The sequence below is a fragment of the Talpa europaea genome (genome assembly GCF_964194135.1).
Source record: "Talpa europaea genome assembly, chromosome: 8".
In the NCBI taxonomy this organism is placed as follows: domain Eukaryota; kingdom Metazoa; phylum Chordata; class Mammalia; order Eulipotyphla; family Talpidae; genus Talpa; species Talpa europaea.
Genome location: NC_140075.1, coordinates 31,633,780 through 31,703,200, shown reverse-complemented (window position 1 = coordinate 31,703,200; position 69,421 = coordinate 31,633,780). Strand labels below are relative to the sequence as shown.

Below are 69,421 nucleotides of genomic sequence, written 5' to 3'. Positions count from 1 at the left end.
TTTAATCTCTGGGGTCTGGAAGTTTTCCCCAGACCACCAAAAGACACACTGAGGGGAGGGACGCAGAGAGATGCTAACCAAGAGTCTTGATTCAGTCATGGGGAAGGGACTCATTCACCAGCCTCATTGACAGGTGCCTAGGCCAGTGCTGGGCCAGATTCACTCCCTGACTCAGCATACCAGGGCCCTGGGGGAGCCTGAGAAGCTGCCTCCTCTCTCCCATACACGCATACCAGAGAACCAGCCCACTCAACATCCTCAATTCAGAGGCCAGAGTCTGAATTCTAGGATGTCACCACTCCCCACTCAAAAGAGTCTGTTCTTTCTTTACTGCTTACACTGCCTCCTTCTAAGGAGGAGTGGGCAGAATTGGACTCTCCTCTCTCATTCCTTGCTGATGCTCGCCTCCCTCAGGACTCCATAACCAGCCCCTCTTTGGACCCTCCCCCAAATACACCCACGCCCACACCCTCGCTCCTTACCGCCAAAGCCCTGTGTCCGCAGCTGGCGGTAGGAGCGGTAAACCTCGCGCGTGAGGTAGTTGATGAAGCCCTGTCTGGGCGCGAACTTGCACACAAAGTTCTGCTCGTAGAGGCAGTTGACGAGGAAGCAGGCGGCGATGGCGTCCTCCCCGCCGTCGGGCTGCAGCTCCACCAACGCCAGATTGCAGTTCTGGGCGGTGCAGCAGGAGCGCACGCAGTCCCAGCCGCGGCGCACGGCTGGGGAGCCCAGGAAGGTGGCCCCATTGCTGACTGAGGCGTCGGTGTCCAGCACAAAGTCGGGTACCCCGGGGGTAAAGCGGTCCAAGCAGGCAGCTCCCGCCGGCAGCCCAGGGGGCGCCGGTGGCGGCCCCGTCTCGGCGCCCTGGAGGCCGAGCGCGCACAAGAGCCACACGCCGACCACAGAGATGCGGGTCTGGGAGACGCTGGCGCCGGCCATCGTCCTCCCAGCGGGCGTCGCCCTCTTCCCCAGGGGGGTCACCTTCACAGTGCGAGATTCTGGGTTCCGAGGGTGACTGAGACCTGAAAGAGGGCAGGGGACGGAGGAGAGGCCGGATCAGCTGGGAAGACTTCAAGGACGGCGGCCCGGGTGGGAGGGAGTAAAGGGGAAGGCTGGGGAGCATCTAGCACCCCAAAAAGGAAGAGGGGCACGCGGATCCGACCCTCCCAGGTACACCCCCGCGATCGGGTCGCCCGACGGACGACCGAGCAGGTGGCCGGCGCAGGGGCCCCCGTACCCGGACACGCGCAGGAGCGCAGGACAAAGAGGCGAACATGCTCGGAGCCCGCGCCGCCTCCGGCCCGCGCTCCGGGGTCGCAGTTACCTGCGCAGGTGAGCGGGGTGGGGCCGGCCTGCCCAGGTTCCGGTCCCGGCTTCCTGCGCGGCTCTGGCTGCCGCTTCCGCCGAGGCTCCGGCGCGCTGGACATCCGCCGCCGCCTCCCTGCAGTTTCTGGTGAAACTGAGTCAGTGCGCTGGGGCGGAGCGGACATTAACCCCAGCGCCGCCGGCCCCGCCCAGCCCCGCGCCGGCCCGGGGACCTCCCAGCCCTCCCGGCCCGGCTCCCGGGCCCCTGCCCCGCAGCCCGCGGCCCTGGACCCCGCCCCTGCCACCTGTCCCCCAAGGGGCCCCGGGGGCTCCCAGTCCCCGGCCGCACCCCGCGAGTCTTTCTGCGCCTGCTCCACCGGGGAGGGGCCGCCTGGCGGGAGGGCCCCGAGTCCCAGAAGCGCACGAGGGTCCCTGGCGCGTCGGACACTGGCGGGGCCCTCCAGCCGGGTCGGGCGCTTTGGGGAGGCTGCCCCCCGCCCCTCTCCGGCCCGAGCCGGTGTTCCCAGCCCCAGCCCCAGCCCCGCGCTCCTGCAGAGGGGTAGAGAGAGGGCAGTTGGGAAAGTCCGATGCAAATGATCTCGCTGCCGTCGCCAGCTCTCGGAAAACCATGTTTCGTGGTGGGAAGAGATTCCAGAAGCCGTGCGGCCGCTTTGGTATCTGGAATCCGGGATGCCAGCTCCGGGAGGCCCGCCCGCGGGAGAAACTCGGCGTCCTGGCTTTTCGGCGTCCTGGCTTCCTGCTTGACCTGCAGTGGTTCCTTTTTAAAAAAGTCCTTCCTCATCTTCTAACGTTTGCATTAGGGTCTGGTCTCCGTGGCAGCTGAGTCCCTGACCGCGCTCTGTTGCTCCCTTCGGTGGGGCAGGGGTTCCCGCTCCTCTAGCACCCAGAGGGTGTTCCCGTGCACGAGCTGGCCACTTCTCCCCAGGGAAATGGCATCCTTAGAAGCCAGAGGTTCCAACTCACCAAAGTTGCTGAATTAATGCTCTTCACGGAAGCTGGATTCCTTGAAGTTCATTGCTTTTCCTGAGTGACAACTCCTCTTAAAGATCATTCCTTACAGAGCAAGATTGGTCCAATTAATGCTCTCCAAAGAGACAGAGATTCCACACCTTTTCATGACGACTTAACAAACCCCCGCCCAGTGGAAACTTTCTTCCTAATTTCTCCTATAGAGCAACTTTGGCTCGAGGTCCTGTAGCCAACCCTTCCATCATTTTTCTGGCTGAACGGCAACATCCCCCAGGTGTCCACATTATGGATCTTGCGGGGTTGTGGGAGAGGGATTCTGGGATCTGTTTCCCCTTCTCTGGATTTCTACTTATTTCCACAGCTCCTGGCAATGTTGGATTTAGGACAGTGATGCTGTGCTGGGAATGAAGCAGATTGTTGTGCAGTTGCTCAGAAGAAAGCATTTTGTAGTGATTTGATTCCTGCCTCTCCAATTCCTTACACACAGGAGAACTCTAACAGAAGATTATTACTTTATTGTAATACTACATTACACAGGATTATCAGTACATCTGTCATAGATGCCATTACAAAAACCCACACTGGCAATGCCCAAACCCTGGTCCTAAATGCTTTCCACACATTGCTCCATATACTCAAACCAAGAATGTAGGTACTGTTTTTATCCCCATTTTACAGATGAGCAAACAGGTTCAGACAGGTGATCTACTTGTCAGATCATGTTGCAGTTAGGTGGCGGTGTGGGAACTGAAGTCCAGGAAGGTCAATTCCATTACGTCAGTGTTTAAACAGTGGGTTTTACTGCACTTACAATTCTAACTTCATCTGGAATATGGGCTAACATTCTCTTCTTTCTAGCTTTTTTTTAAAAATATATTTTTAAAAAGATTTATTTATGCATACAAGAGCTGGGGTACAGGCCAGAAATGCTGGGGTGGGGGCAGGTGCGAGGATTCACCAGAGACAGTGGGGAGCAGAGCAGGCAGACTGACTGAAGTACACTGCTGAGGGGAGCAGGGGGCGAGACAGGAGAGGTCTGTGGCACCATGTGGTTGCTCTCTGGCCGGCTGGGGATCGAACTCAGGCTGCAGAGGCTGCGGATTGCTTCATAGTGTGGTGCTTAACCCCTTGTGCCACCATGGAGGTCCCCTCTTCTTTCTAGTTTTTAAAGTATTTTCCAAATTCTGATAATGAGTCATAATAAAGAGAGAAATACATTAAGACAATCACCCATTCATCACATTTAATCACAAAGGGCTCCTCTCTCCATGTTCTTTCCTGGTCTCTATCACTTTGGATTTAGTTATCAGTGCCCCCTGCTTTTCGCTGGGCTTTTCCTGCAAACATTCAGCCAACCTCTGAGTCTCAACAGTCTTCCCTAGTAATCACTCAAACCCTTCCCTTCTTTTTTTTTTTAAGATTTATTTATTTATGCATACAAGAATTGGGGTACAGTCCAGAGGTGTGGGCATGAAAGGATTCACCAGAGACAGAGTGGGGACCAGAATAGCTGGATTGACTGAAATACACTGCTGAGGGGAGCAGCGGGTGAGACAGGAGAAGTCTGCTGCGCCATGTGGGTAGCTCCCTGGTTGGGGATTGAACTCGTGCTGCAGTAGCCGTGGACAGCTTCATAGGTTGCATCTAAACCCTTTGGGCCACCAAGGAGGCCCCCATTCCTTCTTGACTGTTGCCACTGCTGCCCTGGCTCTGGGCTCTATGCCAGCTTTAGGATGGGCTCCAGGCTTGAGGTTCCCTCTTGCAGTTCTGTTTTTATCTAGTCTTCACCTGTTCAGACCCTCAGTGACCCCCAAGAAAGTCTTTGCATTGTGTACATTTGTTCCCTGGATGGATTCATGAAGTTCAGTTTTGGGAGAGTCAGAGAGTGCCAGAGCTGCCTGGAAGCTTAAAGCCCTTCCCCTTACATATAGGAAACTGAGACCCAGAGAATAGTCTTTGATTTGTTCAGAGACACAGAATTAGTATGTGGCAAAAGCCAGCCCAGATTTCTGGTCTCTTAATCGCCAATCTTGGTCCTTATCCATCGTTCTGACCTGACATCCTGTATTTCCATATGCTAAGGTTTTATAATTCTATATTGCAGGCCCAAAGGGAGGTGCTCTTCTGGTAGACCTTGTGGATCACCTTCCCTCTGTGAATTTGAAGGTCTGTTTTTGTGCTGCAGGCTTCATTTTTATTTGCCATGTCAATTAACAACCAGGGGATTATTTGGTGAGAATATTTACTCCTTAACACCACTACTAGAAAAGGAACACTGAGTGTCTCGACTGGTGGTCTGGGGACTTCTATTGGTAGGTGGGATAGATTTCCACCAAAGATGGTAGACCCCACCTCACCTTCCTGTCCATGTTGCTTCTCCTACCAAGAGGTGGCATGTATTTCCCTTCCCTTTGAATTTGTAACTTGCTTTGACCGATAGGGCATAGAAGAAGTGGTACAGTGTGACTTCCAGGCCTCAGCCTTGTGCCTTCCATTTTCCCCTCTTAGAACCAATTGTAAAGAAGTTTGACTACTTTGCAAGAGATAGAAGCTGCCCAAAGAGAGCCAGACTCTGGCAGATGAGCAACTAGGGAGGGAGTAAGCTTCATCTTCTAGAAGATGTGTGCCACATTGCATCCTTAGCCCCCATCAGTTGCTTCATCAGAAACTAGCTGCACCTGCAGAGCTCTACCAACTTGTAGATTTTGAGCAAATAAACAGCTGTTTTAAGTCTTTGAATTTGGAGATGTCTTGCTATGTGTCAATAATAACTAAAGCAGCAGCAGAATAAGTTTTATTTACTGAATGAATTTTAGTTTTGTTGATCTAATGATCATAAAGTAAATTTTGTACTTATTTTTTTAGTTTTAATGATCTAAATAGAAGTCCACCAGTTCTCTTGATAATGCAGAAATAAGAATATATCTTTGGGACCTCCCTGGTGGCACAAGGGTTTAAGACTCAACCTATGAAGCTATCCGCAGTCACTGCAGCATGAGTTTGATCCCCAGCCAGGGAGCTACCCATATGGTGCAGCAGACCTCTCCTGACTCACCTGCTGCTCTCCTCAGCAGTGTGTTTTGGTCAATCTGCCTGTTCTGTTCCCCACTCTGTCTCTGGTGAATCCTCTCACCCTCCCCACCTCTGGCCTATAGCCCAGTTCTTGTATGCATAAATAAATCTTTAAAAGAAAGAATATATCTGTTGTTTTCTTTTTCTAGACTATTAGTGACTAATCTCAATAGTCATTGATTAAAGTGACTGTATTTTTTCTTTTTTTTTTTAGATTTATTTATTTATACAAGCACTGGGTACAGTTAGAAGCATGGGAGGGTGAGAGAATTCACCAGAGCCAGAGCGGGGAGCAGAGCAGGTAGAAGGACCGAAGTACACTGCTGAGGGGAGCAGCGGGCGGCAGGAGAGGTCTGCGCGCCATGTGGGACCCTCCTCTAGTGGCCGGGGAGCAGTCGGGGATTGAACTGGCGCTGCAGAGGCTACGGGCAGCTTCACAACCCAGCGCTCAACCACTGCGCCACCAGAGAGGCCCTACATTTTTTCTTTTTAAAAAATTCTTATTTTTTATTTTTGCATAGAAGAATTGGGGTATAGGTCAGAGTTTGGGGGCTGAGAATATTCACCAGAGACAGAATGGGGAGCAGAGCTGGTAGATCTACTGAAATACACTGCTGAGGGGAATAGAGGTCGAGACAGGAAAGGTCTACTGCACCATGTGGGTTATCTCCCTGGCTGGGGATCGAACTCAGGCTGATGAAGTGATAGCACTGAGACTTAACCTCTAGGCCACCAGGGAGGCCCTGTATTTTTAAAATTAATTTATTTACTTTTAAAGATTTATTTATGCATACATGAACTGGGGTACAGGCCAGGGGTTTGAGGGGGTGAGAGGACCCACCAGAGACAGAGTGGGGAACAGAACAGGCGGATTGACTGAAATACACCGCTAAGGGGAGCAGCGTGCAAGTTAGGAGAGGTCTGCTGTGCCATGTGGGTCACCTCTCTGGCCAGTTGGGGATCAAACTTGTGCTGCAGTGGCTGCTAATAGCTTCATAGTTTGCATCTTAACCCCTTGCGCCACCAGGGAGGCCCTATTTTTTATTTTCTTACAACACTATTCATTGTTATACAGTACTTGATTTCTCCCCTCAGGAGAGAAAAAAAATGGATTGCTAGCATTTTTTTTGCCATTATAAGTAGTGCTGCTATGAATATCCTTGTAGCTGTTCCTTTGTTAGAGCATCCATGACTTTTTCTTGACCCTCTTTTTGGTTTCTCTATGTTCCTCATATAAGTAAAGCCATTCAATATTTCTTTTTCTTTCTGACTTATTTCTCTTAGCATAATCCCTTCCAGTTCCATCCATGTTGCTGCAAATGGCATGAGTTTGTCTTTTTGATTGCTGAGTAGTATTCCATTGTGTATATATGCCAGATCATCTTGATCCATTTGTCTGTTTGGGGGGGCATTTGGGTTGTTTCCATATCTTAGCTCTTGTAAATAATGCTGCAATAAACATTAGGGTGCAGATTTCTTTTTGAATTAGTGTTCTTGTGTTCTTTGGGTTGACTCCTTGGAATGGAATTGCTGGGTTATGTCTTATGGTATTAAATGAATTCCTTTCTCTAAGTCATGGTCCAAAGTTTTTAAAACTCTGAAGTATTGGAAGATGTACAAAACCACTTAATGACATAAAAAGCATTCAAAGCATAGCAAGGCACAAAATAGCATGCATATATTACAAAATGATCTACTTTTCTGAAAATCTTAAACAAGCAAATATTTATGAAATAAATAGAAAAAAGCATACCAAACAGATAATTTATACATTTCTTCTTTTATCTGTATTTTTAGAATTATATACAATGAATAGGTCTTTTTTAAAAACCTATTTCTTGAATAGTTGTAGTTAAAAGTTTTCCAAATAATTCTAGATAGTATGTTTCAACTATGTTAAAGATACATATATAAAAAAAGATTAGAAAGAAATTTGCCAGAAAATTAGCATGGGTTGTTTTTGTGTGGTAGGATTGTGGTAAATTTTTACTGTTTTGAAGTTTAGAAATGTTTCTAAAATGAATGTGTTTTATTATTTAAAAAAATGTTATAAGAGTTATAAGAGCAGAAATGGTATAAAAGAACAGCCTAGTTCGGGTGGGTGTGCCTGCTTGCTGCCCATTTTGTGCCGCCACTATTCCAGGCCAGGAGAGCGGGACAGACACCTCGCCTTTGGCCAGTGGTGACCAGGCTTTTATAGCCTCCTACCTGATGTGACCCTGTGGTCCTGGTAGTTTATTCTTCTTACCTTATCGTGAGTCTGAATTCCCTTATCTTGGGCAAACTTATTGGTGAATGGTGACATGCAAAGGCCAGAGAGATGTGTGTTTGAGCTGAGATAGAAGAATGTAAATAAGGAGTCTCACACTATAAATGATGGGCATAAATCACTGGTGTGCCTTTGAGTTTCACCAGGACCATATTTTGTGCTCAAGCAGCATTGCACCAACCCCCAGTTTGTAGATAAGGAAACAGGTTCAGAAAGACTTTATGCACTAATCTGGCTGTGTCTCTGGGTAGGCATTCATGACATTTGCATATTTATATTTTTAAAGATTTATGTTTATTATTCATGCATACAAGAGCTGGGGTGTAGGCCAGAGGTGCAGGAGGGTGAAAGGATTCACCAGAGACAGAGTGGGGAACAGAACAGGCAGACTGACTGAAATATACTGCTGAGGGGAGCAGCAGGCGAGATAGGAGAGGTCTGCTGCGCATGTGGGTCACCTCCCTTGCCGGGGTCTAACTTGTGCTGCAGTGGCTTTGGGTAGCTTCACAATGCTGCGTCTTAACCACTATGCCACCAGGGTGGCCCCTAAAGATTTATTTTATTTATTTATGCATACAAGAGCTGGGGTGTAGGCCAGAGGTGTGGTGCGGGGAGGGTAAAAGGTTTCACCAGAGACAGAGTGGGAAGCAGAACAGGTGGATTGACTGAAACACATGACTGAGGGGAGCAGCGGGTGAGACAGGAGAGGTCTGCTGGGCCATGTGTGTCAGCTCCCTGGCTGAGGATTGAACTCAAGCTGCAGTGGCTGCTGATAGCTTCACAGTGCTGAGACTTAACCCGTTGTGCCACCAGTGAGGTCCCAAAACAGAATTTCAAGGTCATAAAGGGGTAGGGGCACAGGGGAAATTTATCCTTACTCTTCAGGATTCTTCCTGGGCTCATGATCTAGTAATCAAATTAACATCAATTAGATTAGTGAGAGAAAAGAACAAAGTTAATTGCATATGTATGGAGAATCTGCATGGATATAGATGGGGCAAAAAGAAGGTACACATACCCTGAGCTGAGGCAGGGAATAGGGATCCCCACCTTCAAGAGAGAAGCGGGGGGCTTTTGTAACTAGGGGATAACTCCCATGACAAAGATCAGATGCTCTGTAATTAGACCTTTGCCTGCCATATAGATGGGCTTCTCTGATGGAAAGGGGATTTCTGGTAAAATTCCTAATTCTGAGTAATATCCCTAATTTTCATTCTTCCAGACAGTTAAAGGAGTTGGAAAGTTTCTTATGTGCCTGCAGGATCTTGATTGACCTAGGCTCCAAATACTACATTCTGGGCCTCCCCAGTGGCGCAGCGGTTGAGCTCTGGGTTGCGAAGCTGCCCGGAGCCTCTGCAGTGCCGGTTCGATCCCTGGCTGCTCCCAGGCCACCGGAGGAGGGTCCCACATGGCGCGCAGACCTCTCCTGCCGCCCGCTGCTCCCCTCAGCAGTGTATTTCGTCAGTCTGTTCTGTTCCCTGCTCTGGCTCTGGTGAATTCTCTCACCCTCCTGTGCTTCTGACTGTATCCAGTGCTTGTATAAATAAATAAACAAACAAACAAATAAATAAATCTTTAAAAAAAAAGATTGCATTCTATTGTGTAACTTTTCTAAGATGTTTAGACATTTTTTTCACAAAGGACTAAACAAAAACACCCTTCCTTTTGAAAACAAGTCTGTTGAGATATATAATGTTAATTGTTGACACCTGGGTGTAAATTAGGTCTGCAGGTTTTCCTCCGTGTCAGGAAAGATGTGAGTCAGGGGAGGGTCATGTGGTAAGAAACATGGTTTCCTGAGCCGTTGCCTCTGGAAGCAGGTCTGAGAGACACGTCTTAAGAGCAGGGCCTGGTGGATAGTGGAGTTCTTCTCCCCCACTCAGCTGCCTTTCCATTGCTGCTGAACAAAGGGCAGAGTTCATTCAGACACAGGCACTGACCCTTGAGGGCCAGAAGCACCCATCTGTCTGGCTCTATCCTGAGACTCTCTCCCCAACGGCCACACCCTGATCCCCCAGGATTCCCCTGACCGCAGCTCCTCAGGACCCAGGGGCTCTCCTCTCAGGCAAGTAGGAAGCCCAGGGCTCTCAGCTGAGTGTGATTTGGGCCCTAATCTGGATAGGACTGTAGAGCACCAGCCAGAGCCCTGCACCCCTCAGGACCAGGAGGAGGCATGGCACCCTGTTGCCCTTTGTTCAGCAGCAGTAGGAAGGAGGCCGGGGCATGACTCCAGAGTGCCACTCACTGGTAACAAGGAGGCAGGAAGCTGGCATTCCCAGCACCAGACAAAGGCCTGTTGATCCTTGACCCCTGCCCCTCCCAGCACCATGGCCCTCCCGCCTGCCTTCCCTTTTCCCAGCAGTTCTCTCACTCTGTTCTCCGGCTCCTCACTTCCCTGGCACCCTTGCTCTCCCTGGCAGCTTTTCCAGCTCCTCGCCCAGGCCAGTCCTTCCATGCTGTCTTCAAGCCCTGCTTCCTGCACATCTCCCCACCCAGACACGGAGAACGGAAGTAAGAATGTCCAGTGGGCTTCATCTAGGAGGAGGCTATCGTCTACAGACTCGGAGCTGAAAGACCCCCCCAAACTTCCCAGGTCCCGGAGACCCAGCCGGCTGACAGTGAAGTATGACCTAGGACACCTCCAGCGCTGGCTGGAGTTGGAGAAGTGGGTGGACATGCAGGTCCAGGAACTCTTCCAGGTGGGTAGCGTGGCGAGGAGAGGGGAGACCTGGGGTCTGAGGCCCCACCTGGGGGCCTGCTTGGAGGTCTCTGGAGGAGCTGAGGGCTGATGGGAAAGTCCATGGAGAGAAAACTTCCCAACCGGGCATGCGTGCATCTGTTTTCCAGAAATCTGTGTCTCAGAGGCCTTGGCTCTGCCTCTAACTCTCTTCATGATTTGGGGTAGGTCTTTTAACAGGTCTGAGACTAGTTTCCTCGTCTGCGAAAAGGGGCAATACCTGTAGCAATACCTGTATTCCCTTCGTCAGACTACCTCAAATGAGATAGAAGAAAGGCTTATTTTTTCCTTTATTTTTTGTCTATTTGCTCTCAGTCTCAACACGCAAACTGCAGCTCTCAGCCCTGTGTAACTATTTCAATTTAATGAAAAATTAAATAGGATTACACTCGTCACATTCAAGTACCCCAGCCCCATGCAACTAGTGACTATCCTAGAGAACATTTCCATCATCTCAGAATGGATAGCGCGGGGCCAGAATACCAGGGTAACCAGAGTGAACCCCAGGTTTATTTATTTATTTATAACCAGCCCAGCCTCGGGCCACTTTGACACCCCTCAACCGCACCCTGGGAAAAGGACCATCTGGGCCCCTGGTCACAGGAAGCGGCACTTTCTCGCAGAGATACCTTCTCTAGGAGCAGGATGGATACAGTGCAGGTTTTCTATGATTTGAGCAGACTGGTGAAGGAGTCCTGGAGCCCTTGGTGACTTTTGCAGGCTTTTATTGGAATTTACCAGGTACACAGCAGGTTGGGGTGCCGGGAGGCTGGCAGCAAATCTTCATTCTACCTGGGTTATCCGGCCTTCTCTGGTGGCCTTGTTCTCTGCTGCTCTCGTGGTTCTGCTTCTCTGCTCTGCTGGCGTCCCTGTGATGCTGCCCTAATAAGCCCAGTCTCAGCCCAGGTGAATTCCATCTACCTCTGCCCACACCCTATTCCAGGTGCCCGCCATCAGGCATGCATTCAGGACTGCAAGGATCCATCATCTATCCTGATGGCGGGAGGGCAGAAAAGCCTGAAAATCGCTTACCCTGCACCTTCCATTTGGGATCCTAGAGTAGTTACAGCCACCACATCAACAGACAATATTTTGGCCACTGGACCAGGTACAGTGCCAAGGCCTTGATGTGATTATTTCATTTAGCCCACCCCATGGCTCCATGCAGCAGCTAATGTTTGTCGGGAATCATGGACCGTGGAGGAAAGCAGACCATGGAGGCTTAGAGGTGCTGAATAGCTTGCCCAAGGTCATGCCGCTGGGAAGCATCAGGATCTGAAGCTATAACCTGAGCACTCATTTTGGCAGCTAGTGATTCTCCACACCTGAAGTGTTTCAGAAAACAATCTAGTGCCCTGATTCCCCCTCAACTGAATTTATTATTATTATTTAAAGATTTATTTATGCATACAAGAATTGGGGTATAAGCCAGAGGTGGGAGGGGTGAGAGGATGCACCAAAGAGAGTGGGGAGAACAGGCAGATCTACTGAAATCCACTGCTGAGGGGATCAGCGGGCAAGACAGGAGAGGTCTGCTGGGCCATGTAGGTTTCTCCCTGGCCGAGGATCAAACTCATGCTGCAATGGCTGGCGATAGCTTGATAGCACTCTCTTTAACCTCTGCACCACCAGGGAGGCCCTGAATTTATTATTATTTTTAAAGTTTTATTTATGCATACAAGAACTGGGGTACAGGCCAGAGGTGCAGGCAGTAAGAGGATTCACCAGACAGAGTGGGGAGCAGAACAGACAGACTGACTGAAATACACTGCTGAGGGGAGCAGCGGGCGAGTCAGGAGAGGTCTGCTGCACTGTGTGGGCCACCTCCCTGGCCAGGATCCAACTCATGCTTCGGTAGTTGCAAATTGCTTCATAGTGCTGACACTTAACCCCTGGTGCTACCAGGGAGGCCCCCCTCAATTGAATTTAAATGTTAGAGTGGAGCCCAGGCACTTGTCTTTTTTTTTTTTTTTTTTTTATAAGCTCCACAGCCAGAGGACCAGAGTCCTCCTTCAGAGTACACAGTCCTTGTCTCTCCTTTCTGGATTCAAGACCTATCTTTTCTTGTGGAGACAGCAGGAGCATTAGATTCAGGTAAAGGCTGTGTCAGCAGCCCTACAGTAGGGCGTGGAGGAGCCCAGGCTGTCTTGTGAAACTACGGGGTCATGGGTCACTTTGGTCCTGGTGTTGTCCATGTCCCTTGCGGCATCCTAGGCCTGCTCACAAGGGGGGGAGATGCTCTGCAGCTGGGAACAGGAGAGGCAAACGTTCTTTTTTTTTTTTTTCCAAAGTAGTTCTTTTTTTTTTTTTTTAATAGAGGCATGCTTTATTTATTTATTTTGTTTGTTTGTTTGTTTATACATGCACCGGGTACAGCCAGAAGCGCGGGAGGGTGAGAGAATTCACCAGAGCCAGAGCAGGGAGCAGAACAGGCAGAAGGACCGAAGTACACTGCTGAGGGGAGCAGCGGGCGGCAGGAGAGGTCTGCGCGCCATGTGGGACCCTCCTCCGGTGGCCAGGGAGCAGCCGGGGATCGAACCGGTGCTGCAGAGGCTGCGGGCAGCTTTGCAACCCAGCGCTCAACCACTGCGCCACCAGGGAGGCCCAAGAGAGGCAAACGTTCTTGGTCTATGTCTACTCTGATCTTGCACGCCTCCGCTGCCCTTGACTGCTGGCCAGCAGCCTCCCTCTCTGGGTCAGTTTCAATTTTCTAGTGTTGCACATGCACATAAAAAATCATATTCCAGGCACTTGAGGGCAAATCCTTCCAGGAAGCAAAGGAAGACAGTAGCCAAAGAATCTTGTTTGGTCACGATCAAGACAGGGCGGATGGGGGGTGGGCAATACAACAGCGAGCTTATAACTCAGGAAACAGGACACGTAGGAGGACCACTCCCAGGCAATGACCTAAGTCAAATACCTGACCTGCGGTTGTCATGGCAATTGTCCAAAGGTGCCAGGTGGCACTTCCTCTCTCAGTCCCTGCTCTTCTCAGCAGCTAGTGAAACCCAAAGTGGCAGGTCATCTGGGGCAGAGAGTAAGGCAATACAGTCTCCAGGTTTACCCTGCCCTGGTTCTACCTTCACTGACTCCTCCCCACTCACCAAGCTCTCCCCCCAGATGCTTACCTGGGACAGCACCACTGGCAGTGGTTCCCTGATAAGTTTAATTTAATGGGATGCAACCTTTGCTAGAGGGCTCCACCTCATTTCCCTGGGTGTGCAGCCTGACTTACAGTCTTCAGAGGAATCAAGGCCTGGTCCAAGTATACAAACAGACTTGGGGCCTGGAAATCCTGTTGTCGGAGGTGGATTTGAGTTCCAAGCAGGGACTTAAACACAAGTTTCTCTCATTTTAAGGAGACTCACTCAACAACATGCCCCCTCCAGTCACCTTCTAGTTCATGTTTGCTTCAAGCAAGACTCCTTTGTCCATATTGACTGTCTTAATTTTGCTCTTTTTTTAAAAAGATTTATATATACAATAGCTGGGGTACAGGCCAGAAGTGCAGGCGGGTGAGAGGATTCACCAGAGACAGAGTGGGGAGCAGAACAGGCAGAAGGACTGAAGTACACTGCTGAGGGGAGCAGCAGGCAACACAGGAGAGGTTGCTGCGCCATGTGGGTTTCTCCCTGACCGGCTGGGAATCGAACTCATGCTGCAGAGGCTGCCGACAGCTTCACAGTACTGTGCTCAACCTGCTGCACCACCAGGGACACCCTTAATTTCCTCTTTATCACCATTCAAACCACTGAAATCTGGCTTCTGTTCCATTCTACTGAGAGCTCTTTCTGAGGTCACCAGTCACTCTTGGGGGCTCAATTTAATGTATACATCAGCAGGGGACAATTGACTACCCCAGAGTTTGGAAACACTTCTTTCCAGTAGCTTTCATGACAATATATTTTCCTGGTAGCAGGTGGCATTTTAGTATCGCCCTTTTGGTGTGGTGACATTTTAAGAAACAATCTACTAAGTTTCCAACTTTAAACAAATATTTTCGATTAATATACAGCATATCCTCGAAAAATGTCATTTCATTCAACATTTCTTTATGACATTGATGAGAAAAAGACAATCCCAGTTGACTGAGTGAAAGACATTATTCAAGGAACTGCTTTCCTTACACATCATTGTGCTTAAAGTTGCATTTTCCAAGAGCCTGTTGATAATGTTAATTGGGGACTCACTGTTTGAAACAAACATTTGTTAACTTATCTCTGAGCCTTACTCCATTGATGGTCCCCAAGGTGGAGAGATCAGGAGGAAGGGGGTTCAGTATGGAGTGAAGGTGGAGGTGGGAAAGGGATCAGTCTTGGGCAAGGAACCAACACTCGTAGAGTGTCAAGTTTATTGTATCATCTCAATAAAATTTGTGCAATATATCTGCTCATTTTCATATATTTGGATTATATGACCCTATATTTTCCACTCCAGACCACAGTGGCACTCTTAGTAATAAACACAACTTATATTCAGTAGACATTTAGGCAACACAGTCTGCAGGTTCACCCTGCCCCAGTTCTATCTTCATAGAGCCCCTATATATCACAAGTATATAAAATGGGCTTGGGGCCAGGACCAATACTTTTTTTAGATGTGGAGTTCTTTTTATTTTATTTTATATATTTTTACATCATTTTTCATTTTTGTACAATGTATGCATTTTCACCTTGGTTATAGTCCCAGTGAAATTCCCACCACCCTTGTTTTGATCCTACTCTCTTCTCCCCGCCCCCTGTAGTGTGTCTCTGTTTTATAGTTGCCTGTTGATTTTGATTTTTACTTTATTGTAATTAGTCTTTTTCCTGATCCCTTATTTGGGTTTTCTAAATTCCTGCTATGAGTGAGACCATCCAGTATTTTTCTTTTTCTTTCTGCATGAGTTTATCTTCCTTGATTGCTGAGTAATATTCCATGGTGTATATGGACCACATCTTCTTGATCCAGTCATCTATTTTTGGGCATTTGGGTTGTTTCCAAAGCTTAGCTATTGTAAACAGTGCTGCTATAAACATAGGGTGCAGGTGTCCTTTTGAATTAATGTTTCTGAGTCCTTTGGGTAAATACCTAGGAGTGGAATTGCTGGATCATATGGAAGCTCCATCTTTAGCAGATTGAGGAATCGCCACACAGCTCTCCATAGTGGTTGCACCAGTTTGCACTCCCACCAGCAGTGCAGGAGAGTTCCTTTTCCTCCACTAGATGCAGAGCTTTAGAGTTGATCTTTGGTTTTTGGTGCACCCTCCTTACTATTGTGCATATGTAAGGCCACTTGTTACACAGGTCACCAAGGCTTTGTTCTGTTCTTCCCACTTCCCCCAGACTTTTTTCTCTCTATGCTTCATTTTGGCTAGTTTCCTTTGCAGTATTTTCAAATTCAACTCATCTCCCTCCCTCCCGCCCCCAGCTCCACAGTGTCAAATATGCTATTAATTCCACCCCATAAAATTTTCATTTAAAATATTGTATTTTTTAAAAAAAATACTGTATTTTTCTCCTCATTCAGACTACCATCTTGAATTATAGGGAGTCCTCCCAAGTCTCTTTTGAAAGCTACATGAATATTATATTGCAGGCTCTGGGTGACATGGATCAGCAATTTTAGCTGATCTAAGAGGAGTCCAGACTTCTCAATGTTATAAATGTGCGTGGTGAGTAGAAAATGCTCTGGGTGAAATGCAAGCTTGCTGTCCCACTCCTACCCAATAGACTATGCATTTAAGGAACTCAATATGCTCTTTCAAACATATAGATACCTAACAGTTACTAAACTGACATCAGGAAAGCACTGATATAACCAGCTTTTAAGCATCTCAGTGTCATTTAGGAAAGCAGCATAAGAGACACAAAACCTCATAAAATTACCGTATCAACTCTTGACAGACAGGATCAAGTAAGCATTCCCCAGTGTGAAGAGGAGACCTTTAAAAAATATGTTTGCAGGAAAATCAGCTCAGACTGAGAATTTATATTTTCCAAATAAATAAATTAAAGCTTTTTTTTTGTTGCACAACATTTGAAATTTACAACGATGGTCTGGAGGAAGGTGTCAGGTTCTATATGTTATGTCGTGTATGCTTCATGAAAAACATTTCAGTGGGGTGTGTGTGTAAAAATAAAGTATTACATTTTCCTCTCTAGATGCATTGTTTTTTTCCTTCTATCTTTCTTTTCTGTCACTATTCTGTTCATTTTTTCCTTCTCTACTATTCCATTATCCCTGTCATTTCTGGGTCTGCTCCTATGAACTCATTTTTGTTCTGGTTACAGGTCACATTTCCTATATGTTGGCATGCCTGGTGATTTTGTTTGGGTACCAGGCATTGTGGATTTTATGTTGTTGAGTAACTGGATTTTTTGGGTCTTCCTTTAAAGAGTGATGGGCTTTGTTCTGGTAGGCGGTTTAGTTACCTGTGGTTCAATTCGAACCTTCTGAAGCTTGCTTTTAAACTGCTAAAGGGCAACTATAGCGTACCCTTTAATCTAGAGAATAATTTACCCCTGGAGTAAAGCACGGCCCTTCTGAGGTCTCTACTGAAGCCCTGCGTGATCAGCGATGACTAGCCGCTGTGGCTGCATGGACCTTGACTTTGTGTCCCTGTCCTGGGAACTGTCTGTCCACTCGGTTCCTTCAATGCCTCTTAGTACCTGGCCTTGTGAAGTTTCATGCTGTGATTGTGCATCTTGTGTACAGCAAAGACTCGAGAGAACCCGTAAACAGATTTCAGGAGGTCTCTTTCTTCACAACCCCCTCCTATCCAGAACTTTGTCCATCCACTGCCAGCCACCTTAATCCTGAACTCTGTCTTCCATTACATCAGTTCGCAAGACCACTGTGCTCTGGTTGAGGTCTCCCTATTTGCTCGTGGTCTGCAAATCGCCTCCAGGAAGAAATCCAGGGCAATTGTAAAGTTTACCTCTTTTATTTCCCCTCTCAGGTAGTACTAAGCTACCTGTTGTTCAGAGGCTGAAAGCACTATTCACATATTTTGTCTAGTTTTCTAGTTGTGTTAGGAAAGTAAATCTGGTCCTTGTTATTCTGCTACAACAAGAAGCATCAATATGTGGTTAATTCTTAATTTAGCCTTGAGGTCTCAGATTAGAAGTGACTTCCTAAATCCCAAATTTGTTAGGTTTCCTCCTAACAAATTATAACCGCCCTGGTTCACTTTTTTTTTAAAGATTTATTTATGGGGCCTCCCTGATGGCTCAAGGGGTTAAGCACAACACTGTAAAGCTGTCCGCAGCCTCTGCAACACAAGTTCTATCCCTGCCGGGCCAGGGAGCTACCCTCATGGTGTGTGCTTGCTGTTGCTCCCCTCAGCAGTGTATTTCAGTCAGTCTGCCTGTTCTGTTCCCTACTCTGCTCTGGTGAATCCTCTCACCACCCTCCCCCTGCCCCTCCCAGTTCTTGTATGCATAAACAAATCTGCATATAAGAGCTAGGGTACAGGCCAGAGGTGGGGAGGGGAAGATTTACCAGAGACAGAGTGGGGAGCAGAACAGGCAGACTGACTGAAATACACTGCTGAGGGGAGCAGTAGGCGAGACAGGAGAGGTCTGCTGCACCATATGGGTAGCTCCCTGGCAGGCTGGGGATCTAACTCGTGCTGCAGTGGCTGGGTATAGCTTGATAGTGCTGTCTTTAACCCCTGCGCCACCAGGGAGGCCCCCCCCATTCACTTTTTTGTATCCCTCTGGGGACTACAAACTCTTCAAGGGCAGGATGTCCTCTGTCTGGTTTTTACTGCCCCAGCACTCATCACAAGGCTTGATGCATTCACTCAATGAATATGCATTGAATGAGTGACTGATGACTCAGATGAGCTGGAAAACAAGGAAGCAAATTGGAAAGTCTAAAGTGCAGGTGAAAGGGCTAACTTAGAACTTCAGCACTGTTTAATTTTCAAAAGGTGTGAATGGACCAAACTTAAGAGTTGTTACCTGTTGGCAGTGGGAGGAGTGAGAGCTTAGGTGAGGCTTCTTTGACTTTTTCTTTCTTTTTAAAAAAATCAACTTTATTGAAGTGTAATTGACAGAGAATATTTGAATGTTTGAGCTAAACATTTGGATGCACTAAGCTTTTTTTTTTTTTTTTAAAAAAAGATTTATTTATGCATACAAGAACTGGGGTCCAGGCCAGAGGTGTGGGGGGTGAGAGGATTCACCAGAGACAGAGTGGGGAACAGAACAGACAGATGTACTGAAATACACTGCTGAGGGGAGCAGTGGACAAGACAGGAGAGGTCTGCTGTGCCATGTGGGTAGCTCTCTGGCCAGGGATCAAACTCGTGCTGCAGTAGCTGCTGATAGCTTCTGTCTTAAGCCCTTGTGCCACCAAGGAGGCCCTTACACTAGGCTTTTTAAGGGCAGGATCTTTGTCTTGCTGACTGCCTGAAGTTCCCAAGTTCACAGCGCCAGCTTACTTATAGTCACTGGATACCTACTGTTGAATAAATAGATTCCAAAAGATTAGATAATCAAATGAAAAAAATTAAAATTATCAAACCTCTAGAAAAACATAAGGTGAATAGCAAATATTTATCCATGTTGTATTGGAAAAACTTGCTAAGTATTATAATTAAAAAAAAAAAAGGAAGCAAACCACCTGGGAAAGATGATTAGATTCAACTATGTAAACATGGACATCTATTTCCATAATCCTCTCCTGAATGCAAATAATATTTCCATCCAATGAGAAATACTAGTGTTCATCTAAATTCAATAACAAAAAATAAATACATAAAATCTCAGTAAGAAACAACTGAGCAACCCAGTAGAAAAATGGGTATGGGCCTCCCTGGTGGTGCAGGGGTTAAAGACACAGTGCTGTCAAGCTATGGGCAGTCACTGCAGTATGAGTTTGATCCTGGCCAGGTTGCTGACCCACATGGCGCAGCAGATCTTCCTGTCTCGCCTGCTGCTCCCCTCAGCATTGAATTTCAGTCAGTCTGCTCTTTCTATTCCCCACTCTGTCTCTGGGGAATCCTCTCACCCCCACCCTACACCTCTCGCCTGTACCCCAATACTTGTATGCATAAAATAAAATTTTTTTAAAAGATTTTATTTATTTATGCATACAAGAACTGGGGAACAGGCCAGAGGTGTGGGGAGGGGGTGAGAGGATTCACCAGAGACAGAGTGGGGAACAGAACAGGCACACTGACTGAAATATAATGCTGAGGGGAGCAGTGGGCGAGACAGGAGAGGTCTGCTGTGCTATGTGGGTAGCTCCCTGGCCAGCCAGGTCTTGAACTCGTGCTGCAGAGGCTGCAGATAGCTTCACAGTGCTGTGCTTAATCCCTTGAGCCACCAGGGAGGCCCAAGACAGCAATTATTGAAGGGTATTGGTGACCTCTGGGGTTGCAGAGACCCATTCAAGGGTTCATGATTATTTTCATAATACTGATGTTGTTTGCCTTTCAGTTTATTGACATTTGTGCTGGGGATATTAAAACAATGGTGGCCATTAATACGAAACAAGAAAGTGGCATCAACCTGTCCTCGTCATGTTCTTTTTTTTTTTTTTTAAGATTCATTTATTTATGCATACAAGAGCTGGGGTACAGATCAGAGGTACGGGGGGGTGAGAGGATTCACCAGAGACAGAAAGGGGAGCAGAACAGGCAGATTGACCAAAGTACACTGCGGAGGAGAGCAGCGGGCGAGTCAGGAGAGGTCTGCTGCACCATGTGGGTAGCTCCTTGGCTGGCCAGGGATTGAACTCGTGCTGCAGTGGCTGCAAATAGCTTCATAGGTTGTGTCTGAACCCTTGCGCCACCAAGGAGTCCCTGTCCTTGTCATGTTCTTCACCACTACATGCCACTCCTACCTATGAAAGCTCTTGATGATGTATTGTTAAATCTTGGTCCTTGAGTTCACATTTTAAAAAATAGACTTTACTTTTTAGAGTAGCTTTAGATTCATAGCAAAATTGAGCAGAAATAACAGAGGTCCCACGTCCTCCCTGCCCCCACACTTACACAACTTTCCCCATATTAAGATAAAACTACACTGATACATGACAATCACCCAGAGTCCATCATTTATGTTAGGGCTCACTTTTAAAGTTGTATATTCTATGGATTTTTATAAATGTATAAATGACAAGTATCCACCACTAGAGTATCATATAAAGTGGTTTCACTGCCTTAAAAATTCTTCTGTGCTCTTTTTATCCTGTCATCACCCAACTTCCTTGCCCCAACCCTGCAATTCCTGATGTTTTTACTGTCTCCATAGTTTTGCCTTTCTGAAAGTCATATAGTTGGGGTCACGCAAAAAGTCTGTAGACTTTTCAGACTGGCTTCTTACCACTTAGTAATAGCCATTTAAAAGTCCTCCATGTCTTCTCAAGGCTTGGCAGCTCATTTTGTTTTATTGTTGAGTAACATTCCATTGTCAGAATGTGTTAATTTATCCATTTACCTACAGAAGGACATCTTTGTTGCTTCCACGTTTGGGCGATTATGGGTAAAGCTGTTATAAACATTCATGTGCATGTTTTAGTGTGGACATGTTTTCAGCTGATTTGGGTAAAAACCACACATCATGACTGCTGAATTGTATGAATGGAATTGCTTGGTCAGATGATAACTTTTTTTTAGCAGTTTAAGCAATTGCCAAACTGATTTTCAAAGCTCCTGTCCCATGATACATTCCTACTAGCGATATATATGACTCTTGGAATCAAATACTCTTTTTAAAGAACCACTGTTTCAGGTAGAATGTAGTAGGTGGAAGGGAATGGCGTTCAATGGATGGGTTGAGTGAGGCGAGGGGAGGGGTGAATATGGGAAGTGGGGTGAGAGATCGGAGAGCCCTGCCAGTAACCTTGACTCCAGTATCAACTGGCCAGTCTCCTCTGAACCCCATGTGATTCCCAAACAGGACCAACCAACTCCTTGTGAGCCTGAGATTGACCTCGAGGTGCTCATGGATCTATCCACAGAGGCGCAGAAGACTCAGCTGAAGGTAGAATGTGGCGCTGGGTCCTGGCCCAGGGGTTGGGGGATGGAAGCTGGGCTTGGACAGAGGGGAACCCAGGTTCCCTCCTTGAGTGGAGTGGGGAGAACTAATTCGCAGCAGAGCGTATTTTAGAGACTAGTGGGGGCTTGTGGGAAGGTGCTGTGACTCGGGACCCACTTTCTCCTTTCTTCTACCCAGGATATTCTCCAAAACTGTGCCCGTCCCACAGAGGTAAGAGATGCTTCACTCTGGGGATGAGGTGAGACCTAGTGGGGAGGCAGCCAATGAAGTGGGAGTGTTTGGAACAAAGGCTTGGCCCTCGGCCTTTCTCCCTCTCCCCAGCTCCAGGGACATAGGGTCTGGAGGAGATTAGGCTGGGCAATGTGGTGGCCACTCTGCCTTCATTTCACCCCCATTTCTCTTTCAGCCTTTTATCTCTGAGCTGCTCAGTCAACTCAAGAAACTCCGGAGACTTAGTCGGCCTCAGAAATAAGTCTTGTGGGACTACCTCCAGCAACCTCAGCACTGCCAGACCTTCCCTGCGGATCCTGGACTGAGAGGAAAACAGCTCCTTGGGACAAAGACAAGAGCTGTGGAGGATAAGGGGGGACATTTGAACACCCTTAGTGTACAAGTTACCACACCTAGTTCCTGTCACCTGGGTTTTCTGGGAGCCAGTCATGGCTGTTATCCAATGTTTTCCTTGGCAGCCAAGTGGATAAAATCTTTAGGTGTCTTTAACATTTTTTTTTTGATTTATTTATTTATACAAGCACTGGGTACAGTCAGAAGCACAGGAGGGTGAGAGAATTCACCAGAGCCAGAGCGGGGAGCAGAACAGGCAGACTGACGAAGTACACTGCTGAGGGGAGCAGCAGGCATGGCAGGAGAGTTCTGTGCGCCATGCGGGACCCTCGCCGGGGATAGAACCAGCACTGAGAGGCTGCGGGCAGCTTTGCATCCCAGCGCTCAACTGCTGTGCCACCGGGGAGGCCCTAGGTGTCTTTAGTTGAAAGGAGTGTGGAGCATATCTGTGTGAGGGACAGGGGAGAGTAAGGGTGAAGTGATATACCTGAAGCCAGTATATCCTGAGTCACTAGGCTCTATCCACATATTTCATCCACCCACCCATCCATCCATCCATCCATCCATCCATCCATCCATCCATCCATCCATCCATCCGTCCGTAAGAATTCAAAGATCGAGTTCCCGGTTGCTTCAGAATCACAACCAAAGCCCAAAGGCCAAGCAGAGGGCACCTGGCTAAGACACACAGCATCTTAACATCACCAACAGGAGCCCCAGTGACAAAGACAAGTTTGGAGTCCTGGAGGACAGGTACAGAAAAAACCAACTAGGGCTTGGAGGCATCAGAAAAGACTGTTTTCCTCTACGTCTAAACGATACAGGAGGTTTCTTGAGGTGGCTCCAGGCAGAGGCAGGAAAAGAAAAGGCACGGGCTAAGTAAAGGGGTGTAAGGGGTACAGATATGAGGCCAGGAGTCTGGTCAGGAGAGAGTTGCTAAAAATAGACAGTGGGTCTGAATGGCTGGTAGGTTGGAACAGGGACACTGGGGGGGTGGTGGTGTCCTTTGGGCATAAGAAGGGCAGCAGGGACTCACTGCGCGTGCATGCATTATCTAAGTACTAGAGAGACTGAAAAACCCAAAATGTTGGGGTCTGGGGGCTGAGCTGGGCTGCCCAGCACAAACATGCATGCCTGCTGTATATGAATTTACTAGGATGGGGGGGTGAGGACTATCTCTGCCTGGATCCAGGATGGCACAAACTTTTCCCTCATTGCACAGGACTGAATTTATAGCCGACTTTATTCTTGCCGCTTCTTCAAGGACCCAGATTGGAACACAGGATTCTAGAGATAAATGATGCTCAGCCCAAGGAGTCAACATATTTTATTAGATCCACGAAGTGCCTGGGCACTTAAGCCTGTTTTCAAGGCTCATCCTCGATTCAGTCTGGTCTTTTCCCTTCATGCCTCTCCCTCCCAACCCAAGTTTCAGTGCTGGAGGGCTCTCAGCTTCTGCCTTCCCTTTGATTCCTCCAGTCATTGTCTTGGATGGAGGATCTTTCTTCCTTCCAGAGATACCGAGGCTAAGGAAATGGCACATCTAGCAGGCTGACCCACTCTTTCACCAGATGCCCTGAGATGGTGCCCTAGCCTGTAGCACTGCCTTCCCGGGAGGCCCATGTTTTCCTCAGTGCTCTTGGCCTATATGTGGGGGGCGATAGGCAGATGTCTGGTGTTCTTTGAGTTCAAAGGCATCATGGCCTTCCCTGTAGAGCAAAGACATAAAGGTCAGGAATTTCAGTCAACTCTTGAGCCTCCCAGTCACACAGAACATTCTCCCTGCACCCACCGGAAGCAGCGGGCACAGTAGAGGTCTCCATCACAGCCAGTGCAGCGTAGGATGGCGTCCTCGTTGCAGATACAGCACCAGGGAAGCTCCTCTTCCTTTGCCTCAGGCTTGGGGACCATGGCCTGGGCCTTCAGGGACCACAGAGGAATGGGGTGAGTATGGCACCCACTAGGATATGGGAGTGCTGCCGCCAGAAGAGTTGGTTAATAGGGAGTCAGGCTGGGGAGGGGGCGTTGAGGGTCTGGTCTGAGGCGTTTCTCACCTTAGGCTCTGCACTGTAGGATTGGGCCCGGGGCTGGAGAGCTGGCTCCGCAGGGATGTTGAAGCCACTTGCCTCATCCAGGGCAGCTTCCTCAGTGAGCTATGGACAGGGTGAGAAGGTATAGCACCCTGCTCTAGGCCCAGCCTCCCCTCCAGTGCTGTCACTTTAGTTTCTCAACTCATCTTCCTTTGCCTGTGGCTGCTGATTTCCCATCTCAAGGGGCCAGGGGGCAGGTCTGGGTCACAGGGATGGTGGGGCCGCAGCTGGAACAGGAGCTGCTGAGTGACCGACCATCCAACCCCAGAGTGGGGGCAGGGTGAATGGGGCCAGGTAGGGGTGGGGCAGGGAGGCAGAGGGAGGACAAGGGGTGGCTGGTTGAGTAAGGCGGGGCCCACCTGCTGCATGACTCTCTGGATGGCTGTCTCCTTATCCTCCTCGTCATCACTGTCTGGGAGGTGATAGTCCTGAAGAGTCACTTTAAGAGAAGGGGCGGGGGAGGAGTGAGGAGACCAGGAGTGGAAAGTTTGCCTGAGTGGCCCAACTCTTGCTGTGGCAGCTGGTTTGCTTCCCAGTGATACTTGTTCCAGAGCCAAGCAGCTCTACTCAGACCCTGGCCACTCCTACAGGGCTGGGGTTAGGAACAGAAGGCCCTGAACCCGAAGAGACTAAGGGTGTCTTGCCCTCGATGGTGTCACTTAGTCCCCATTCGCTGCTTTACCCTGGCTCCTTCCTGGTGGCTCTGGGCAGAGCTTGACAGACCCACAGGCACAGGACCCACCAGCACCTGACAGGGAACGCAGCCATTTTGCAGAGCTTGGTTTGGAGGGGAAGGTGGATGGCTGGCCCAATGGACACAAATAGGCGGCTGTTCCCCAGCCTCTACCTCTACTGGGGTCCTGTCCCCGCAGCACAGCCAGTCGCTTGGCGATGGCCAGGATCTGCTCCTGCCGTGTGTTCTGCTCCCGCAGCTCTAGTGCTGCCTCGGCCAGCAGTCTGCTCTTTTCCTCCTCCAGGGTCCAGGAGGCCTGCCCCTTGGAATTAGTGCTCTGGCCTCTTGGGCCATCCTGGTTGAGGTGGTTCTGGACAGAGGTTGCTGAAAGGAGTGATGCAGTCAGGGAGGCAGAGTCATTCCAGGATCCCCCATCAGCAGCATCTGAGACCATTTCTCAACTATCTCAAACCATAGATCATCAGCTTTTCCTTCAGCACTAGCTCCTGTGGCTTGTATTACAAATGAAATGAGCATTTCCTCCATTTTTCCAAATGTGACAAACTAGTGATCTTGACATGTTTTGTCAACCACATCCATCCCTCCCCTTCTGACGTTTTAACACACTGCCCTCAGGATGTGAAGTCTCGCTTGTCACTAGGTGAAAGGAATTTTACCAGAGCGGGTGGTTCTAATATGGTCTTCTTTAACTCAGAGTTTCAGAGTAAGGGTAACAGCTCTGGATTCAAATCTTTGGGATTCAAGTGCCACTGCATAGCAGTGTAACCTTGGTCAAGATCCTTAAGCTCACCAGGGTTCAACTTTATCATGTATGAAAATTGGGTAGTAGTAGCATGTACCTCATAGGATTACTGAGCATAGTCAATGAGACTGTTTCTAAAGCAGGCTTTCTTAATCTTGGGCCTACTGACGTGTTGGACAAGATAATTCTTTGTGCTGGGGGCTGTCCTGGGCACTGTACATGCCGAGCAGCTTCCCTGGAGCAGCATCTGTTCACCAGATGCCTCTGAGTCATCTCGCACCCTCTGAGTCATGAGAGCCAAAAAGTCTCCAGATGTTGCCAAATGGGCCCTGGAGGGAAAATCATTCCTGGGTAAGAACCATTGCCCTGTAACGCTCCTGTCAGGGCACTGTACAATAATAATATTTTTTATGATAACGGAAATGTGCCGTATCATGGTCTGTACCTGTGAGGTGCAAGATGGTAGTAATGAGCCACATGTGGCTACTGAGCACTTAACATGTGGCTGTTACCACTTAAGGGCTGAACATTTAATTCTATTTAATATGAATGAAATTTACAGTCTTCCTCCTCCTTATCATCATGACCATCACAGAGAACATCCACTGAGTGCTTCCTATGAGGCAGGCAGAGTCCCAAGAGTAAACGAATTATCTCATTTACTCCTCATGACTTCCCAGGCTGTAAATTTCACCACACATACCTCCATTTTACAGATGAAGAAAGTGAGGCTTACATAGGTCAGGAAAGGTAAGGGTCACACAGCAAGTAAATGGTAGAAAGGGGAACCATTGTCTGGTTAACTCCATTGGTTGCCACTGGAGTTAACAATAATCAGTAGGTCTTATAACATTGACTGTTCTCTGATTTATATTTGCCTCCCAAAGGGTGGACAGTGGAGCCACTCCCACCTGGGAAAAGAGGTGGGGCAGGTTTCTAGGGGAGCCAGGTGTGGGGGGTTACCTGGGCCTCCTTGTTCCCAGCTCTCATCAATAGCCACCTCAGCTGTCAGTTGTGTCAGCAGATCCTGTGCCTGCTGGGCCTGGGTCCTAGTGTCTGGTGGCTGATGTGCCTGCTCAGAGGAGGGAATCTCAGTGGAAAGTGGGGTGGGGGGAAGACACACGGTAAGGCCCAGAACACCCTAGGTCAGGGGTAGATGATGACGAACTGTCAAAGCTCAGAGAGAGGGGATTAGTCCAGGGGCCGCATAATTGAGCTGATCTAGCAGTCCCCAACAGGACTGAGGAGCCACTGTTACCTGCCCACCCAGTCCTGCTTGTCCCTGGTTTCTTGGCCTGGCAGGCCTGAGGACCAGGAGGTGGGGGTGGGAGGCCATGCCAACTCCTGCAAAGTACATAAGCATGTCTGTATCTGGGCTTCTGCTGGGTCCTCACCCTCAGACCCCTTTCCTTTCCCTCCAGAGCCATAGCACTCACCGGCTGAGGGGTCTGAGAAGGTGGACCTCTGCCCTTCAGTGCAGCAAGCCGTGCCTCCATCTCCTGGGTGGAAGGAATGCAACCCTGGGGTTCGTCTCTCAGTGCAGCTAGCCTGGCTTCTATTTCCGCCTGTGAGGGCACTGACTCTGTAAGTGACGTGGCAGAATCTTGTAAGAGCCAAAGGAATCCCAGTCCAGGAGCCCCAGATGGTGTCCTTTAGGCCACCCTGCCTGTTCCCACTCACTGGGCTTGTTCTCCTGGCGGAGCCGTGCTAGGCGTTCAGCAATGAGCTGGTCTTGCTGGGTCAGTCCCTGATTCTGGGGAGTGCTGGGCTTTTGCTTGGCTTCCAAGGCTGCTACACGCCTAGAAGGATATGAGATGAGAGACTTTGAAGAAGGCAGAAGGAAGGATGAAGGCACCATTCACTCATTTCTGGGCATCAAGAGTGGCCTTCAGTGGACAATCTTCTGTGGTGCTTGCTCATGTTGCTCTGTAGTACAACCCAGCTGACCAGCAGGAGGGTCCGGCAGAAAGAGCAGGTCTACCAAGAGCCTTTACTGGGGGAGCTGATGAGCTGCTTTCTGAGTCCAGAGAACAGTGAGGAGCCCGAGAGTGGCTGCTCTCCTGACTCTGAGTTCATTTAATCTAGAGGCTGCAAAGAGAGTCCTATGTCTCCCTTGTTCTTTTCCCATCCCTATTTGTCTCACTCTCGTCAGCACTTACTTCTTATAGTTCTGAGGTGGTGACCACTTGGAGGTGTTGGCAGGAGAAGATCCTCTATAGATGAGAAAGCTAGTGTCAGAAGTCCTGTCATCTGCCAGTCAGTGCCATCACCCCCCAAATACTTCCTGAACTGACCTCTAGCCACAGAGCACAAGGCTTCAGGGACGGTTAGCTGCCCACTGCCGTGCTTGGCTGAACCCTTGCCCATACCCCCATCTTACCTGGTTAGAACCTCGTGACATTGCTTGCAGACTTTCTGTTGAGTGTTCCCAGCCCGGGGCACCACTGCATTGAAGTTAAGGCAGCCAGAACAGAAGGCCCGGCCACAATTCTTACAGCCATACTATAAGGAACACGAAGCAAGGGGATCCGTCTCTCACCCGCCCTTGCAGAGTGCTCCCTGCAACTCTCCAAGCACAACAGAGAGAAGACAATGAAGGTGTGACTGGTTGCTGGGAGAAGAAAGAGGAGTTGGGCCCCTGAGGTCTTAGCAGAGACAGAGATTGTGGGTAAAGTGATACCTCAGTCGCCAATCTCATTCAAATTAAACAGTTTCATGCAAAATTCCCATGCTTTCTATCCTGTCTTTAGTTCTCTGACAAAGGAATGTAGAAAATACACAGGCCAAGGTCCATGCTTCAGGTCACTGACTTAAACAGAGAGAATCAGAGAGTGCAGACCCATCCCTTCCCCACTGGAGAAGAAATGGAGGGAGGCAGGAATCAGGATGGGATGACAACAATAGCCTCCATTTATTAAGCACTTACTCTGTGCCAGGCACTAAACTCAGTGGTCAACATTCATCATGTGATTTTGCCCTCATAATTTATATATATATATTTTTCACTTTAGTAATTAAAAAAATTAGTTGTTTTATTTTCTTACATCATTGTTCATTTTTTTAAAATTTTTTTTTCTAGAGGCATGTCTTATTTATTTATTTATTTATTTATTATTTGTTTGTTTGTTTGGTTTATACATGCACTGGGTACAGTCAGAAGCGCGGGAGGGTGAGAGAATTCACCAGAGCCAGAGCGGGGAGCAGAGCAGGCAGAAGGACCGAAGTACACTGCTGAGGGGAGCAGCGGGCGGCAGGAGAGGTCTGCGCACCATGTGGGACCCTCCTCGGGTGGCCGGGGAGCAGCCGGGGATCGAACCGGCACCGCAGAGGCCGCGGGCAGCTTCGCAACCCAGCGCTCAACCGCTGCGCCACCGGGGAGGCCCCCACATCATTGTTCATTTTTGTACAATATTTGATTTCTCCCCTCAGGTGTAGTCCCCGTGGTTCTCTCATCACCACATCGCCTGTGAGCCATCACCACAGTCCCTTGTGCTCTTCCCTCCCCTGTTTCGACCCCCTTCATCTCCTCTCACCTCCTGCATGCCTCAGGTGTATAACTTGCCTGTTGCTTTTGTATACACATTATTTTATGAGCACTGTTATTATTTCTATTTTAGATGGGTCAGAGAAGTTATATGATTTGCCCAAACCAAGGTCACCCTGTGAATAAGACAGCTCAACATTGAACCCTGATTCTAAAATCTAGATTTCTAAGTGCCATGAAGATCTGCCTCCTCCATATGCCATCCATTCATCCTATCTGCTTGCCACAATTGGGGCAGAGGAAGCCTACAGCTTACCAGGGCAACTTGGTGGTCTTGCTGAGGACAAGAGACACTTTCTGTAGGAGCAGGAATGAGGACAGTAATCTAAAGAAACCTGGGAACAGTAGGCAGAGTGATGGCCAAGGTTCCTGAGCAGAGAGTAACGGGCTTGGGGTGGTGGAGAGTGGTCACAAGATATAACTATTGGGTTACAGAGAAGCAGAATGGAGGGAAACAGTCGGATCCTACACTTGGCATATAAAAAAGTCCTAATTTTTGCAAAACTACAGGAGCACGCTTTAGAGTTTAGAACGAACTTGTACCTCCAGCCCCTCATTGGACCCTCAGAAATCCCGAGAACGCGCGAGTGTTAGCCTGTCAGTGACCTCATCAAAACCACACCACTAAAGGGGGTCATGAAGCCAAGTCTTCAGACTGCAAGATCGCGCCTGTCCCTCCACTTCACGTCCTCCCCAGCCCGCGATCACCCGAGGACACTCACCTCCTTCTTGAAGATGGTGAACTTGACAGCGCAGCCGTAGCACCTACTCTCCATCCCGGCTCCCCGCGCGGCGCCACGGAGTCCACAGAGTTGAGATCGCGCCCGCCGGGTCCAGCGACCCCGGCCCCTTCACTCAGCTCGGCGCTCGGCCCCCACGCCCACTAGTGCTCGCGCTCGGGCAAAGGAACCCTGACCAGTCGCCCTAGCCGGAGAGCGGCGGCGGCGGGAGCAGGGGCTGCTGGGAGTTGTAGTTCATTCACTACGGCTGAGCCCGCTCAGCTCAGGGGCAGTCACGTCCGACGCAAAACACAATTCCCAGGGGGCCAAGCGCCTGGGTGGGTTTCGGACCAGCAGTCCCCGCGCACGCTCAGCCTCTAGGGAGTTGTAGTCCCGGCTCCAGTCAAGATTCGAACCATGGCGGTGACCAAGGAGCTCTTACAGATGGACCTGTATGCCCTGCTCGGTATCGAGGAGAAGGCGGCAGACAAAGAGGTGAGAACCGCGAGGCGGAGGACCAGATTCCGACCCGCCTAGCGGTCCTTCCGGTCCCGGCGTCTCGTCCGCGGTTGGGCCCGGCCTTGGGCGCGGAGGAGCGGGCGGCTGCCTCAGAAGGGGGGCTCCAGACCGCTCCTGGGCCGTAGGAGGACCCTGCCAGGAAGGGGGGCGCTGAGGGGCTCCCCTCACGCGGCCTGCTGGGCTCTCATAGTGGCCGGGGTTCGGGAGCGGCCGCGGCGTGAGCCCGAGAGAACGCGGGCTGCCCCCGTGCGCCTGCGCAGTCCCGGCCTCTGCGTCCGCGGGTCTGAGCTCTGCCCGGAGGCGTTTCATTCACTTTCTCTGCGGGCGGACCGCCTGGGCGGAAGAAAGGCGACGTTTTAAGACTTCTTTACTCCCTTTTCATTCCCTCAAATGAGGGAATGAGTTCCACAGAGTGATGCTGATAAAGGTGCCCGCGAGTGGGACTCGAATGAAGCTGTATCTAATATACTTGGGATCTCCCTGTGAATCATGGTGGTGGTTGTAGCACAGTAGGAAGGAGGCTGAGCATTCATCAGATGGAAAATTAATGCCCACGAATGCCCCTGTACGCCCATGCTGCTCTGCCATGGGCTGAGTGACCTTGTGAGAACGTGAAACTCTGGGGCAGAAAAGCAGGGAGACTCACAGAGCTGTGAGCAGGGATGCAGTTAGCCTACACAGCTGCTCCTGCAGTTACAGCTAAAGTCCCAAGTGGGCTGTAGGGATGTGTATGGAGCACCCAAAGCATATTACACATGTCTCAGAGTCTAAGATTTCAGTATTAATAATGCCTAACATCTATATAATGCTTCCTCTTTGTTGGGCACTATTCTTAGTGTTCTATATTTGTAAATTGTTTAATGAGTACTTCATTAATAGTGAGAAATAATGGGGTCTCCTTGGTAGCCTAAGGGTTAAGTCTCAGCGCTGTCATACTGTCACCTCTGCTGCTGCCTGAGTTCCTTACCCGGACAGGGAGCTGACCCACATATGGCACAGCCGACCGCTCCTGTCTCAACTGCTGCTCCCCTTAGCAGTGTATTTCAGTAAATCCTCCTGTTGTGTTCCCCACTCTGTCTTTGGTGAATCCTCTCTCTCTCTCTCACACACACACACACACACACACACACACCCCACCCCACCCCCACCTCTGGCCTACACTCCAGTTCTTCTATGCATAAATAAATAAATAAATCTTTAAAAAATTAGTGAGGGACTCCCTGATGGTGCAGGGGTTAAAGAACAGCGCTGTCAAACTATTGGCAGCCACTGCAGCATGAGTTCCATACCCACAGACCGGGAGCAACCTGCATGGCACAGCATACCTCTCTTGTCTTGCCCACTGCTCCCCTCAGCAGTGTATTTCAGTAGATCTACCTGTTTTGCTCCCCACTCTGTCTCTGGTGATTGCTCTCACCCTTTGCACCTCTGGCCTGTTCCCCAGTTCTTGTATGCATAAATAAAATAAATCTTAAAAAAGAAATTAGTAAGCAATTACTTTGGACATTTCACATCAAATCCAGCCAGGAAATTTAGAACTGTTGAGGAAGGCAATTGTGAAGCATTGATGTAAATATTAATAAGAGAAGTTACAGTATCAGATTTAGAAAAAATATTCAACCTCAGTGTGACATGAGTTGGGTGAGAGTAGAGGAGCGACCAGGTATCAGGTGGGGCTGGCTGTTGGCTAGACAAGAGACCAGTGGTGGTTGAGATCCAGTTTTTGCTCAGATGAGATAGGGGTATGTGAGAAGGCATTTTATAAAGGGTAACAGGTGCTGCTCCTGTCTTTTAGTACGGAAGACACAGCTATGGCACAAGGGATAACATGGTAAGTTTCTTAAGAGGGATATAGACTAAGTGCTCTGGATGTTTAGAGTAGGCTGAGGTTGCTTCTTGTTGTTGTGTCACCCGCTGCTCCCCTTAGGAGAATGGGTGGAGGAAATTGAGAAGTCATTTGAAGTCTTGAAGAATGGGCAGTCTTTGGATGTGTAGAGATGGAGGAAGGGAATTCCAAGAAAGGGGAGTTAAATTTATCTGGAACCAAGGCCAAGAAGGAAGGTAAAGGAAAATAAATCTGGGGCCTCCCTCCTGGTACAAGGGGTTAAGCAATGCACTATGAAGCAATCCGCAGCCTCTGCAGCACTAGTTCGATCCCCAGCTGGCCAGGGAGCAATCCACATGGCGCAGCAGACCTCTCCTGCCTCGCCTGCTGCTCCCTCAGCAGCGTATTTCAGTCAGTCTGTCTGTTCTGTTCCCTACTCTGATGAATCCTCTCACCACTCACACCTCTGGCCTGTACCCAGCTCTTGTATGCATAAATAAAGAAATCTTTTTTTTTTTAAAAAAAAGGAAAATAAATCTTGAACAGTAGGTTGGAACCTTTGGATGCTCTGGTTAACTTCATCATGATGGTCACTTGTTGGTAGACAGAAGTCCCAGGATCTGGTGTCCTCTCTGCATGGTTCAGTACCTGTCACATTCTTTAGGGGCATCTGGAGGAATGACACATTTAAAATGCCCATATACAAGGAAGGCCTCCTAAACTTTGGTTGTTTGGTCATATAGTCTAGGAATTTTTAATTTGGGGTCCACAGAAAAGCTCTAGGAACTGAGTGAATCCCTGAAATTGTTTGTGTTATTTTCTGTGTATTCATTTTAGAGAGGTGGAGGTAATTCGTATCCAAAAATGTTTAAAAAAATCCCTGATCTTGGCCAACCTACTTCTGTTACTGATAGTAAAAGTGAAGGGCAAAGAGTGTGGTTAGTGTCAGAATTGGGACTAGAATCCAGACTCCCTGATGCCCAGCCCAGGTCGGTGGTCCTTACACTGTGTCACTCAGGCCCTCTCCAGCACCATGCAGCAGTGGTAGTGATGAACACCAAAGCATATTTAACTTTTGGTCAGATCATTTCTCTGAAGCCCAGATCCATATCCATTTACCTGTTTGATCTCTCCATTTGGGTGTTTCACAGGGGTCTGAATCTTAATATATCCAAATTGAACTCTAACTTTTCTCTGCAAACCTGCTCCTTTCTTGAACTTCATCTTAGTAAATGTCTCTACTTCCTTTTAGTCAAGCTGGGAATCTGAAATCATGCTTGATACTTCCCTGGCTTCTCACTCCTGCTGTCTAGTTCATTTGCAGGTCCACACGAGTCGACCTCCCAAATAGTGCTCAAGCCTTTTCACTCATCTCCCTCTGCTACCTCCACCGCTCCAGCCCAAGTCCCCAGAAGCTTCCATCTGAGTGATTAGCATAATCTGCCAGCTTGTCTCCTTGCTTCTAATTTATTCTATTCCGACCTCTTATACCCTCTGATTTGTCATCCTCACTCTGAATAAAAGACTGAGTAGAATTTCTTACTCCTTTATACATGCTTTTTCCTCTTCCAGGAATATAGTTCTTCCCCTTCTGTTAACTTGGGTTACTGTCACTTATCCCTCAGAGCTCACCTCAAGTGGCGCTTCTTCAGAGAGGCCTTGCCTGTTACTGTCTGTTACAGCAGTGGGCTCTCCTTTCCAGCACTTACTTGCTTGCACTTAGTAGTCATTGTGTGAGTGTCTCACGCATCACTCTCTGCTGGGCTGTTCACTTATATAGTAGCCCCTTCCTCGGTGATTAGCGCACCGTGGGCTCTTCATAAATATTTGTTGTCTGAATAAAACAGTAGCTACAGAGCCCTCTGCAACAGCTTGGCTTGAGAATCAGGAGGCCTGGGACATTCACTGCCACTCCCAGGGCCTGGGTTTCCTGATATGTAAGATCGGGGAGTTAAGCAAACTAAGACTTCAGATGTCAGTGGCCCATTCCTGTTTTTTTAATGATCCATGAGCTAACAATGGCTTTTACATGTTTAAAATACTGTAAAAAACAAAATAAAAACAAACATGCAAAAGACTTGAATAAATATTTCTTTAGAAAAGTATACAGGTGGGGCCTCCCTGGTGGTGCAGGAGTTAAAAGTCTCAGTGCTATCAAGTTAACGCCAGACACTGGGCATGAGTTCCATCCTGACCAGGGAGCTACCCACATGGCGCAGCAGACCTCTCCTGTCTCTCCCACTGCTCCCCTCAGCAGTGTATTTCAGTCAATCAGCCTGTTCTGCTCCCCACTTTCTCTGATGAATCCTCTCACCGCCCCCCAACACACACCTCTGGCCTATACACTAGTTCTTGTATGCATAGATAAATAAATCTTTAATTAAAAAAATATATATATATATACAAGTGACAGTAAGTAGATGAAAAGATGCTTACTACCATTACTCATTAGGTAAATGCAAATCAAAACCACATTGAGATTCCTTTTCACACACATTAACTGAACTTTTATAAAGTAAAAAAACAAAAACAAAAACAAAATCCCCAGAAAGTAAAAAGTGTTGATGAGGATGTGAAGAAAGTGCTCAACTATATGAAAACCAGTGTGGTGATTTCTCAGAAAATTAAACAAACAATTGCCATATGAACCAGCAATTTCACTTTGGGGCATTTACCTCAAATAAGGAAAGCAGGGACTCAAACACGTGTTTTTGTTTAATAATGACAGTTTTTATTTAATCCATAAAATTAGAATATAGCTCAGCATACTTTTTTTTAAAACCAGATATATTTTTTTCTTCTATCCTAGTAGTCCTCATTGCTTTCCCACCTCCTTGTCATCCGTATCCCTCCCCGTTTTTGCCCTTCCCTCTTCCCGTTTTGCCCCCTCCTTTTTTAAATTTTTTTATTTTTTAAATATTATTTATTTATTTATACAAGCACTGGGTACAGTCAGAAGCGCAGGAGGGTGAGAGAATTCACCAGAGCCAGAGCAGGGAGCAGAACAGGCAGACGGGTCGCCCGGAATCGAACAGGCGCTGCAGAGGCTGCAGAGGCTGTGCTCCCACTGTGCCACTGGGGAGGCTCCTCCTTTTTTTTTTTTAAAGAATTTATTTATGCATACAAGAACTGGGGTACAGGCCAGAGGTGTGAGTGGTGAGAGGATTCACCAGAGACAGTTGGGAAGAGAAAGGCAGACTGACTGAAATCCACTGCTGCGGGAAGCAGTGGGCGAGACAGGAGAGGTCTGCTGCGCCATGTGGGTTGCTCCCTGGGGATCAAACTCGGGTGCTGCGGTGGCTTCATAGGTTGCATCTTAACCCCTTGTGCCACCAGGGAGGCCCGTGTTTGTTTGTTTTTTTGATCAGTGAATAATATTCCATTGTATAAATACACCACAACTTTTTGATCTTTTCATCTGTTTTGGGGCATTTGGGTTGTTTCCTATCTCGGCTAGTGTCAGTAGTGCTGCAATAAACATAGGAGTGCAGGTTTCTTTTCCAATTAGTGTTTTTGTGTCCTTTGGTAGATTCCTAGGAGTAGAATTGCTGGATCGTATGGTAGCTCCATTTTTAGTGTTACGAGGACCCTCCACATGGCTTTCCATTGTGGCTGGACCAGTTATATTCCCACCAGCAGTGTAAGAGGTTTCCTTTATCTCCATATCCTTTCCAGCATTTACTGTTTCTGGTTTTTTTTAATATGGGTCATTTTTACTGGGGTGAGGTATTATCTCACTGTGGTTTTGATTTGCATTTCCCTGATAACTGTTGGTGTTGAACATTTTTTCATATGCCTGTTGGCCATTTGCATTTCTTCTTTGGAGACGTTTCCTTTTAGTTCTTTTGCCAATTCTTTGACTGATTTGTTTGCTTTGTTTTTTTGGGTTTTTTTTTTTTGTAAGTTCTTTGTAGATCTTTGATACCAGTCCCTTATCTGTTGTATGGTGTGCAAATATTTTTCTCCCATTTAGTAGGATGTCTCTTTGTTTTGGTTATTGTCTCCTTTGCTGTACAGAAGCTTTTTAGTTTGATAAAGGAACTCAAACATTTGTATGAATTCATGTTCATACTAGCATTAGTCATAATAGTTGAAAGGTTGGAGCAACCCACATGAGCAGTAACAGATGACTGGATAAACAAAATGTATGTGCATACAGTAGAAATTATTCAACCTTAAAGAGGCAGGGAGGGTCTTCCTGTGGCGCAGGGGTTAAAGTCTCAGTGCTATCAAGCTATCACCAGCCACTGTGGCATGAGTTTGATCCCTGGCCAGGGAGCAACCCACATGGCGCAGCAGACCTTTCCTGTCTCGCCTATTGCTCCCCTCAGTAGATCTGCCTGTTCTGCTCCCCACTCTGTCTCTGGTGAATCCTCTCACCCCAACCCGCACCTCTGGCCTACACCCCAGTTCTTGTATGCATAAGTAAGTAAAAAAGTCTTTTTTTAAAAAGTCAGGGAATTTTGACACATGCTTCAACATGGATGAAAATTGAAGACATGGTGCTAAGTGAAATAAGCCAGTCACATTGTACGAATCTTCTAATCTGAGGATCTTAGAGTAGTCAAATTCGTAGACAGAAAGTAAAATGGCCATTATCAGGGGTTAGTGAATGGGAGAGGCACCAGGAGTTAGTGTTAAATTGGTACAGAGTTTCAATTGGGGAATGTGAAAAAAAATTTCAGACACTGATGGTGATGGTTGTACAATAATGTGGATGTACTTAGTGCCACAGAACTATACACTTAGTGTGGTTAAATTTTGTTATATACATTGCTTGTTATATATATTTTACCACGATAAAGACAACCAAACCAAACCTAAGCGAAACAAAGGATGTGTGACAAAGACCATAAGTTGCCCCCTTAAATTTTTTTCTAAATGTCCCTTTATGGAAAAGGTTTGCCTACGCCTGGCTAGATTCAGGGACAAATCCAACTCCACTTTTTTATATGTGAAGTAACCTCTTCTAGCATTAGTCATAATAGTGTTTTTTTCTCTTACCAGGAGAAGCCTGGGAGGCCCAGAAGTGGGCTAAACACCACCGTCCTAGGAGAGTGATCTTTTAGGGAGTCAGCAATTCCTGTTAGTGCCTAAACTTTTTTTTTAAGATTTATTTATTTATGCATATAAGAACTGGGGTACAGGCAGGAGGTGTGGAGGGTGAGAGGATTCACCAGAGACAGAGTAGGGAGTAGAACAGGCAGATTGACTGAAATACACTGCTGTGGGGAGCAGCGGGCGAGTCAGGAGAGGTCTGCTGCGCCCTGTGGGTCACCTCCCTGGTGGGCAGGGGGATCGAATTCATGTTGCAGTGGCTGCGGATCGCTTCATAGTGCTGCGTCCTAACCCCTTGTGCCACCAGGGAGGCCCCAAGATAAACATTTTTGTTCCCCATCCAGACCTAGATGATACAGGCAGGACAAATTGCTGTTTTCTTTTAGGAAAACCTGGAGTTGAGGACCTGGGTTTGGTGTGGATGTGCTCATGTGGAGAAGAAATTGGCCTGGGGATTTAGTCCCCTGCCAGAATCTGAAGTGGTGAGCCCCAGATTCCTCACCCAGCAGGCAGAGTAAGCCTTTGCTGCAAATCAAACTCCTCATGTTGTCTTAGCATGAACCCCAGATGCCTTCCCTTGTCTATGAGGCCTCTCATTGCCTCTCTTGCACATTCCCTACCATTCGTCTCCTGCTCACTGTGCTCCAGACACATCAGCCTTCCTGTGATTCTTTTTAATGGTAGTAAAATATACATAAACATAAAATTTACCATTTAACCTATTTTGAGTGTCCAGTTCGGTGACATTAAGTGTTTACATATTAATTCCATTAATATTAACTCTCCATTCCCTTCTCCCCTCGCCCCCAAGTAACAACCAGTCTGCTTTTTCCCTCTATGAATGTGACTGTGTTGTGTACCTCATGTAGGTAAATATACAGATAGATATAATTCGTGTGTATGTGTGTGTGTGTTTGCTTTATTTCAGTTAACAAAGTTTTCGAGATTCATCCATGCTGTTGCTTGTATTGGAATTTACTTTTTTTTAAGACTGAATAACAGTCCATTGTGTATATACCACTTTTTAAAATCTGTTCACCTTTTGATGGACATGTGAATTGTCCATCACCTTTCGGCTACTGTGAACATAGTGCTACTATGAACATAGCTATGCAAATATCCTGAGTTCCTGCGTTTGTCTTTTGGGTTTATACCCAGAAGTGAAACTGCTGGTTCCTAAGTTTAATGTTCTAAGGCTGAACCATACTACCTTCCAAGAACAGCTGCACCACTGCACATTCCCAGCAGCAGTGCAGAAGGGTTCCACATCCTCCCCAGCACATGTTATTTTCTGTTTTCTGGAGAATAACCATCCTAAGGAGTGTGAAATGGGCATCCAGTGGTATTTTTCCAAACTCACTGAACACACTCCAGCTTCCTGGCCTTTATGCATGCTAATCCTGCTTAGAACATTCTTCTCCTGGCAGTGGTATATCTCACTCCCACACCTTATTCAACTTTCCATTCATGTGTCAATTCCTCAGAGAGGCTTTCTCTGACGACCTATTGAAATTATCTTACCCCCCTCTTCTTTTCCACTGCTATGTACTTTTAAGTACTACATCTCACTACTATGCATTTTGTTACATTTGCATTTGCCTATCATTGATGGCTCTCCCATTAGAATGTAAAAAAATTCAAGCAGGAAAAGACTTCCTCTGCTTTGTTTATTGTTGTGTCTCTAGTACCTAGAACAATGCCTTACCCCTGAGAGGTGCTGGAGAAATCTTTGTTGAATGATTGCATGAATACACTTTTATTTTCTTAGGTGGTATTACTTTGTGACAAATCGGAATTAGTAGGCCAAAAGTGGTTATGTTTGAAACATTGTCAGAATTGCCTTTCAGAAAGGTGCTACCAATTTTTTTTTGCTTTATTTTATTTAAATTTTATTTTTATATTCCCCATACAATTACAACCCCTTCAAGATTTTTTTTTAAGATTTATTTATTTATACAAGCACTGAGTACAGTGAGAAACACGGGAGAGTGAGAGAATTCACCAGAGCCAGAGCAGGGAACAGAACAGGCAGACTCATGAAATACACTGCTGAGGGGAGCAGCGGGCGCGGCAGGAGAGGTTTGCGCGCCATGTGGGATCCTAGCCGGTGGCCAGGGATAGAACCAGTGCTGCAGAGGCTGCGGGCAGCTTTGCAGCCCAGCGCTCAACCGCTGTGCCACTGGGGAGGCCCAGGTGCTACCAATTTAGACTCCCACTGGGTGGCTTGGAGGTGGCCCACTTGTCTGCTTGCAGCCCTGGCCCTGACTCTGGAGAGCAGAGTATACCCAGTGTTGTGCTCAGACACACACTAGGCCTTTGTTCGGTCAAACTTTACAGTGCTTCCCATTGCTCTTTGGTTTCCTTTCCCTTCCCCTTGTGCATTTAGAGAAAGCTAGACACATATCCCACAAACATTATTTGATTCCACAAGTTTTTATTAAGTGTCTTTTGTGTGTCAGCCTCAGAGTCTGATGCTAGGAACACAGATGTGCGAAGTGGATTCTGCATGGTTGCCTCATGTTATCTGTTCCAGCTTCTCAATCTCTTATGCCTGTGGCCCATCATTTTGAAATGTGGAGGCTAATGTTGATAATTCTCCTAGAAGCTGAGTTTTTTCCTAAGTAGATGATGGTATCCTGGAGACTGTAACTTGGTACAGAAAATAACAGTTTTTATAATTAATCTTAACAAGTAAAGCCAAGAATGGTGGCTTATTACATCTACTGTGTGTTGAGAACAGTAGTACTGAGAATATTGAGCAGTGTTGGGTGGTGTAAATGTGCCTTTAAATCGTCTTTGTATTTATAAGCAGTTAACGAAGTGGACTTTGGAGTTAGACTGCCTGGATACTCACCTAGTTCATACCTCTCTGTACCTTAACTTCCCTGCCTGCAAAATGGGAGTGACAGTATTACATGAGGCTCCTTGACAGAGTCGTGTGAGGTGTGCCTGACAAAGAATCTGTATTCACCACTAGCTGTTCTTGCTGTTATCTTTGTCCTTTCCCCTTCCTTACACTGTGAGTGCTAAAGTCAAATACACATCTCCACACCCTCTACCCCTCACCCCTTCTCACTTATTCCAGACCTGACAGACCAGTACTCATTCACCTCATGCCACACCAGTGTTTCTCACAGCTCTCAGGGTAGAAAGAGCTAGAACAAAGTTGAGGCTTACCACAGTTCACTTCAAATCTACAAATGAAGAGAGTTTGTCACCGTGTACAAGGCATAGTTTGGACATGATGGGACTTTAGAACTGAATAAGACATCACTTCTACTTTCTGAACAGCTCACACAGTTTGGTAAATAATGAGTACTGAAGTAGAATGAAAGAGGTTCAATAAATGTGTATAAAGAAGTGGTGTAGGGGGCCTCCCTGGTGGCGCAAGGGGTTAAGCACAGCACTGTGAAGCTATCCGCAGCCTCTGCAGCATGAGTTTGATTCCTGGCCAGCCAGGGAGCAACCCACATGGCGCACCAGACCTCTCCTGTCTCTCCTGCTGCTCCCCTCAGCAGTGTACTTCGGTCAGTCTGCCTGTTCTGTTCCCCACTCTGTCTCTGGTGAATCCTCTCACCCCCCACACCTCTGGCCTCTACCCCAATTCTTCTATGCATAAATAAATAAATCTTTTTTAAAAAAAAGTGGTGTGGGAATAAAGAGAAAGATATAATTCATATGTTGGCAGGATCAGGGAAGATCCTGAGAAAGTGTTTTTGTGCAAGACCTCGAGGGGAGAAAAGACTGTATTGCAGCAGGGTTAGAAGAGATCTTTGTGGTCATTTACTCTCTTTATTTTATAGATGGGAGGATGGAGGTTCGGAGAGGTTGTGGAGTTTGCCTGAGACCACTTAGTGATTGAGCGCCAGGCCCAGATTGGAGCCCCAGTTAAATATTCTTTCTATTTCTTTGCAGCTCATACTTGACTTTTTCCCTGTCTGTAGTAGCCTCATTTTTCATTTGAAGCCTTTTGAAGGGTATATATCTTGGCAGGTATTCCTTGGTGACGCCAGGACCTTGAAAAGGCATTTTAACCCAATCTCTGAAGACTCAAATTTTAAGTCTGTTTACAATGAAACTACTATGGAAACTTAATATTGACATTTTCAGGGAGGGAGGCTATATTTTATTGCTGTTTTTTAACTGTTGCTTTAAGGAAAAGGCTATTTTACCTTTATGCATGAGAATACCTTTATTTAAACTACATAAATAGAATGTGACACACTGGCATTGTTTCTTACAGATTTAAGAAGAGTAAGTTTGTGTTTTGTTTTGTTTTTTAAGATTTATTTATGCATACAAGGGCTCAGGTGTAGGCCAGAGTTGTGGGGGGTAGTGGTGGTGAGAGGATTCACCAGAGACTGAGTGGGGAGCAGAACAGGTAGATTTACTGGATATACACTGCTGAGGGGAGCAGCAAGCCAGACAGGAGAGGTCTGCTGCGCCATGTGGGTCAGCTCCCTTCCTGGGGATCGAACTCGTGCTGCAATGGCTGCCGGTAGTTTCATAATGTGGAGACTTAACCCCTTGCGCCACCAGGGAGGCCCAAGAAGGGTAAGTTTGTTTTTTTTTTTTTTAAGATTTATTTTATTTATATAAGAACTGGGGTACAGGCCAGATGTGTGGGAGGGTAAGAGGGTTCACCAGAGACAAAGCGGGGAACAGAACAGGCAGACTAACCAAAGACACTGCTGAGGTTAGCTGCGGGCGAGATAGGAGAGGCCTGCTCGCCATGTGGGTTGCTCCGAGGCCAGCGGGGATTGAACTGGCGCTGCAGAGGCTGCGGACAGCTTCATAGTGCTGCGCTCAACCACCTGCGCCACCAGGGAGGCCCAAGAAGGGTAAGTTTTTGAGGACAGACAAGGACTTGAAGAAATGGCATGAGTGTGAAGGTGTAGAAGTAAAAGTGCCTGGCGCGGCAAAGCCTGGGGCACTGCGTAGGATTTGTTGAGGATGTGGCAGGAGGTGAATCTGAAAAATGTGACTTGGGCCTCTGAGTCCTGGGGTGTTAGTATTTGATTCTGTGGGGATCTGGGGACCATTTCTGGATTTGCGGTGTGCGTGATTCAGCCCATTGTCTCCAACAGGAGTGAGCCTTTTCCAGAGGCTCTTAGCTCTGGGCCAGGCACTAAGGACTCAAGGTTGGACATGGAGCCTGGTTTCATTTGACAACAGTGGGTTTGCTCACCCCAGGCCTGACCGGACCTGGATAGGACCAGGAGCTAGGTTTCCAAGTCTGCTCAGTATCTCTGATGGTTAACACTCCTGGTTTGGTTGTCTGGCTGAAACTCTGGAGTTTTGAAGTCACTTGGTTGCCTGTTAAGTCAAAAGGCATGATTCATTTGTGTTTATAAGCTGTAAGCTATTCATTAGCATTCAAGATAATACCTCACATTTATATGACACCAAAGTGCTTTCACATAAATTATCTCATTTGATGTGATCTTCAAAACAAGCCTGTGAGGTAGGCTAGGACTGACTATTAACTCCAGTTTATAGATGAGAAGACGAAGACGAAAAGAGTTTCATTGATTTGCCCAGCATAAGATGGCTAGTAAATGGAGAGCACCTGCCCAAACCTGAATTTTCTACTCTTTCAGAGCTATTTCTGTGACCACACGTCTGAAGGAATTAGGGCAACAAGAGATGGGTCAGTGGGCCTGAGAGAGCCTCAAGGCTCCATCCATGACACAAATGGAGATTTGACTGGGTAAAGCTACCTGCCCTGGATGAACCCCAGAGGTGTTAAGTGGATCTGGACAGTTTGAGGAAGTCTGTTAAAATTTGTGTTAAAGCTACTGCAGTGCAGTTTCCATTTCAGCTAAGACAATATTAAAAATATTCTCCATCTTGGGGCCTCCCCAGTGGCGCAGCGGTTGAGCGCTGGGTTGCGAAGCTGCCCGCAGCCTCTGCAGCACCAGTTTGATCCCCAGCTGCTCCCCGGCCACCGGGCGAGGGTCCTGCATGGCGCACAGACCTCTCCTGCCGCCCGCTGCTCCCCTCAGCAGTGTACTTCGGTCCCTCTGCCTGCTCTGCTCCCCGCTCTGGCTCTGGTGAATTCTCTCACCCTCCCGCGCTTCTGACTGTGCCCAGTGCTTGTATAAATAAATAAATCCTTAAAAAAAAAAATTCTTCGTCTGCATAGGTGCTTTCCCTGTTTTTGCTGTTCCTTCTATTATTATTTGTTATTAAATTGACTTCTTTTTACAAATATAAATTTTGTTTATAAAGGAAACCAGTGCATTTAAAGGAAAAAAAAAGAAATGAATGAGATGGAATTACGATGCCCCAGAAAGTTCTGTACCCTGGGAAACGGCAGAGACCATGTAGAAAAAGTGGCTTTAGGGCCTCTTTGGTGGTGCAAGGGGTTAAGACACAACCTGTGAAGCTATCCTCAGCCTCTGCAGCCAGTTCTATCCCCCGACTGGCCAGGGAGCTACCCACATGGCGCGGCAGACCTCTCCTGACTTGCCCGCTGCTCCCCTCAGCAGTGCACTTGGGTCAATCAGCCTATTCTGTTCCCCACTCTGTCTCTGGTGAATCTTCTCATCCCCCACACCTCTGGTCTGTACCCCAGTTCTTTTTTATTTTTATTTTTTATTTTTTATTTTTTTTGCATGTTTTTATTTATTTATTTGTTCGTTTGTTTTGTTTATACAAGCACTGGGTACAGTCAGAAGCGCGGGAGGGCGAGAGAATTCACCAGAGCCAGAGCAGGGAGCAGGGCAGGCAGAAGGACCGAAGCACACTGCTGAGGGGAGCAGCGGGCGGCAGGAGAGGTCTGCGCGCCATGTGGGACCCTCCTCTGGTGGCCGGGGAGCAGCCGGGGATCGAACCGGTGCCGCAGAGGCCGCGGGCAGCTTCGCAACCCAGCGCTCAACTGCTGAGCCACCGGGGAGGCCCTGTACCCCAGTTCTTGTATGCATAAATAAATAAATTTTTTAAAAGAAAGAAAGGAAGGGAGGGAGGAAGGGAAGGGAGGGAGGGAGGGAGGGAGGGAGGGAGGAAGAAAAAGGTGGCTTTGGGGCCCAGACCCAGGTCTCTAGGGCTTGAGTGGGACAGCAGGCAATGGGGAGCAGTGAGGGACAGTCAGACCCAGGGTATCTGAAAGCTGTGAGGGGAATCCAGAACTGTGAGATGAAGGTGGGCAAGGGTTTTGGAGTCTGATATAGTTTAGGGTCAAGGTAGGAGGGAGAGGCTGGGCCTGAGAGAAGGGGACATGTGAAGAGGAGGAAGGCCGGGAGTGGCTCCCCGTGAGTAGCTGGTTTGGGGAATTGGGCTGAGAAGGAGGCCCGTAACTGGAGTGCTAGGCAGGTTAAAGGCGGGGAAGGACCCAGAGGTGAGAGCCCGGTGGGACTAAAGAGTGGCCTTAGGGGTGGGATGACGACCCAGATCCAGAGGGAGCATGGCGGCCAACATTTGGGGAGAAGTGGGTCAACCCTGTGCAGGTTCCTAGTTGGTTCAGGCTACATAGGCTGCTGCCCTGAGTCTGGACCATGGGCCAAGGTTAACAGCCGGAGAGAGATGTCAGTGTGAAGTCTGGTGCCCCCAGAATTGCTGGGTACCACCAGCAAGCCCACATTTGGGGAGTATTGTACAGAAAGCACTGGTGTGGGCATGGCTGGCACCTACTTGAGCTGGCCTCGGGAGTAGTCCAGGCCTTTAGGGATTTCTCTGTAGAGCTGTCGCAGTGTGAGCCCCAGACTAGAAGGAAAGAAAGTCACCAACCTTTCAAGCAGGGGGTACTTCCAGGACTGTGATCTACTTCCTACCTGCAACCGCAGGCAGTCACATCAGTTTTGGTGTCCAGTTAGTGCATAGATGGGGAGATGTCTGCCTCCCCCAGGCTTGGGAGAAATTACTTTACTGGGCTGTGATTACCTTTCCCATTCCTGGAACTGGACCTGGTAATGGACTTTTAGGTGATTCACTGGGATGGTTTGTGCACTCAGCACCTGTTGACATAGAGTGCCTTCGTGTCCTCCGTATCTGAGTCTGACCTGTGAGTCTGGCCTTTGATAACTGGGCCTAATTACTTGTACCACTTACTTCCTGGCTCCAAGTTTTATTATAAGAAAGGACAGCAGCCTTTTAAAAAATAATGATCTCTTCTTTGTAGGGCACCTTTCTTTTAAGTTAATGATGGTTATTTTATATTTATTGGGCCCCTTGGTGCCTTGTTTTCTTCAGTGAGTCAGGAGTTCATTCCCTTAAGAGGTGAAACTGGAGGTAGGTAGACTGTCAGAGCCCCTGCTGTAAGCCTGGCACCAAGCCCAGTGGAACTGGCGGGAGACACAGCTCCCAGCTCCCAGCCCCCCGCCACTGCAGGGTTGCTGCAAGTGGCAGAACCAGTTCTGAAGCTGCAGGGAAGGGGCTGTGTGGCTGCTAATTCATGATTCATTCTCCCCCCCTGTGATGTGGGCTTTGGGTGGGGGGATAGTATTTAGTTCCCACTGGTTGTCTTGACAGTCTGTTACAGTGATTTCTTTATTTTTCCAGACTTGTTTTCTCATGGGGAGGTTTAGCAGGTAGAAGGGGAAATTGTGAAGTAGTAGTAAGGTCTCCGAAGGTCAGCAGAGCACCCACTCCTAGTGCTCCTGAGTGGAGCTGAAATCATTGATGTTAGTCTCTCATGGACATAGGCTTTCCCATTGTGTTTTGGTTGAAAATGAGTGAATGTTTGCCCCTTTTGTTCAATAGGTATTTGTTGTGTGCCTACTAAGTGCCAGGTGCTGTTCATTGGGCTGCTTCATGAAGTGTGCGCCCTTGTGTAAAGGGAATCCTCATCCTTTTTTATACTTCATTTAGTATAGTCTCATTTGAGGAACAGTTATACCCAACTTAGCTGTTTTCCCGACCACACCAGAATAGAAACAGCAGGTAAGCACTTCCAGGTGCAGTGTAATAAAGGCTGTCTAGGGAAGAGATAGAGGAACTGTTATAGGACAGGGAGAGGGGCAGCCCAAGCCCCACAAACCTGCCTATTCTAAATGGGTTCTGCCATCCGCCGCATCAACACAAAACATAGGAGACTTTAATGGGAAGGAACTTCAATAAAACTAGGAAACAATACAGGTAAGGCAAAGAGTCTAGTTTCTAAATGAAGCATCCAGAGTTACCCGTCCCCTCGTGGGTAAGTCCATCCAAATGGGATTGGCCCAGAACAAGGCCCCAAAGCCTGCTACAAGTCTAAAGCATCTTCCAGTGGGGACCCACAGAAAAGGGTCACAAACAACCGGACAAGCCCGGAAGGAAAAGAGCAAAATCAACATCAAGATAAAAGCTGCCATGGTCACCTCCCCACGGGTCTCACCCACATCTGTGTCACCCAGTCCACGACCAAAAGACAAGCGCAGTTTCTTCACGTGTCTCTAGGCTCCATGCGCCTCCTCCAGGTCTCCTTCTGGCTCCATCCTGCTCCTTCCTCAGTCTCCTCTTCAGCTTCTCCTCTTCCTGCTCAGCTCCACCCTCCCTTGGGTGGGGCAGGGAACCTCCCCCTTTCCTGGGGACCACCCTGTTACAGAACTATAAAAAAGAGTAGAATTTAGGATAACCACCACCTGCAGAAGCACAGGTAAAGCCTCTCTTTTTGCTCTCTATATCCCTGACTTTCTTATACTTTTCAGTAGTTTGTGTTCTGGTTGATGAACCAATACAAATTAAATGCAAGTGGTGTCCTAGGATGGAGAAGGGGATTGAGTAGGCAGCAACATTTTAGAAAGATGTCAGGAGAAAGGCCCCACTTCTGCAGACTGGAGTTTCAAGTCCTCATGGAGTTCATGGTCATATGAGATCTTTGTTGTTCTGGGGCTGGGTCTTGGAGACAACTGGGTCCTCTAAAAACCCATAGTCTGGACAGGGGGCAGTGGGTGCTAAGTCCCTCAAACTCTCACCTAGTTTTTGCTTGTGAAGTATCAGGAAATGTGGGCCTTCCTGGTGGTGCAGGGGTTAAAGTCTCAGAGCTAATAAGTTATGGGCAGCCACTGTAGCATGAGTTGTTCGATCCAGGCCAGGGAGCTAACCCACAGCAGACGTTTCCGGTCTTGCCTGCTGCTCCTCTCAGCAGAGTATTTTCTTTAAAAAAAAGAAAAAAGAAAGAAAAGAAAGAGAGATTTATTTTTATTTATTTATGCATACAAGAACTGGGGTTTAGGCCAAAGGTGTGGGGGTATGTGAGAGGATTCACCAGAGACAGAGTGGGGAACAGAACAGGCGGATTGACTGAAATACACTGCTGCAGTGGGTGCGGATAGCTTCATAGTGCTGAGACCTAACCCCTTGTGCCACCAGGGAGGCCCCTAAAAATAAATCTTTTCAAAAAAAAAGTATCAGGAAACGCAAATGCGTGTTTCCTGGTCCAAGGGAACTTAAGGGAACTTGTAGGTAAAGACGGAAAGCTGCAAGTGTTAAGAGAAACCAGTCTCCTTTGGCAACTTCCTGTGCTTGCTTCAACCCTGTCTAAGTGCTCCCAGCAGCTGTAGACTCTGAAACAGGAGAGCAGCCACCTCTGGTGCCTGGGATTACATGATCCTGTCCCGTTTACATGTAGGGTCCCTCTATTTCTTCTTCTAAAAGTCTCTCTTCCTCCGCAGCTTTATCATAGTTAAGAATAATATTGTTGCATCGTTTTACCACAAATCCATCCCTTGAGCTACCAATAAGGTAGGATTATTTCATAATAAACAATATTGACACTGGAAGCTTTTATAAAATCCTCCTTTAGGAGAGTTGTGTTTACATGATGAGAAATTCTTCAGGCAGCAGTCATTCCAGGAAGGCTGGGCAAAGCTGGGAATCCAGTTTGTAAAACAAAACACCAAACTCCAGGCCAACTAGTTCAAGGTCAAAACTGGCCTTCCAGGCCAAAACCCAGGAATGGGCCCGCCCAGGGCAGGCTCAGCAGCTGAAGATAGTAATAACTAGTTCATCAGGACAGATGCACTTGGCTGGATTTTGGTTCATGACCACTCTGCAAGATCTCAGGCTACCTGTGCTCTTTATTCTTTGAGAGTATTTCAGAGACCCCAGGGGCAAAGCAGGATTGAATTTTAGACTGCTCCCCAACAGACTTGAAGCCAGTTCTGTCTACCTCAAGAGTTCAGATTGGACTGACCTAGGCCCAGTGCGGACCTTCATCCATCCCCAGAATTCTGTCAGGTTGGCCTCATACTGGGCTGGTGTTACAGTTTACCTCATTCCCAGGAGCAAATAAGTGGGAGATTTGGAATTTTTAAGTGCTAACTTTTGTTTGGTACTCTACCTGTATTAATTTATTTAATCCTCACAATAGCCCTCTGTATAGGGGATACTTCCCTTACTCTGTAATTATAAGAACCTAAGATCACATGAGATTCAGTAATTTGTCCAAGATCATGTATTGTTGAAGTTTGAAAATACATCTATTTGACTCTAGAAACTTCCTTCTTTCAGGGAACTATGCTGCCTCCTAGCTTAGAATAGCAGAAAAAAGCTAAACATTCCATATTTTTATTGAAATATAGTTGATATATCACATTAGTTTTAGGTATACAACATAATGATTGGATATATGTATATATTGTGAAATGATCACTGTAGTATTGTTAGGGGAAAATGATGTCCTGAGCTAATCCCATACAGGCTTTGTGGACTCCACCCCCACTCCAGACTAAAGCCATCAGGACATTGGGAAAGACAAATCCCATCACCACCAAGGGGAGGGTGGCTGGGACCTGAGGGTGGAGTTGGGCAGCCAGGTTGGATATAAAAAACCAAACACGTGGGCCTTGGGGTCTCTCTGGCTCGTGATCACTCGCCTCCTGGCTTCACCGCTCCTGGCTGGCGGCGAACTCTGAGAGCGCCATTTTGGGATTCCTGATTGGCGGATTGGGTAGGACTCATTTAAAACTTTGTCTCCCACTTTTCTCCCAGAGATGTACATTTCCTCATTTCCCCTTCCCTTGTAAATAAACCTTTTTTATTAACCTTTCGCGTGTGCCTGCAGTAGAGCATTGATAAGTCCTTTTAAGCGCGCGGGTGAGGACCCACAGTCAGGCACCCCGTTTTGTATCGGGGTTGCTCTACAACAGTAGGTCTACTAAACATCAATCATCACATACAATTACTAATTTTTTTTCTTTTTTAAAGATTTATTTATTTGTGCATACAAGAGTTGGGGTACAGGCCAGAGGTGTGGGGGGGGGGGTGAGAGGTTTCACCAGAGACAGTGGAGAGCAGAACAGGCAGAGTGACTGAAATACACTGCTGAGGGGAGCAGCAGGCGAGTCAGGAGAGGTCTGCTGCACCATGTGGGCTGCTCCCTGCCTGGCAGGGGTATCGAACTCGTGCTGCAGAGGCTGCAGACAACTTCACAGTGCTGTGCTTAACCCCTTCCGCCACCAGGGAGGCCCGGTATTGCTTTAAATCTGTAGAATGCTTTGGGTAGTGTGGACATTTTAGCTGTTAATTCTTCCAATCCATGATAATGGACTGTGTTTCCATATAGTTGTATCTTCACTTTCTTTTAGCAGTGTCTTAAAGTTTTCATGTATAAGACTACCTCTTGGTGAAATTAATTCCTAGGGCCTCCCTGGTGGTGCAAGGGGTTAAGAACAGTACTATGAAGCTGTCTGCAGCCTTTGCAGCACAAGTTTGATCCCCAGTTGGCCAGGGAGAAACCCACATGGTGAGGCAGACCTTTCCTGTCTGGCACGCTACTCCCCTCAGCAGTGTATTTCATCAGTCTGCCTGTTCTGTTCCCCACTCTGTCTCTGGTGAATCTTCTCACCCCCCGCACCTCTGGCCTGTACCCCAGTTCTTGTATGCATAAATAAATCTTTTTTAAAAAATTCCTAGGTAATTTTTTATACAATTATAAATCGAATTTTTTTAAAGATTTATTTATTTGTGCATACAAGAACTGGTGTGTAGGCCAGAGGTGTGGGGAGGTGAGAGGATTCACCAGGAACAGAGTGGGGAGCAGAACAGGCAGATGTACTGAAATACACTGCTGAGGGGAGCAGTGAGTGAGACAGGAGAGGTCTGCTGCACCAGGTGGGTCACTCCCTGGCTGGGGATCAAACTCATGTTGCAGTGGCTGGTGATAGCTTGATAGCACTGTGTCTTCAACCCCTGCACCATCAGGGAGGTCCTGGAATTATTTTCTTTATTTTTCTGATAGTTCATTATTAATGTAAAAAACACAACTGATTTTTGTATGTTGATTTTGTATCCTGCAATTGTACTGAACTTCTTTATTCTAACCGTTTTTTGATGGAGTCTTTATGGCTTTTTATATATCAACTGCAAATAGTTTACTTCTTACTTTCCAAGTTATATGCCTTTTATTTCTTTTCCTTAACTATTACCCTTTTTTTTTTTTTTAAAGATTTACTTATTTATGCATACAAGAACTGGGCTACAGGCCATAGGTGTAGGGGGTGAGAGGATTCATCATAGACAGAGTGGGGAACAGAACAGGCAGATGTACTGAAATACACTGCTGAGGGGAGCAGTGGGCGAGTCAGGAGAGGTCTGCTGCGCCATGTGGGTAGCTCCCTGACTGGGGATCGAACTCCTGCTGCAGTGGCTGCGGATTGCTTCATAGGTTGCATCTTAACCCCTTGCACAGGGAGGTCCTATGCTTTATTTTTAAATTTTAGTAAAAATTTAAAGACCACTACCATACATTGGACCCCCTGCACCCATTCTCACATCCATCTTCTTCACCTCTGGTGACCTGAGTTCAGTTATCAGTGTCACATTAGTTTATTTTTATTTTGCTTTGTCAGTTTATCCACATTGTTTCCTTATAGTACTCATGTATGTGAAATCACTTAATATTTGTCTTTATATTTGGCTAACTTTGCTTCACTAATCCCCCAAGATCCTTTTATTTTGCTGCAAAGGGCAACATTTCATCTTTCTTCATAGCTGAATAGTATTTCATTATATATATATATATACACATACATACATCTTCTTTATCTACTCATCTGATCAGTGGGCACTTGGTTGCTTTCATATCTTAGTTTAAATAAACTGCAGTAAACATTGTGGAACATATAATTGTTTGTTTCATACCCAGAAGTGGGGTTACTGGATTTTCCTATTTTCAGTGTTTTTTTTTTTTTAAATTAATTAATTAATTTATACAAGCACTGGGTACAGTCAGAAGTGCGGGAGGGTGAGAGAATTCACCAGAGCCAGAGCGGGGAGCAGAGCAGGCAGAAGGACCGAAGTACAGTGCTGAGGGGAGCAGCGGGCGGCAGGAGAGGTCTGCGCGCCATGTGGGACCCTCACCCCGTGGCCGGGGATCGAACCGGCGCTGCAGAGGCTGCGGGCAGCTTCGCAGCCCAGCGCTCAACTAACTGCTGCACCACCAGGGGAGGCCCTATGATGTATTTTTTTTTTTTAAACTTTTTTTTTTTTAGAGGCATGTTTTATTTATTTATTTATTTGTTTGTTTGTTTGTTTGTTTATACATGCACTGGGTACAGTCAGAAGCGCGGGAGGGTGAGAGAATTCACCAGAGCCAGAGTGGGGAGCAGAGCAGGCAGAAGGACCGAAGTACACTGCTGAGGGGAGCAGCGGGCGGCAGGAGAGGTCTGCGCGCCATGTGGGACCCTCCTCTGGTGGCCAGGGAGCAGCCGGGGATCGAACCTGCGCGGCAGAGGCCGCGGGCAGCTTCGCAACCCAGCGCTCAACCGCTGCGCCACCGGGGAAGCCCTGATGTATTTTTTTTTAATAGTGAAAACAGAAGTAGATTTTGTTGTTAATTTTTAATGGCGAAAACTTAGGCTGGGGTGGGAAGGTGAGCAAGTAGGCCAGGTGAGCATAGGTGCGTAACTGGGAAGGTGGGAGGTCCCCTTGGGTACATCTATACCTCCCTTGTAGAGGCCTGTTCCTGGCTGGAGTGCCTCCTGCCCAGCCTCAAGAACCAGATGGGCCTGCTTGTCCTGGCTGGTGAATGTGTGAGGCCGGCCTTGGCCAGCAGGTGGCAGCACTCCCCAGAGGTCCTGGACTTGGTAGCTGCCACTCTCCCTGGCCTCTGAGGTGTGGAGTCAGGCACCTGCCCAAAGCCCTCCGCTGGCAGTGCTGGCTGCTTGCCTCTGAGGGTCCGTATTTGGCATACTGTGGCCCAAAGTATTTATTGGTTTCCTCTGAGAAGCCAGGAAAGCCAGTTGGTGTAGCTGCTCATGCAGTTTCCTCGTCCCAGGGCTCTCCTCCCAGGAGGGCTGAACGGAAGGACAGGGCGGGGCCTCAGGAGTCAGCCGGCAATTCTGGAATTTTGTGCTTCCTCTTCCCTTAAAACAAATTTGTGGGAAGTTAAAAGGTCTTGGTAGCTGTTTGTTTATGTTTACAAATAAAGAAAGAGTACTTTGTCTCTCTTTGATATAGAGAAATTCAAAGATAAAAACTAAAGTGGACCTTCACAGCCACACTAAGGTTACCCCTGTTGACAACAGAAAATGATAATAAAATAATTAAGACTTGTTTAATGTTTGAAAATTTGAACTACAGAAAGGTCTGACATGAGAAGTAAGTGTTCTCTTCTGTCCACCTTCAGTCTCTCTTCAAAGGAAACCACTAATAAATTTCTTGCTTGCTTTGAGGAAGAAAAAAGAAAACAAAGACTGTACACACGCACGGATATCTCCAATTTATATTTTGTTTATTTGTTTATTTTAAATAAAAAAACTGACCACGTGATATAGCTGTCCTCAGGCTTTCTTTTTTCACACACAAAGCCTTGAAGGCCTTCCTAGTGAGCACATACAGCCCTCTGTCCCGCATGCTTTTTTAAAATGGCATGGAGATTTTGGTTGGTTCCAGTTGGGGGCCAAACATAAACAGTGTTGCAGTGGGCTCCTCTGTATATTTATTTTGCCATATTTCTACTGGTCCAGATTCCTAAGGGTGGGTAACGGGAAAGTACATTTTAAATTTGATGGCTAATTTTCCTCCAGAAAGGTTGCCCCAGTTTACATGCCTACCAAGAGTACACGACAGGCCCTGTTCACAGGTGACGGAAGAGAACCTTGCCGCTTTCAGGAGCCTTTTGAAGTGGTAGTTTGGGCCCCTGGCGGGGACAGAGACCAACACCCTTCTGGACCATTAGCCCCTCCACTGCAAATCTCCTTGGTTGTTGTTAGGTGCTCTCTCATTGTAAGAGCACTCCTGGATTTCCCTTATCATTTTACCATTAGCGAGGTATTCCTGTCTGCCCAAGGTGAGAGAATGAATAACCGTGTCTTCTGACTCTTCCAGGTGAAGAAGGCGTATAGACAGAAGGCCCTCTCCTGTCACCCAGACAAAAACCCAGATAATCCCAGAGCAGGTGAGACTCTAGGCCTGGGAAGAAGGAGCCCTGCTCACTGGACACAGTTGCCTGATCTCAGCTCCCTGTGAGTGCTGTAAGAGCTGACGCACACAGCCTGGTCCAGTATAGGCCCAGAGCAGCACCTCACATGTTAGGGGTGGCTGATCAGTTGTTGATGTGTTTACCTTCCTTGCTGCTCTGTCATCTATAGATGTTGGCTTTTCTGCCAACCTATGGCTTTTTTGAAGCATTTTTAAAGGGAGTATACCATCACCAAGCCTAACTTTACGTTTGTCTTCTTTTTTCTTTTGATCCTTATGTTTAGCTGAACTCTTCCACCAGCTTTCTCAGGCCTTGGAGGTACTGACGGATGCTGCAGCCAGGGTAAGCACATCCTCCTCTGTCTCAACTGTCCCTCATGGTTAGAGATCTCAGTTATCTGTCCTTGGCCATGCGGCCCAGTCCTGCTAACCCAGGCTGGAGGCTTGGTCACCAGGCTACCTGGCGAGGGCTTTGAAGGTGGGCAGTGTAGCTGGGAGAGGACTGCACTCTGTGCCTGTTCTCTGGCTGACTGCTGCTGGTGTTCCTCCCGCTCAACAGGCCGCGTATGACAAGGTCAGAAAGGCCAAGAAGCAGGCAGCAGAGAGGACGCAGAAACTTGATGAAAAAAGGAAGAAAGTGAAACTTGGTAGGTGACATCATGGTGCTTGGTGGCCTGAGGTTTCCCTGGGCCATTTTTATGGGCTTTTCTTCATGACGCTTTAGTTCTAGCAATTTAAAGCCTATGGCCCTGGCTCTAGGCATTTTTCTGCTACCAGGGGACAGGTCCGAAGGACACTCTTAAGAATAACAGCAGTGACTAGATTTACTGTTACTTAAGCATTGTGACAAATGTTTTTTATTGCCCCCTTTTAGCAGTGTAGCTGTCTAAGGAAGTGGGTATTACTAAATTCATTTTTATAGACAAAGAAGCACCAGAAGAACAAGAACTTGCTGGAGCTGGGATTTCAATCCCTGCTATATGAGTGAAGTCAGTTTTCTTTTTCACCACATCATCCTGGGTCTTTTTATTCCTCCATCCTCATTTCTGCCCAGAGCTTGTACTCTCAGAAAGACCCACAGAAGCATCCAAGAGGCCCAGTCATTCTTTCCTTTTTTAAACAGCTTTTTTTTTTTTTAAAGATTTATTTATTTATGCATACAAGAGCTGGGATACAGGCCAGAGATGCCGGGATCCACCAGATGAGAGGATCCACCAGAGACAGAGTGGGGAACAGAACAGGCAGACTGACTAAAACACACTGCTGAGGGGAGCAGCGGGTGAGACAGGAGAGGTCTGCTTTGCCCTCTGGGTTGCTCCCTGGCCGGTTGGGGATCGAACTTGTGCTGCAGAGGCTGCAAATTGCTTCATAGTGAGGTGCTTAACCCGTTGTACCACCAGGGTGGCCCTTAAACAGTTTTTTTGAGGTATACTTTGTGTATTATAATCTCTACCCATTTCAAGTATATAATTCTATGATTGTTTTTAAATTTACCAAATGGGGCAAATGTGACTACAAATAAATTACAAAACATTTTTTTTATCACCCAGTTAGATTGGTCTAGGCATACTTGATTTTTTTTTTTAAAGTTTATTTTATTTATTTATGCATACAAGAGCTGGGGTACAGGCCAGAGTGGCTGGGGGCAGGGGCAGTGAGAGGATTCACCAGAGACAGAGTGGGGAGCAGAACAGGATCATTGACTGGAAAAATACTGCTGAGGGGAGCAGCAGGTGACACAGGGGAGGTCTGCTGCTCCATGTGGTTTAGCTCCCTGGCTGGGGATCGAACTCATGCTGTATTGGTTGCTGATAGCTTCATAGTATTAAGACTTAAATTAACCCCTTGCCCTACCAGGGAGGCGCCAGGCATTCTTGATTTTTATTCCCTTCTTTTTTGATATCCATATATTTAATATGTGTACATGTCATCGTAGTACATGCACTTATCAAAAAAAATACATGGAGAAAGATTCTGGGCAGGTAAAGTACCCAGAAAGGAAGGAAAGATTCCCAGGCCCAAGAGCCCAGCTTGTCACAGTCCTAGCCTGGCATGGGACACAGCAGGTTTCCTTTGAAAGGCAAGAAGGACTCCAGGATCTGGGGTGCTGTCCTCGCACAGCGACTGCCTCCATAACCAGGTCCACAGTGAGGCTGGGTCAATGTGAACTAAGGGGGAGGTGAAGGAGACAGTAGGAACTTAAGCTCAGTTGTGGCAAAAAATCAAAGCCAAGGCCAGGTTGTAGGTCAGGCTGTGGTGCCAAACTACAGGAACAGAGGCCAGCACCTCCACCCACTGGCATCCCTGACACATAGCCCTGGGCTGCTGATACATGTACCCACCCACACCCTGTTCATGATCAGAGAGAACCAGCTTAGTCAGCATGAGCAGTTTTAATTCTTCCAGACCCCTGGCCCTTCAGTTGGAGTCTATACTTCCTCTGTGCAATGACTTTCTCAATGAAAATAACTTGGGACCAGAGGGACTTTGGGGCGGCAGCCAGAGCTGAGGTGGGCTGAGGCCATGTAGAAATTGCGTAGACCAGCCATTGGGTCATTCAACCCTTGTGCCTAGACCTGGAGGCGCGGGAGCGGCAGGCCCAGGCCCATGGCAGTGAGGAAGAAGAGGAAGGCCGGAACACCAGGACATTAGAGCAAGAGGTGAGCATCCAGGCCTGCTGACGTGACGCCATCTGCAGGAGGAGGGCATGGAGGAGGGGAGACCTAGGTGGCTGTCATGACTGGGGAGGGCATGCCCTTTCCACCTCCTTCTGTGGGGTCTGGGTAATGTGTCCCACCCACAGGTTGCTGAGCCCTAGCTTGCGGGTGGAACCTCCCAGGGACCTTTACAAGGTGAGCCAACCTGGAATTGGATCTGCACAGAATTGTCACCTCCCCAACCCCCGCTCTGCAGATCGAACGCCTGCGAGAAGAGGGGTCCCGGCAACTGCAGGAACAGCAGAGGCTGATTCAGGAGCAGATACGCCAAGAACGGGAACAGAGGCTGAGAGGTGAGATCCAGCCCCTACCCTGCCTACCCCCATGCCTCCCCCTCTGAGGCAGCTCTAGGTTGCCCAGAATGGTCACACTGGCATCTCGGTAGAATCACTGTGGAGGCTTCTTTCCTGTCACAACTCTGGGCCATCTGTCACTTCTTCCTACCGGTTCTCTGGAGCCTCTTTGCTTTTCACACCGCCTGAGAGCTCTTGGCCCTATTTGACTTAGTCTGAGGCAGAGCTGGCCCTCTTTTGGAGCAAATCACCAGAGAGAAAGGCTCTGGGATACTGTGTGGCCACTGCCTACTATCCTAGAAGTTATTCAGAGCTCTTTGTTGGCAGTGTGACTGTGGCCTTTAGCAGTAGCTGGGCACAGCACCCATGGGGAGGCAGCTCCTCAGGACACAGTGGGATTGTTCCTACTTCCCCACCAGGCTCCTTAGCAGGACAGGCCAGATATGGCCCTTGGTCAGGAGTGACCTTTACTAGGTCCCACTGGCCCCAGGCTTTGCCTCTTTGGGAGAGCCTCCTACATACTCTACCTTGCTGATTTCCCCAAATTTTCTAGGAAAGACAGAAAATCCTGAAGGCAAAGGAACCCCCAAGCTAAAGGTGAGCCTTGCAGGATCCATGGGCCACCTAATAGCACCATCAGCAAGAATAGATGCTTCTGGTGGCTCAAGGAGTCTCGGCAGGGATGCTGGATCTCTGGGGAACCAGCACCACTGCCCACGTCCTTCCATTCTCCCGCTGCCCGGGATCAGGATGGCCTCTCCACGCCTGCCATGAAAGGCTGCTCTTAACCCTGGTGGTTGCAGGGCAGCGCTCCCAGAAGCCCTCAAACAAGAGCCGCTTATAGGACTGGAAGCATGGCTGTGGGTGAGCGGGCTGCCTGCCTGTCCTTTTCAAGGGGAAAACATTTTTAGTGGGCGCTTGCTAGATTACAGGTGCCTTGAAGACTGGGAGGGTGTCGGACTGCAAAGCTGAGGTGTGGGGTCTGGAACTGTTCAGGCAGAGGTTGGTGTTCAGTGATGCTCACTCTGTCTCCTCAGCTAAAATGGAAATGCAAGAAGGAAGATGAGTCAAAAGGTGGCTACTCCAGAGATGTCCTCCTGCGACTTTTTCAAAAGGTGTGCCCACCAACTTCCCTCCTTCCCATCATTTCAGTCCTTGTCTCAGCCCAAACCCTCCGCTCTCTATGCCTAAACCTCCCTTCATTTCTCCATCTGCTTCTTTATCCTGGTCTCCCAGACCCCAGGGCAGCCTAGTGATTTCTCCTCAGGCTATGGCCCTCCTCTCACTGGTGTGGCCATGTGCCCCTCCAGCCTCAGTCGCCTGCCATCCTTAGAAGCGAAGGGTATCGCTGAGTGTGTGGGGAGAGAGGAGGTGGCCTCTGGCCCCAAAGCCCCTTCCCCTTCCCTGCCTTCCATCTCGAGCAGCTGTGAGGCTTCTGCCGGTCTGAGTCCCCAGTCCTTTGCCCATCTCTTCATTGCTGTCCTCCTGCACTCCTGGGGAAAAGGCCTTTCTTTTGCATCTTTGGCCCCCCTTTGGGAACTTAACAACACGAAGTTATCTCTCAGCTGAAAGTGCCCCAGCAGCCCTCAGGACAGCCCAGGTTTCTCTGCGTGAGCTGAGTCATGCTGCAGACTGAGCCATGCTTACCGGGCCCCTCTTGTCCCCACAGTACGGAGAGGTGCTCAACCTGGTGTTTTCTAGTAAGAAGGCAGGCACCGCTGTGGTGGAGTTCGCCACCGTCAAGGCTGCGGTGAGTGTTGCGTGAAGCTTTGGGGGCAGGGACCCAATTCTGTGGGCCCTCTGATCTCAGGTGTCCACACTCCCAGGGACCTCAGGCTGGCTCAGAGCAAGGTTCCCCAGAGCCCCACTCCCCCCAGCCCTGGTGGTGGAGGCACAGCAAGTGAAGGGATGGGGCAGGAGAATGCTCTGGGGGCAAGAAGAGCACAGAACCAACTTGTTTCCTGCTGGCTGCCTAGCTCCATGCCCTCCCCCCCTTCCCCTGGCAACCAGCACGCCTCCAAGTTGGGGTTGCACTGTCTTCCTGCCCTTCAAATCCCCTCATTCATGCCCACCCACCCCCCGCACCCCTGCCTGTGCAGAGGGTCAGAGCTTCAGCACACTGCCATGTGAAGGTTGCTCGGTTCTCTTGGAATCTGTGAGCACTGCTCTGCATCTTTCTGTGGGCATTGAGAGAAACAATTCCTGGCTAATTGGAGGGCTGGGTCGGGACTGGATGCTGCTTTTGGCAGGAGCTGGCTGTTCAGAATGAAGTAGGCCTGGTCGACAACCCTTTGAAGATTTCCTGGTTGGAGGGACAGCCCCAGGGTACAGTGGGCCCCAGCCACCCAGGCCAGTCGCAGGTAAGGAGCGAGGCCTCCCCAGCTGGGCCTGCTCGGGCTTTCTGGGCCATGTCCCTTTCGGGCTCTTCTCAGCACCTTTTTCTTCCAGATCCCTTCAGTGGGGGGGTAGAGTGAGTCTGGCAGGCCCGCCCCCGGGCAGGGCTGTGATTGCATGCTGACCCCCTGCTCCTGCCTGCCAGAGGGCCCACCCTACGCAGACATCTTAGACCTTACATTTTGTCCATGTCCCTGTCTCCTACTGGGGTTTTTGTCATCCTTCAAGGGACTTTCCGGGCCCGCAGGTTGCTCCTTGTAGAGTGAAGCATTAGGCATTTAGATGACCCAGTGCTGGGGGCAAGGGCAGAGGATGAGGGCAGCTGCTTTCTTCCTCAAGTCCAGATTTCCAGGTGTGTCTGTGGCTGGCCCAAGAGGGGCCTAATGCCAAGAGGCGTTATCTCCTCCTTTGAAGTAACACTGCTCCCCCGCTGAGCCTAGGGTACAGCCAGGCCTGACTTGTGGCGAAACCCAGACATCTGGCTGACCTGTGCTCCTTGCTGGCTTAGTCGTCACACCTGTCCCCACTGTAGTGGGACAAAGAACTTTGGGCCAAGAGCTCTCACTTCTCTGAAATGGCCTGTCTGGGAGCCTCAGGCTGATGAATTCACAGCCCCTTGTGGGTCAGAAGGGCTTTGCTGTCATTGCCTTGGTCATGCCGCCTCACCTCCGTGCCCCTCACCTGCCCATGAGACCCAGAAACTCTGGGAATGTGCCCCAGGCTCTGGACAGAGGGAAAAAAGGAAGTGGTCTGAGCCCAATTTGGAACCCTTGTGTGGAGACCTCAATCTCCCACGGTCAAGCCCCAGCTTTTTACAGCCCAGAAAACACTCTGTAGGCTGTGTTATAAAGGACTTTATTCATGAGCGCCTGCATCTAGAGGGAGGCACATCTGCACAAGAGGAGGGACGTGGGAGTCCACAAGGTTTGGGCTGCGGAGGCAGTGTGCACGGAAGCGTCCCTTTTCCACGCTGCCACACTTGGAAGAGCCTAGGGTGTCAGAACCCCGTGGCCTTGCCAACTTGCTCCCATGTCAAGTCTTCTGGCTAGGTCACAGGGAGGGGGCAAGAGCACATCTTGTGGCCTTGACACAGCGGCCTCAGCCCTGGCTCGCAGCCCCACAGTCAGAGGGTCCAGGCAAGGCAGAGTTCCCAGTCCTGGTGGAGGCTTCTGAGGACCTGCTGTGCTTCTTCATGGAGTTACCTGTCCTCTCGCTCTGCCAGTGCTCTCTCGTTCGGGGGGGGCAGAGACAAGGTAAATCTGCCAGCTTCTGCTGCATTTCCCAAGGACTCCCATCACTAATCAGTCTGGGAATTCCCTGATTTGTAATCTGTGTCTGTGCCTGTGGTTGGCATTCCCGGGGGCACCTTCCTTGGGAAGCTTGTATAGGCTAGTGTCCCCTTTTCTGCTAGTGATTTGTTTGCTCTCTTTCCTGAGTCATATGCTACCTCTGCCAGCCCCTCCCTCCTCTCCCAGGCCTCCCATGTGCTTCTGCCTTGTCCCACCCATGCCATCGGGCTTCAGTCTGTGATCTAGGCCCATGCCGGCCAGTGGAACTTCCTCCAGTATGCTAACATTCATCTGCACAGTCCATTGTGGTAGCTGTTAGTCATGAGTGGCTGCTGAACATTTTAAATCAACTCTTGCAATTGAGGAACTGAATTTTTAACTGTACCTAATTTAAATTTAAATCAGCCACATTTAACTTCTGGCTACTCTATTGGACAAGGTCAAAACTTGTCCCTCTCCCCTCAGGTCTCCCCGCCTTCCTCTTCTGCCTGAGTTAAGCCTCTTTTGCCTGGACCTGCCTGTAACCTCTCCCTGTTGACGGTGGCTTCAGAGGGAGCTGGTGCAGGGCACTGTCTGTTCTGCCTGCTCTGTGTGTTGTCCACTTTCTGCCACACCCTTGCACCGCCACTCTGCTCTGCTGGTCTAGTGGTTGCAGGCGCCTCCCTTTTCCAGCCTAGCCAGCTGCCTTCAGGGCTCCTGCCAGCAAGTGTCCTGATCATGACATCTCCAGCTTTCCTTTGTGGTCCCTCCAAACTGGGGTGACTTGGAGAACAGTTCAGGACCCTGGATTCCTATCCCTATCTTTTTCTTAGTCCATGACTGTATCCTGCTCCCCTGGGTACCCTGGCTTCTGACTCTTCCAGTCTCCCCACCTCTGCCCATCCTCACCCCATTCAGAAGATGGGCTCACTGGGAAATTGCTCCCTCAGTATCTGCAGAACCTCCTCAAGAAGTGAAATTCCCAGGTCCACTTTGAAGGAGAAGAAGGGATCACTGAGGTCCGGAGCAGGTGTCTTCTGGAAGCAGGGAGTGTCCGAAAGGTCCTCCTCAGAGTACTGGTTGAGGGCGCCAGCCAGGGAGAAGGCAGAGGGCAGGGTAACCGAGTAGGCAGCGGTGTAGGTGGATGGCGGCTCTAGGATATTGGGGCAACTGGAGCTTTCCCGGTAGAGGCGTGGAGGCTTGGGTGGGGCCAGCAGGGTGGCCCGGGGATGCTCATCCCCCCACAGTGGCAGGCGCCGGCCATCAGGCCTCCCTCGCAGCTCCCGGATGACCTCTCGGTTGCTGTACTCCTCGTGGTCGCCACCAGCTGTGCTGGCCTGACTGAGGACGCTGCCCTGTCGCCGGAGTCGCCCCGGCCGCCCCAGGCTCAGCCGCTTGAAGAAGGAGGCATTGCGGAAGGAGCCTTTCCGCCAGGTCTCCATGGGACCCAGGGGAGCCCACAGACCAACCTGGTACCTCAGAATCCGGTTCAGGAGCAGATGGTGACCATTGGTCCCTGCTGTACAGTGAGTGGCAGGAATCAGGGAGACAGCCTAGCAGGCTAGAAGCACCGGCCTCCAGCCTTCTGCTCAGCACAGCCCCTAAGCCAGCGTCGTGTATGGCGAGATGAGATACCAGGAAGAAGTGATTTTGTCCCAGAGAGCAGAGTTGGAAGTTTCCCAAAGGGACAGGAGTGCCCCGGTTACTTGATAGGCCAGTGGGAAAATCCCCGAGAGGAGTCAGCAGCACTTACTGGAGCCCGGGTGAGGCTGATGCTCCGGCTGAGCCCAAGCTGCAGTGATGTCAGAGATGGGTCTCCTCGCCCTCTGCCGCTTCCCCAGTGCCGGCTCCTCAGGGGCCCGAGCTCACCCTCTGTCCCTGGCCGCAGCGCTCAGACTGGCCCGGCAGAGTCACAGCCCTGCCTCTCTGCCGCGGCTCCCTGACTGATTAGTGGCTTGACTGTTTGCGCCAGTGTGTGGCGTGGAGTTTGTGTTGTTGTTTTCAGCTGACTCAGTCAGGTGGGAAGCCGGGTTTCATCCTGAGGTAATTGCAGCATCCGCATGGGGGATTGGCTGCTCTGGCCAACACCCCAGGGCACTGGGAAGCTTAAGATTCCTCTAGGGACTCATCTGGGGGCAGCCCTGCTTTGTGTGTCACCAGGCCGCTTCCTTTCTCGCCACAGCCCAGCCCACTGGCCTGACCGCCCTGGGCCCTGGCAGGCAGAGGCTCCCAGCCCCTGAATGTCTCGTGGGGGTGGGTAGGAGTTAATTGAAAGGCAGGCGTGTGGAACAATTGTTGGGGAAGGAAGAGAGACCTGTCGCTGGTGTGGGTGACTCAGTCCTGGGGCCTGGTGACAGGCCCTTATTAGCAGAGCCGGCAGGTATGGGGGAAGGAGACAGAGGGTGTGTTAGCGGGAGCTGCCCTGTGCCCATAAGGGGCTGACTCCTCCCAGGGCACAGCACGGGGCATGCCAGGGGTGACTCAGGTCTCTTGGCTGGGCATTGTAACTGGGGGAGGGGGAATTGCCCTCCCCTTGGCTTGACACCCAGTCTTTGGCTCAGTTTCCTCATCCTTCCTTGATGCAGGGCAGGAAAGAGCAGATGAGGACTAGTCCTGCTGCCTCCTACCCTCTGTGCCCCAGTCCTTCCCTCCAACTGTAGGCCTCCTTTGGGGTCCCTTCTCTCTATGGGGCCCCATGGCGCTGGCTTGTATTGCCAGCAGTACTCTGAGCCAGGCTCAGGTAGGTGGATTTGGGAGGCAACTCTCCTGGGAACTTCAATGGCCTCAGAGAGAGTAGGAGAGAAGGGGTGGGGTTGTTGGCAGGAGCAGGGAGGGGGTCCAGGGTGACTGACTCACCAGACTGTACACCCCTTACTCCCAACCAGTTGGCTGAAGCCTGGCATCTTAATCTGAGCCACTCCCTCTTTTTCCTTGGTCCCAACTTTCCTCTGACTTGTTCTACCAATGCACAACTTGGCGCCCATAGAACAGGGGTCAGCAGGTCTCTCCATGCAGCCCCTCCCACCCCAATCTGGCTTGGTCTGTGCCAACTCAGGTGGGTTTCACACAGCCTCGGCTGCACCAAGGGAGGAAGTGATTTCATTCCCACTGAGACCTTATCAGGCTGGGGGTTGGCAGTTCAGGCTCCACCGTAGGGCTGCATCTCCACCCACAGCCTGGCCATCGAGGTGCTTGTTTATTATTCTTTTGGTTAGTATACTGTGGCGCTCTTTACTCCCCTGCCCTGTGCTGGCTCAACAATAAAAGAAAGCCTCAAGCCCTGCCCTCCAGAGCCTAGCGTGTGTTTTTAAGAGGCAAAGGGCCTCCTGCTTGTTTCTCCTTTCATGGTGGAGCTGAGTAAGGCTGTGTGTCTAGGGGAGGGCTCCCCTCTCCCAGGTCCTTGGCTGGAGGGACCTCAGGGAGGCGGGCAGGTGGGAGGGGGAGGTGCTCTTGGCCCCATCTGGAAGAGCAGAGTGGATTTTTGCGCCTCTGACAGTGTCCCCTCACTTGAAGGAAACCCGTGCGGAGCAGGTGTGGGGGGAGGAAAGGAATGGCAGATGAAGGACTGCGAGGAAATGAAGGGGGATGGGGCCCTGCTAGAGCAAGAGGAAGTGATTCACACGGAAGAGATGAGCCAGAGCTGGCATGGATGTGAAGGGTCTGAGAAGGGGGAGGTGGGGGTGATAACTGGTTGAGACAGGCTGAAGTGGACGCCAGCTGAGACGCCGGCCTGGTGGTGACGTAGTACTCAGTGCTGCTTCCTTTGAAGGAACATGGGTGAATTGGGATACAGGATGTTCCAGGACGTTCCTGGCATCCTCCCTCCTTGACTCTTGACCGTAGCTCTGCTGAAGGCTGTCCTCTGAGACCCACGTTGTAGGGCTGTGCCCCGCTACCCTGACCCAGGCTTCCTGTCCCCCGCTCTGTCCCCAGGGCTCATTGGTGTCAGAGAGGGACTACGAGAGCCTCGTCATGATGCGCATGCGCCAGGCAGCTGAGCGGCAACAGCTGATCGCCCAGATGCAGAAAGAGGACAAGGCGGGGCAGCCCACATAGCCTCACACCCGTAGCCCTTTTCTCCAATGTCACCAATAAACTTTTTCTTTTGGAGTCTACCTCTATTGCATACAGAGATGTAGGGTGCTGGCTTGCCAAGCACGGCCCTGCTTTCTGGGCTCTCTTTCCGAGGGTGCCACCCAGACCTGGCTCTCCTTCTCCAGGCAGTGGGCAAGCCCCCAGGGAGGCCCTGCACGCAGTGCAAGTCGGTGCCAGCAGAGCAGAGCAGCAATCACTCATCACAGTCCTTTATTGGCTGGGATCAGCAACATAGGACCCACCCACCGCCCAGTCCTGGGGCTGTGCTGTCCCCTGGTGCCCAGCTCCCGGCCAGGGGCACAGCCTAGCTCTTGCCCACCCCTCAGCCTATCCACAGAAAGTGGCCTCCCCCAGGGCCCTTGAAGCTGGCAGGACAAGGCAAGGGTTCCTGCCCTCCCCCACAGGCTGAAGCCAGTTTCAGAGGAAGCCATTCAGTGTCCTGTGGTGCTGGGCTATGGAAAGTGATGACTTGGGAAGAGAGAAGTAGGGCAATGATGAGGCAGAGGCTTAGGGTCAGGGCCCATGGCAACCATTTCAAAAAATGTGAGAGGGTTACTCCTTGTGCAGGCACCACACCAGTGTCTGGCCCACTCCTGTCATGCTGAGCACACGGAAGCCCTTGCATTCCAGCTTGTCCAGGACTATTCGAGGAGGGTCTTTGACGTAGTACTCAGAGCTGCGAGAGAAAGGGAGAGGGGGAGACTGAGGGAGCCCAGCACAAACTCCCACACAAGGCTAGTATCTGCTAAAGGCCAGGCCTGGTCAGGACTCAGCAGTGCCTAACTCTGGTTGGGTGCCAGGCTGAGTACACATCCCCTTTCCCTGTCCTGCCAAGCATTTTGCATTCATTATCTCGTTTATTCCTCCCAACAGTGTAACAAACATATCATTAGTGCTCCCATGTAGATGGGTTAATACATACAGATTCGTATACAGATAGAACCCATGTTAGCCTGACCACATCCTGTGTGCCCTGAGCCACCCCATTATTCAAGAGCAGTGGCCTGCTCTCCCCGGGGCCCTCCCAGCCGCTGCCCTCCTGACGCCCTGGCTGTGCTGTAGTCTGGAGCAACAAAGTTGGCCCCTAACAGCTCTGGCTCTGGCCTTTCCTAGCGTGGAGAGTGCTTGGTTTCTCTTCTTTCAGGATTGATTCTGAAGGGCCATCAAGTGGGTAAAGGGTTCAAGCCCTAAGCTGGGCTTCTTAAGACAAATGCCTTGTGGCAAAGGGATGGATTAGCTTCAGCCCTCCAACCCTGACCCAGAGAGCTAGGGTCAGCTCACCTCTTCCTCCCCTTTGACCTGGGACTCACTATGGCAACTCTTCTCTGGAGTAGGAAGGAGTGAAGACACCAAAAAAGAAAGCTGCTCTCACTGTTTAGATGGAGGGCTGGTGTGAAGGATGCCAGGGGAGAGGCCAAGGCTCCAGGCAGCTGCTGAGCTGCAAGTGAGGCCCAGGCTGCCTGCTCCATTTCCAGACCTTAGCTTTGCTATTCAGCCAGCTCTTCAAGACAGAAGCCATTCTCTCTGCCTGTCAGTGCCTTGATGGGGTCCAGCTTAGAGATCAGAGGGCCAGGCAAGGAACAGTCCACTTATAAGATCCTCATGGGATTTTGTCCTGGGGTTCCCATGTGAAGAGAAGGCCATTGGGAAAGCTTTCAGGGCAAACCTGGGAGGGGGGGTGCTGTTGCACATGGGATCCACCCTGCAGGGGACAAAGCCCCAAGATGCAGGCAGAGGGCCTCTGAGGCTGAATATTGCCACTGTCCCTGGGCTTGGTGGCTGTAGGAAGGGAACAGGAACAGGACTAGGGGCTGGCAGGAAAAAGATTCTTAAATGCCACTACTTACAAGTTGTTTCCCAGGACACTTCTTTTTGTGGCCCCCAGATGTCGCATCAGCTCTGGATCCGCGTTCTCATCACCCACTATGGTGGGGCCTACTTCCTGCAAGGTAAGCCGGGATGGCTGCTTGGCTGGCAGCCAGGGAGAGGTAGAAGGCTGGGCCTGTCTTCCCTGCCTGCCTGCTGTTCCTGAGCCGGAAGGAGTGGTGAGGAACCTTGGGACAGGACCCACTAGCAATCTGGCTGAGCAATGTGGGGGTCTCCCAGTTCTGCTAAAATGAGCTGGGCATTGCTGGATTACTGGCACCTTAAGTCAGGCTCCTTTACGTGTGTGTGTGTTTGTGTGCGTACAGCAGAACCATCTGAAGGACAATGGAAAGATGTAATCATGTCCACAAACACTTATACAGGGGTGCTCAAAGCATTATTCATGAAAGCAAACAGTGGAAACAACCCAAATATCAATAAAATTCGATTGTATAGGGCCTCCCTGCTGGCGCAAGGGGTTAAGTTGCAGCACCATAAAGCTGTCGGCAGCCACTGCAGCACTAGTTCAATCCCTGGCCAGGGAGGTGACCCACATGGCACAGCAGACCTCTCCTGTCTCGCCCACTGCTCCCCTCGGCAATATATTTCAGTAGCTCCGCCTGTTCTGCTCCCCACTCTGTCTCTGGTGAATCCTCTCACCCTCCTGCACCTCTGGCCTACACCCCAGCTCTTGTATGCATAAATAAATAAAATAAATCTTAAAAAGATTCGATTGTATAGCTATACCACATTTTATTTATCATCATAATAAAATGTGATATATCAGTACATGGAATCTTACTTGGGAATAAAAAGGAATGAAGGACAGATACATGCAACAATGTGGCTGAACTCTGAAATCATTGTGTATGTTGAAGTCACACACGAAAGACCACCTGTTACCCTGGGAAGTGGTTCCCTAGGGCTGGGAGGTGGGGAGGCGTGAGTGACCACTGTGACACAGAGGATGGGTACAGGTGGTGGGAATGTTTTAAAACATTTAAAAATGTTTTAAAATGGATATGGTCGGGCCTCCCCGGTGGCGCAGCGGTTGAGCGCTGGGTTGCAAAACTGCGCGCGGCCTCTGCGGCGCCGGTTCGATCCGCGGCTGCTCCCCGGCCACCAGAGGAGGGTCCCACATGGTGCGCAGACCTCTCCTGCCGCCCGCTGCTCCCCTCAGCAGTGTACTTCGGTCCTTCTGCCTGCTCTGCTCCCCGCTCTGGCTCTGGTGAATTCTCTCACCCTCCCGCGCTTCTGACTGTACCCAGTGCATGTATAAACAAAACAAACAAACAAACCAGCAAACAAATAAATAAAGCATGCCTCTATAAAAAAAAAAATTTAAAAAAATAAAAAAAAATAAAATAAAATGGATATGGTCATGGCCGCACAATTCTGAATATGCTAAAAAAAATCCCCTGGAACTGTACACTGCAAGTGGGTGAATTCTGGAGTATAGGTGTCAGTGAAGCTGTTATATTATTAAAAAGTCACTTGGGGCGCTCCAGGCCTAGAGAGTGTTTCGTGAAGTCTGGGGAGGGACCCTGGAGTCCACCCTTTTATACCTGCCAGGTGACTGGCCCTCACACCACTCCCTCCGCCCAGACCCTGCCGCGTCCTTCATGCCAAAGGAGGTGTGGCTGGGGGAGGGTGGGAAGGGGAGAGGAGCACCCTGTTACCTGTTACCCAACTTGGAGGCCTCATCATATTCTGAAGTTGTGAGGGGACTTGGAGGCTAACAGCACCTTTTTAAAAATGAGGAAACTGCGCGCACGGAAAGGGGCGTCACTTCTGACTCCTGGCGTTCCCCCCACCTCTAACCCCCTGCCCCCCTCTGCCTCTCTGCCCGTTCTCCCCTAGTGGGTCTTTGCTTTCCCAAGGCTTCAGGGGTGGCTCTTCCTGGAAGTGCCTTCAGGTGCGCTTTGGCGGCGAAAGGGCCGACTTAGCGAAGGTCTTCGAGCGCCACAGCGCGTCCTTTTCCCCAAACCACCTTCCCTCGGGTTCACTTTGTCCACCGCCCGCAGCCGCGGGGCGGCTCTGTGGAGCGCGGCGGGTGCTGAGACGCGGGGCCGGGGCGAGCAGATAGGCGGGGACCGCCAGCGCCCGCGCTCGCCGAGCCCCGGCAGCTGAGCCGAGTCGGGTCCCCGGCCGGGCGCCGCGGCGCGAGGGGCGTGTTCGGGGCCAGCCCCCGCGGGCGCGGCCGGGAGGGAGGTGCCGGGGCGCGCTCGCCGCTCCCCCGGCCGGCCGCGGCCCCACTCCCGGCCGGGTACTCACCACGCGGATCTGGGTGCTGATGAGCACGTAGGGCATGGTGCGCTCGTCCTGGCCCGGCGCCGACGCCAGCCCCTCGGGCTCCGGGACTGAGACCCGCAGTCTGAAGTCCCGTTACTCGGCTCCGGCCGCGGGCGGTGTCAGTGCGGCCCCCGCGCTCAGGGACCGCCCCGCGCCCGGCCAATCAGGCGCCGCCGTCCTGGCGCGCCCGGCTCGGCTCTGGGGCCCGCCCCTGCCTCAGGGCCGCGCACGGGGACCCCAGGGCCCACCGCCGGCTTCCCCTTGCTGTGGCAGCAAGGAGGGGTGGGTGTTGGGGCGGGGAGAAGCCACTCCCGCACCCCTTATTAGGAGGCCCCTTGGCCTTTGGCGCCCAGCGCGAGTGTAGACCTTGCACCCGGTCACCGCGACACCCCCGGGAACAGGTTCCAAAGTCCTGCTGGGCCCCGCCCCTGTCCCTGGGAAGGCGGCTAGGGCTCAACGGGCGCCCTTTGGAGCGCTGATCCAGTCCATGCCGTCCAGGGACACCTCTAACGCTTTTAGGGGCTCCCCACTTCTGGTCCCCAAGACTGTTTCTCCAGAGATTCCTTCGGCGCTCAGGAGACAGCGATTGCAGCTAAAATACCACCACCCGCACAGCGCGCATCCCCGGCGCCCTGCCTGGGATTCCTCGGATGCCGGAGCAGAGCATCCCAGCTCGCTGGCCTTGTAGGATAATCGAGAAAGGAATTGAGCGCCGGCCGGCAGTTCTCGGCCCTCCCCGCGGGGCCGGAGGGAACACGGACAAAAACTGGGGCAAAAGAAGCAAGTGTCCTGGCAGCAGCTACTCAGGAGAGCGCAGCGAGCTCACCTCGCGCGCTGCCAACCCTCGTTTGGGTGTGTCAGAATCTGGCCACTCCACATTCCTTATCTGCCTTGTTCTGATTGGCTTCCTGAAAAAAACAAAGCAAAACAGATAGCCTGCAACCTTTCCTCCCTGGCACCTGGAAAATCTTCAGGGGCTTCTGTAGTGTATGCTCTCTGTCTCCAGCACGTCAACAGAGAAGAGAGAACTACAAG

General features: G+C 49.4%; 6 protein-coding genes across 11 annotated transcripts in view; 2 read left to right on the top strand and 4 right to left on the bottom strand.

The window, feature by feature from the left end:
* SPINT1 (serine peptidase inhibitor, Kunitz type 1) overlaps positions 1–955 on the bottom strand; it is a gene marked incomplete at its 3' end in the record, with an annotated part of 10,333 nt that extends 9,378 nt beyond the window's left edge. For all 3 annotated transcript variants that reach the window (XM_084239515.1, XM_084239517.1, XM_084239516.1), the window contains exon 1: positions 483–955. In XM_084239515.1, coding sequence (XP_084095641.1) covers positions 483–939 — 457 coding nt within the window. In that variant the 5' untranslated portion in view covers positions 940–955. The remainder of the gene's footprint in view (positions 1–482) is intronic.
* Positions 956–10,089: 9,134 nt separating this feature from the next.
* On the top strand, positions 10,090–21,837 carry PPP1R14D (protein phosphatase 1 regulatory inhibitor subunit 14D; the record flags this gene model as incomplete). Its single annotated transcript, XM_084240983.1, has 4 exons — positions 10,090–10,335; positions 21,267–21,350; positions 21,543–21,575; positions 21,772–21,837. The coding sequence occupies 4 exons, from the start codon at positions 10,090–10,092 to the stop codon at positions 21,835–21,837; spliced, it is 429 nt and encodes a 142-aa protein (XP_084097109.1).
* Positions 21,838–23,428: 1,591 nt separating this feature from the next.
* On the bottom strand, positions 23,429–29,778 carry ZFYVE19 (zinc finger FYVE-type containing 19; the record flags this gene model as incomplete). Of its 4 annotated transcripts, none has more annotated exons than XM_084240692.1 (11): positions 23,429–23,638; positions 23,722–23,849; positions 23,984–24,082; positions 24,379–24,458; positions 24,867–25,076; positions 26,419–26,527; positions 26,892–27,037; positions 27,136–27,254; positions 27,615–27,668; positions 27,836–27,957; positions 29,722–29,778. In XM_084240692.1, 11 exons carry the CDS (start codon positions 29,773–29,775, stop codon positions 23,560–23,562), a joined length of 1,200 nt encoding a protein of 399 aa, XP_084096818.1. In that variant the 3' UTR covers positions 23,429–23,559. The 4 variants fall into 4 exon arrangements, with proteins under 4 accessions (XP_084096818.1, XP_084096816.1, XP_084096817.1 ...); XM_084240690.1 differs by having other exon boundaries at positions 27,136–27,278; positions 29,722–29,775; XM_084240691.1 differs by having other exon boundaries at positions 23,722–23,843; positions 29,722–29,775.
* A 357-nt stretch (positions 29,779–30,135) lies between these two features.
* DNAJC17 (DnaJ heat shock protein family (Hsp40) member C17) lies at positions 30,136–64,217 on the top strand (the record flags this gene model as incomplete). The annotated part of the gene is made up of 11 exons (XM_084239985.1): positions 30,136–30,213; positions 53,369–53,438; positions 53,746–53,804; positions 54,021–54,108; positions 56,036–56,121; positions 56,375–56,471; positions 57,025–57,068; positions 57,509–57,586; positions 58,141–58,221; positions 58,721–58,831; positions 64,067–64,217. 11 exons carry the CDS (start codon positions 30,136–30,138, stop codon positions 64,187–64,189), a joined length of 915 nt encoding a protein of 304 aa, XP_084096111.1. The 3' UTR covers positions 64,190–64,217.
* On the bottom strand, positions 61,048–61,603 carry LOC311175084 (uncharacterized protein C15orf62, mitochondrial; the record flags this gene model as incomplete). The annotated part of the gene is made up of 1 exon (XM_084239984.1): positions 61,048–61,603. The coding sequence occupies exon 1, from the start codon at positions 61,573–61,575 to the stop codon at positions 61,048–61,050; it is 528 nt and encodes a 175-aa protein (XP_084096110.1). The 5' UTR covers positions 61,576–61,603.
* A 515-nt stretch (positions 64,218–64,732) lies between the features above and the next one.
* Positions 64,733–68,404, bottom strand: GCHFR (GTP cyclohydrolase I feedback regulator; the record flags this gene model as incomplete). Its single annotated transcript, XM_084239514.1, has 3 exons — positions 64,733–64,904; positions 66,076–66,170; positions 68,369–68,404. 3 exons carry the CDS (start codon positions 68,402–68,404, stop codon positions 64,781–64,783), a joined length of 255 nt encoding a protein of 84 aa, XP_084095640.1. The 3' UTR covers positions 64,733–64,780.
* Between the last annotated feature and the right edge of the window lie 1,017 nt (positions 68,405–69,421).